The sequence below is a fragment of the Scyliorhinus torazame genome, chromosome 4 (genome assembly GCF_047496885.1).
Source record: "Scyliorhinus torazame isolate Kashiwa2021f chromosome 4, sScyTor2.1, whole genome shotgun sequence".
NCBI lineage: Eukaryota > Metazoa > Chordata > Chondrichthyes > Carcharhiniformes > Scyliorhinidae > Scyliorhinus > Scyliorhinus torazame.
In genome coordinates, this window is record NC_092710.1 from 309,461,908 (window position 1) to 309,531,604 (window position 69,697).

Sequence of the window (69,697 nt, forward strand, 5' to 3'; positions counted from 1 at the left end):
GTGGATCCCGAAGGTCGGCCAGCGTGGATCCTGAAGGTTGGCCAGTGTGGGTCCCGAAAGTCGGCCGGCGTGGATCCCGAAGGTCGGCCAGTGTGGGTCCCGAAAGTCGGCCAGTGTGGGTCCCGAAGGTCGGCCGGCGTGGATCCCGAAGGTCGGCCAGCGTGGATCCCGAAAGTCGGCCGGCGTGGATCCCGAAGGTCGGCCGGCGTGGATCCCGAAAGTCGGCCGGCGTGGATCCCGAAGGTCGGCCGGCGTGGATCCCGAAGGTCGGCCAGCGTGGGTCTCGAAGGTCGGCCGGCGTGGGTCCCGAAGGTCGGCCGGCGTGGATCCCGAAAGTCGGCCGACGTGGATCCCGAAGGTCGGCCAGCGTGGATCCCGAAGGTCGGCCGGCGTGGGTCCAGAAGGTCGGCCGGCGTGGGTCCAGAAGGTCGGCCGGCGTGGGTCCCGAAGGTCGGCCAGCGTGGATCCCGAAGGTCGGCCGGCGTGGGTCCCGAAGGTCGGCCGGCGTGGGTCCCGAAGGTCGGCCGGCATGGGTCCCGAAGGTCGGCCAGTGTGGAAACCGAAAGTCGGCCAGTGTGGGTCCCGAAGGTCGGCCAGTGTGGATCCCGAAGGTCGGCCGGCGTGGATCCCAAAGGTCGGCCAGCGTGGATCCCGAAGGTCGGCCGGCGTGGGTCCCGAAGGTCGGCCGGCGTGGGTCCCGAAGGTCGGCCGGCGTGGATCCCGAAGGTCGGCCGGCGTGGATCCCGAAGGTCGGCCAGCGTGGATCCCGAAGGTCGGCCGGCGTGGGTCCAGAAGGTCGGCCGGCGTGGGTCCAGAAGGTCGGCCGGCGTGGGTCCCGAAGGTCGGCCAGCGTGGATCCCGAAGGTCGGCCGGCGTGGGTCCCGAAGGTCGGCCGGCGTGGATCCCGAAGGTCGGCCAGCGTGGATCCTGAAGGTTGGCCAGTGTGGGTCCCGAAAGTCGGCCGGCGTGGATCCCGAAGGTCGGCCAGTGTGGGTCCCGAAAGTCGGCCAGTGTGGGTCCCGAAGGTCGGCCGGCGTGGATCCCGAAGGTCGGCCAGCGTGGATCCCGAAAGTCGGCCGGCGTGGATCCCGAAGGTCGGCCGGCGTGGATCCCGAAAGTCGGCCGGCGTGGATCCCGAAGGTCGGCCGGCGTGGATCCCGAAGGTCGGCCAGCGTGGGTCCCGAAGGTCGGCCGGCGTGGGTCCCGAAGGTCGGCCGGCGTGGATCCCGAAGGTCGGCCGACGTGGATCCCGAAGGTCGGCCGGCGTGGATCCCGAAGGTCGGCCGGCGTGGGTCCAGAAGGTCGGCCGGCGTGGGTCCAGAAGGTCGGCCGGCGTGGATCCCGAAGGTCGGCCGGCGTGGGTCCCGAAGGTCGGCCGGCGTGGATCCCGAAGGTCGGCCTGCGTGGATCCTGAAGGTTGGCCAGTGTGGGTCCCGAAAGTCGGCCGGCGTGGATCCCGAAGGTCGGCCGGCGTGGATCCCGAAGGTCGGCCGGCGTGGGTCCTGAAGGTCGGCCGGCGTGGGTCCTGAAGGTCGGCCGGCGTGGGTCCTGAAGGTCGGCCGGCGTGGGTCCTGAAGGTCGGCCGGCGTGGGTCCTGAAGGTCGGCCGGCGTGGGTCCCGAAGGTCGGCCGGCGTGGAAACCGAAGGTCGGCCAGTGTGGGTCCCGAAAGTCGGCCAGTGTGGGTCCCGAAGGTCGGCCAGCGTGGGTCCCGAAGGTCGGCCAGTGTGGAAACCGAAAGTCGGCCAGTGTGGGTCCCGAAGGTCGGCCAGCGTGGATCCCGAAGGTCGGCCGGCGTGGATCCCGAAGGTCGGCCGGCGTGGATCCCGAAGGTCGGCCGGCGTGGGTCCCGAAGGTCGGCCGGCGTGGAAACCGAAGGTCGGCCGGCGTGGATCCCGAAGGTCGGCCGGCGTGGATCCCGAAGGTCGGCCGGCGTGGAAACCGAAGGTCGGCCGGCGTGGATCCCGAAGGTCGGCCGGCGTGGGTCCTGAAGGTCGGCCGGCGTGGGTCCTGAAGGTCGGCCGGCGTGGGTCCTGAAGGTCGGCCGGCGTGGGTCCTGAAGGTCGGCCGGCGTGGGTCCTGAAGGTCGGCCGGCGTGGGTCCCGAAGGTCGGCCGGCGTGGAAACCGAAGGTCGGCCAGTGTGGGTCCCGAAAGTCGGCCAGTGTGGGTCCCGAAGGTCGGCCAGCGTGGGTCCCGAAGGTCGGCCAGTGTGGAAACCGAAAGTCGGCCAGTGTGGGTCCCGAAGGTCGGCCAGCGTGGATCCCGAAGGTCGGCCGGCGTGGATCCCGAAGGTCGGCCGGCGTGGATCCCGAAGGTCGGCCGGCGTGGGTCCCGAAGGTCGGCCGGCGTGGAAACCGAAGGTCGGCCGGCGTGGATCCCGAAGGTCGGCCGGCGTGGATCCCGAAGGTCGGCCGGCGTGGAAACCGAAGGTCGGCCGGCGTGGATCCCGAAGGTCGGCCGGCGTGGGTCCCGAAGGTCGGCCGGCGTGGAAACCGAAGGTCGGCCAGTGTGGGTCCCGAAAGTCGGCCAGTGTGGGTCCCGAAGGTCGGCCGGCGTGGGTCCCGAAGGTCGGCCGGCGTGGGTCCCGAAGGTTGGCCGGCGTGGGTCCCGAAGGTCGGCCAGTGTGGAAACCGAAAGTCGGCCAGCGTGGGTCCCGAAGGTCGGCCAGCGTGGATCCCGAAGGTCGGCCGGCGTGGATCCCGAAGGTCGGCCGGCGTGGATCCCGAAGGTCGGCCGGCGTGGGTCCCGAAGGTCGGCCGGCGTGGGTCCCGAAGGTCGGCCAGTGTGGAAACCGAAGGTCGGCCAGTGTGGGTCCCGAAAGTCGGCCGGCGTGGGTCCCGAAGGTCGGCCGGCGTGGAAACCGAAGGTCGGCCAGCGTGGAAACCGAAGGTCGGCCGGCGTGGGTCCCGAAGGTCGGCCGGCGTGGGTCCCGAAGGTCGGCCGGCGTGGAAACCGAAGGTCGGCCAGTGTGGGTCCCGAAAGTCGGCCAGTGTGGGTCCCGAAGGTCGGCCGGCGTGGGTCCCGAAGGTCGGCCGGCGTGGATCCCGAAGGTTGGCCGGCATGGACCCCGAAGGTCGGCCAGCGTGGATCCCGAAGGTCGGCCGGCGTGGGTCCCGAAGGTTGGCCGGCATGGACCCCGAAGGTCGGCCAGTGTGGGTCCCGAAAGTCGGCCAGTGTGGGTCCCGAAGGTCGGCCGGCGTGGAAACCGAAGGTCGGCCAGTGTGGGTCCCGAAAGTCGGCCAGTGTGGGTCCCGAAGGTCGGCCGGCGTGGGTCCCGAAGGTCGGCCGGCGTGGGTCCCGAAGGTCGGCCAGTGTGGAAACCGAAAGTCGGCCAGTGTGGGTCCCGAAGGTCGGCCAGTGTGGATCCCGAAGGTCGGCCGGCGTGGATCCCAAAGGTCGGCCAGCGTGGATCCCGAAGGTCGGCCGGCGTGGGTCCCGAAGGTCGGCCGGCGTGGAAACCGAAGGTCGGCCAGTGTGGGTCCCGAAAGTCGGCCAGCGTGGGTCCCGAAGGTCGGCCGGCGTGGGTCCCGAAGGTCGGCCGGCGTGGGTCCCGAAGGTCGGCCGGCGTGGGTCCCGAAGGTCGGCCGGCGTGGAAACCGAAGGTCGGCCAGTGTGGGTCCCGAAAGTCGGCCAGTGTGGGTCCCGAAGGTCGGCCGGCGTGGGTCCCGAAGGTCGGCCGGCGTGGATCCCGAAGGTTGGCCGGCATGGACCCCGAAGGTCGGCCAGCGTGGATCCCGAAGGTCGGCCGGCGTGGGTCCCGAAGGTTGGCCGGCATGGACCCCGAAGGTCGGCCAGTGTGGGTCCCGAAAGTCGGCCAGTGTGGGTCCCGAAGGTCGGCCGGCGTGGAAACCGAAGGTCGGCCAGTGTGGGTCCCGAAAGTCGGCCAGTGTGGGTCCCGAAGGTCGGCCGGCGTGGGTCCCGAAGGTCGGCCGGCGTGGGTCCCGAAGGTCGGCCAGTGTGGAAACCGAAAGTCGGCCAGTGTGGGTCCCGAAGGTCGGCCAGTGTGGATCCCGAAGGTCGGCCGGCGTGGATCCCAAAGGTCGGCCAGCGTGGATCCCGAAGGTCGGCCGGCGTCGGTCCCGAAGGTCGGCCGGCGTGGAAACCGAAGGTCGGCCAGTGTGGGTCCCGAAAGTCGGCCAGCGTGGGTCCCGAAGGTCGGCCGGCGTGGGTCCCGAAGGTCGGCCGGCGTGGGTCCCGAAGGTCGGCCGGCGTGGGTCCCGAAGGTCGGCCGGCGTGGAAACCGAAGGTCGGCCAGTGTGGGTCCCGAAAGTCGGCCAGTGTGGGTCCCGAAGGTCGGCCGGCGTGGATCCCGAAGGTCGGCCAGTGTGGATCCCGAAGGTCGGCCGGCGTGGGTCCCGAAGGTCGGCCGTCGTGGAAACCGAAGGTCGGCCAGTGTGGGTCCCGAAAGTCGGCCAGTGTGGGTCCCGAAGGTCGGCCGGCGTGGATCCCGAAGGTCGGCCAGCGTGGATCCCGAAAGTCGGCCGGCGTGGATCCCGAAGGTCGGCCGGCGTGGATCCCGAAAGTCGGCCGGCGTGGATCCCGAAGGTCGGCCGGCGTGGATCCCGAAGGTCGGCCGGCGTGGGTCCCGAAGGTCGGCCGGCGTGGGTCCCGAAGGTCGGCCGGCGTGGATTCCGAAGGTCGGCCGGCGTGGATCCCGAAGGTCGGCCAGCGTGGATCCCGAAGGTCGGCCGGCGTGGGTCCAGAAGGTCGGCCGGCGTGGGTCCAGAAGGTCGGCCGGCGTGGGTCCCGAAGGTCGGCCAGCGTGGATCCCGAAGGTCGGCCGGCGTGGGTCCCGAAGGTCGGCCGGCGTGGATCCCGAAGGTCGGCCAGCGTGGATCCTGAAGGTTGGCCAGTGTGGGTCCCGAAAGTCGGCCGGCGTGGATCCCGAAGGTCGGCCGGCGTGGGTCCCGAAGGTCGGCCGGCGTGGTTCCCGAAGGTCGGCCGGCGTGGGTCCCGAAGGTCGGCCGGCGTGGGTCCCGAAGGTCGGCCGGCGTGGGTCCCGAAGGTTGGCCGGCGTGGGTCCCGAAGGTCGGCCGGCGTGGGTCCCGAAGGTCGGCTGAATGGGTCCCGAAGGTTGGCCGGCGTGGGTCCCGAAGGTCGGCCAGCATGGGTCCCAAAGATCGGCTGGCATGATTCCCGAAGGTTAGCCAGCGTGGATCCCGAAGGTTGGCCGGCGTGGGTCCCGAAGGCCGTCCGGCATGGGTCCCGAAGGTCGGCCGGCGTGGATCCCGAAGGTCGGCCGGCGTGGATCCCGAAGGTCGTCCGGCGTGGGTCCCGAAGGTCGGCCGGCGTGGATCCCGAAGGTCGGCCAGCGTGGATCCCGAAGGTCGTCCGGCGTGGGTCCCGAAGGTCGGCCGGCGTGGATCCCGAAGGTCGGCCGGCGTGGGTCCCGAAGGTCGGCCGGCGTGCATCCCAAAGGTCGGCCGGCGTGGATCCCGAAGGTCGGCCGGCGTGGGTCCCGAAGGTCGGCCGGCGTGGATCCCGAAGGTCGGCCGGCGTGGATCCCGAAGGTCGGCCGGCGTGGGTCCCGAAGGTCGGCCGGCGTGCATCCCAAAGGTCGGCCGGCGTGGATCCCGAAGGTCGTCCGGCGTGGGTCCCGAAGGTCGGCCGGCGTGGATCCCGAAGGTCGGCCGGCGTGGGTCCCGAAGGTCGGCCGGCGTGCATCCCAAAGGTCGGCCGGCGTGGATCCCGAAGGTCGTCCGGCGTGGATCCCGAAGGTCGGCCGGCGTGGATCCCGAAGGTCGTCCGGCGTGGATCCCAAAGGTCGGCCAGTGTGGATCCCGAAGGTCGGCCGGCGTGGATCCCGAAGGTCGGCCAGCGTGGATCCCGAAGGTCGTCCGGCGTGGGTCCCGAAGGTCGGCCGGCGTGGATCCCGAAGGTCGGCCGGCGTGGGTCCCGAAGGTCGGCCGGCGTGGGTCCTGAAGGTCGGCCGGCGTGGGTCCCGAAGGTCGGCAGCCGTGGCTCGCGAAGGTCGGCCAGTGTGGGTCCCGAAGGTCGGCAGGCGTGGCTCGCGAAGGTCGGCCGGCGTGGGTCCTGAAGGTCGGCCGGCGTGGAAACCGAAGGTCGGCCGGCGTGAATCCTGAAGGTCGGCCGGCGTGGGTCCCGAAGGTCGGCCGGCGTGGGTCCTGAAGGTCGGCCGGCGTGGGTCCCGATGGAAGCCGGCGTGGGTCCCGAAAGTCAGCCGGCGTGGGTCCCGAAGGTCGGCCAGTGTGGGTCCCGAAGGTCGGCCGGCGTGGATCCCGAAGGTCGGCCAGTGTGGATCCCGAAGGTCGGCCGGCGTGGGTCCCGAAGGTCGGCCGTCGTGGAAACCGAAGGTCGGCCAGTGTGGGTCCCGAAAGTCGGCCAGTGTGGGTCCCGAAGGTCGGCCGGCGTGGATCCCGAAGGTCGGCCAGCGTGGATCCCGAAAGTCGGCCGGCGTGGATCCCGAAGGTCGGCCGGCGTGGATCCCGAAAGTCGGCCGGCGTGGATCCCGAAGGTCGGCCGGCGTGGATCCCGAAGGTCGGCCGGCGTGGGTCCCGAAGGTCGGCCGGCGTGGGTCCCGAAGGTCGGCCGGCGTGGATCCCGAAGGTCGGCCGGCGTGGATCCCGAAGGTCGGCCAGCGTGGATCCCGAAGGTCGGCCGGCGTGGGTCCAGAAGGTCGGCCGGCGTGGGTCCAGAAGGTCGGCCGGCGTGGGTCCCGAAGGTCGGCCAGCGTGGATCCCGAAGGTCGGCCGGCGTGGGTCCCGAAGGTCGGCCGGCGTGGATCCCGAAGGTCGGCCAGCGTGGATCCTGAAGGTTGGCCAGTGTGGGTCCCGAAAGTCGGCCGGCGTGGATCCCGAAGGTCGGCCGGCGTGGGTCCCGAAGGTCGGCCGGCGTGGTTCCCGAAGGTCGGCCGGCGTGGGTCCCGAAGGTCGGCCGGCGTGGGTCCCGAAGGTCGGCCGGCGTGGGTCCCGAAGGTTGGCCGGCGTGGGTCCCGAAGGTCGGCCGGCGTGGGTCCCGAAGGTCGGCTGAATGGGTCCCGAAGGTTGGCCGGCGTGGGTCCCGAAGGTCGGCCAGCATGGGTCCCAAAGATCGGCTGGCATGATTCCCGAAGGTTAGCCAGCGTGGGTCCCGAAGGTCGGCCGGCGTGGGTCCCGAAGGTCGGCCAGTGTGGGTCCCGAAGGTCGGCCGGCGTGGATCCCGAAGGTCGGCCGGCGTGGATCCTGAAGGTCGGCCGGCGTGGGTCCCGAAGGTCGGCCGGCGTGGATCCCGAAGCTCGGCCGGCGTGGATCTCGAAGGTCGGCCGGCGTGGGTCCCGAAGGTCGGCCGGCGTGGATCCCGAAGGTCGGCCGGCGTGGGTCCTGAAGGTCGGCCGGCGTGGATCCCGAAGGTCGGCCGGCGTGGGTCCTGAAGGTCGGCCGGCGTGGATCCCGAAGGTCGGCCGGCGTGGGTCCCGAAGGTCGGCCGGCGTGGATCCCGAAGGTCGGCCGGCGTGGGTCCTGAAGGTCGGCCGGCGTGGGTCCTGAAGGTCGGCCGGCGTGGGTCCTGAAGGTCGGCCGGCGTGGGTCCTGAAGGTCGGCCGGCGTGGGTCCTGAAGGTCGGGCGGCGTGGGTCCCGAAGGTCGGCCGGCGTGGGTCCCGAAGGTCGGCCAGTGTGGGTCCCGAAGGTCGGCCGGCGTGGATCCCGAAGGTCAGCCGGCGTGGATCCTGAAGGTCGGCCAGTGTGGAAACCGAAAGTCGGCCAGTGTGGGTCCCGAAGGTCGGCCGGCGTGGATCCTGAAGCTCGGCCGGCGTGGATCCCGAAGGTCGGCCGGCGTGGGTCCCGAAGGTCGGCCGGCGTGGATCCCGAAGGTCGGCCGGCGTGGGTCCTGAAGGTCGGCCGGCGTGGATCCCGAAGGTCGGCCGGCGTGGGTCCTGAAGGTCGGCCGGCGTGGGTCCTGAAGGTCGGCCGGCGTGGGTCCTGAAGGTCGGCCGGCCTGGGTCCTGAAGGTCGGCCGGCGTGGGTCCCGAAGGTCGGCCGGCGTGGAAACCGAAGGTCGGCCGGTGTGTGTCCCGAAAGTCGGCCAGTGTGGGTCCCGAAGGTCGGCCAGCGTGGGTCCCGAAGGTCGGCCAGTGTGGAAACCGAAAGTCGGCCAGTGTGGGTCCCGAAGGTCGGCCAGCGTGGATCCCGAAGGTCGGCCGGCGTGGGTCCTGAAGGTCGGCCGGCGTGGATCCCGAAGGTCGGCCGGCGTGGGTCCTGAAGGTCGGCCGGCGTGGATCCCGATGGTCGGCCGGCGTGGGTCCCGAAGGTCGGCCGGCGTGGATCCCGAAGGTCGGCCGGCGTGGGTCCTGAAGGTCGGCCGGCGTGGGTCCTGAAGGTCGGCCGGCGTGGGTCCTGAAGGTCGGCCGGCGTGGGTCCTGAAGGTCGGCCGGCGTGGGTCCTGAAGGTCGGCCGGCGTGGGTCCCGAAGGTCGGCCGGCGTGGAAACCGAAGGTCGGCCAGTGTGGGTCCCGAAGGTCGGCCGGCGTGGAAACCGAAGGTCGGCCAGTGTGGGTCCCGAAAGTCGGCCAGTGTGGGTCCCGAAGGTCGGCCAGCGTGGGTCCCGAAGGTCGGCCAGTGTGGAAACCGAAGGTCGGCCAGTGTGGGTCCCGAAAGTCGGCCGGCGTGGGTCCCGAAGGTCGGCCGGCGTGGAAACCGAAGGTCGGCCGGCGTGGGTCCCGAAGGTCGGCCGGCGTGGGTCCCGAAGGTCGGCCGGCGTGGAAACCGAAGGTCGGCCGGTGTGGGTCCCGAAAGTCGGCCAGTGTGGGTCCCGAAGGTCGGCCGGCGTGGGTCCCGAAGGTCGGCCGGCGTGGATCCCGAAGGTTGGCCGGCATGGACCCCGAAGGTCGGCCAGCGTGGATCCCGAAGGTCGGCCGGCGTGGATCCCGAAGGTCGGCCGGCGTGGATCCCGAAGGTCGGCCGGCGTGGATCCCGAAGGTCGGCCGGCGTGGGTCCAGAAGGTCGGCCGGCGTGGGTCCAGAAGGTCGGCCGGCGTGGGTCCCGAAGGTCGGCCGGCGTGGATCCCGAAGGTCGGCCGGCGTGGGTCCCGAAGGTCGGCCGGCGTGGATCCCGAAGGTCGGCCAGCGTGGATCCTGAAGGTTGGCCAGTGTGGGTCCCGAAAGTCGGCCGGCGTGGATCCCGAAGGTCGGCCGGCGTGGATCCCGAAGGTCGGCCGGCGTGGGTCCTGAAGGTCGGCCGGCGTGGGTCCCGAAGGTCGGCCAGTGTGGAAACCGAAAGTCGGCCAGTGTGGGTCCCGAAGGTCGGCCAGCGTGGATCCCGAAGGTCGGCCGGCGTGGGTCCTGAAGGTCGGCCGGCGTGGATCCCGAAGGTCGGCCGGCGTGGGTCCTGAAGGTCGGCCGGCGTGGATCCCGATGGTCGGCCGGCGTGGGTCCCGAAGGTCGGCCGGCGTGGATCCCGAAGGTCGGCCGGCGTGGGTCCTGAAGGTCGGCCGGCGTGGGTCCTGAAGGTCGGCCGGCGTGGGTCCTGAAGGTCGGCCGGCGTGGGTCCTGAAGGTCGGCCGGCGTGGGTCCTGAAGGTCGGCCGGCGTGGGTCCCGAAGGTCGGCCGGCGTGGAAACCGAAGGTCGGCCAGTGTGGGTCCCGAAGGTCGGCCGGCGTGGAAACCGAAGGTCGGCCAGTGTGGGTCCCGAAAGTCGGCCAGTGTGGGTCCCGAAGGTCGGCCAGCGTGGGTCCCGAAGGTCGGCCAGTGTGGAAACCGAAGGTCGGCCAGTGTGGGTCCCGAAAGTCGGCCGGCGTGGGTCCCGAAGGTCGGCCGGCGTGGAAACCGAAGGTCGGCCGGCGTGGGTCCCGAAGGTCGGCCGGCGTGGGTCCCGAAGGTCGGCCGGCGTGGAAACCGAAGGTCGGCCGGTGTGGGTCCCGAAAGTCGGCCAGTGTGGGTCCCGAAGGTCGGCCGGCGTGGGTCCCGAAGGTCGGCCGGCGTGGATCCCGAAGGTTGGCCGGCATGGACCCCGAAGGTCGGCCAGCGTGGATCCCGAAGGTCGGCCGGCGTGGATCCCGAAGGTCGGCCGGCGTGGATCCCGAAGGTCGGCCGGCGTGGATCCCGAAGGTCGGCCGGCGTGGGTCCAGAAGGTCGGCCGGCGTGGGTCCAGAAGGTCGGCCGGCGTGGGTCCCGAAGGTCGGCCGGCGTGGATCCCGAAGGTCGGCCGGCGTGGGTCCCGAAGGTCGGCCGGCGTGGATCCCGAAGGTCGGCCAGCGTGGATCCTGAAGGTTGGCCAGTGTGGGTCCCGAAAGTCGGCCGGCGTAGATCCCGAAGGTCGGCCGGCGTGGATCCCGAAGGTCGGCCGGCGTGGGTCCTGAAGGTCGGCCGGCGTGGGTCCTGAAGGTCGGCCGGCGTGGGTCCTGAAGGTCGGCCGGCGTGGGTCCTGAAGGTCGGCCGGCGTGGGTCCTGAAGGTCGGCCGGCGTGGGTCCCGAAGGTCGGCCGGCGTGGAAACCGAAGGTTGCCCAGTGTGGGTCCCGAAAGTCGGCCAGTGTGGGTCCCGAAGGTCGGCCAGCGTGGGTCCCGAAGGTCGGCCAGTGTGGAAACCGAAAGTCGGCCAGTGTGGGTCCCGAAGGTCGGCCAGCGTGGATCCCGAAGGTCGGCCGGCGTGGATCCCGAAGGTCGGCCGGCGTGGATCCCGAAGGTCGGCCGGCGTGGGTCCCGAAGGTCGGCCGGCGTGGAAACCGAAGGTCGGCCGGCGTGGATCCCGAAGGTCGGCCGGCGTGGATCCCGAAGGTCGGCCGGCGTGGAAACCGAAGGTCGGCCAGTGTGGGTCCCGAAAGTCGGCCAGCGTGGGTCCCGAAGGTCGGCCGGCGTGGGTCCCGAAGGTCGGCCGGCGTGGGTCCCGAAGGTCGGCCGGCGTGGGTCCCGAAGGTCGGCCGGCGTGGAAACCGAAGGTCGGCCAGTGTGGGTCCCGAAAGTCGGCCAGTGTGGGTCCCGAAGGTCGGCCGGCGTGGGTCCCGAAGGTCGGCCGGCGTGGATCCCGTAGGTTGGCCGGCATGGACCCCGAAGGTCGGCCAGCGTGGATCCCGAAGGTCGGCCGGCGTGGGTCCCGAAGGTTGGCCGGCATGGACCCCGAAGGTCGGCCAGTGTGGGTCCCGAAAGTCGGCCAGTGTGGGTCCCGAAGGTCGGCCGGCGTGGAAACCGAAGGTCGGCCAGTGTGGGTCCCGAAAGTCGGCCAGTGTGGGTCCCGAAGGTCGGCCGGCGTGGGTCCCGAAGGTCGGCCGGCGTGGGTCCCGAAGGTCGGCCAGTGTGGAAACCGAAAGTCGGCCAGTGTGGGTCCCGAAGGTTGGCCAGTGTGGATCCCGAAGGTCGGCCGGCGTGGATCCCAAAGGTCGGCCAGCGTGGATCCCGAAGGTCGGCCGGCGTCGGTCCCGAAGGTCGGCCGGCGTGGAAACCGAAGGTCGGCCAGTGTGGGTCCCGAAAGTCGGCCAGCGTGGGTCCCGAAGGTCGGCCGGCGTGGGTCCCGAAGGTCGGCCGGCGTGGGTCCCGAAGGTCGGCCGGCGTGGGTCCCGAAGGTCGGCCGGCGTGGAAACCGAAGGTCGGCCAGTGTGGGTCCCGAAAGTCGGCCAGTGTGGGTCCCGAAGGTCGGCCGGCGTGGATCCCGAAGGTCGGCCAGCGTGGATCCCGAAGGTCGGCCGGCGTGGGTCCCGAAGGTCGGCCGTCGTGGAAACCGAAGGTCGGCCAGTGTGGGTCCCGAAAGTCGGCCAGTGTGGGTCCCGAAGGTCGGCCGGCGTGGGTCCCGAAGGTCGGCCGGCGTGGGTCCCGAAGGTCGGCCGGCGTGGGTCCCGAAGGTCGGCCGGCGTGGAAACCGAAGGTCGGCCGGCGTGGGTCCCGAAGGTCGGCCGGCGTGGGTCCCGAAGGTCGGCCGGCGTGGAAACCGAAGGTCGGCCAGTGTGGGTCCCGAAAGTCGGCCAGTGTGGGTCCCGAAGGTCGGCCGGCGTGGATCCCGAAGGTCGGCCAGCGTGGATCCCGAAGGTCGGCCGGCGTCGGTCCCGAAGGTCGGCCGGCGTGGAAACCGAAGGTCGGCCAGTGTGGGTCCCGAAAGTCGGCCAGCGTGGGTCCCGAAGGTCGGCCGGCGTGGGTCCCGAAGGTCGGCCGGCGTGGGTCCCGAAGGTCGGCCGGCGTGGGTCCCGAAGGTCGGCCGGCGTGGAAACCGAAGGTCGGCCAGTGTGGGTCCCGAAAGTCGGCCAGTGTGGGTCCCGAAGGTCGGCCGGCGTGGATCCCGAAGGTCGGCCGGCGTGGATCCCGAAGGTCGGCCGGCGTGGATCCCGAAGGTCGGCCGGCGTGGGTCCTGAAGGTCGGCCGGCGTGGGTCCTGAAGGTCGGCCGGCGTGGGTCCTGAAGGTCGGCCGGCGTGGGTCCTGAAGGTCGGCCGGCGTGGGTCCTGAAGGTCGGCCGGCGTGGGTCCCGAAGGTCGGCCGGCGTGGAAACCGAAGGTCGGCCAGTGTGGGTCCCGAAAGTCGGCCAGTGTGGGTCCCGAAGGTCGGCCAGCGTGGGTCCCGAAGGTCGGCCAGTGTGGAAACCGAAAGTCGGTCAGTGTGGGTCCCGAAGGTCGGCCAGCGTGGATCCCGAAGGTCGGCCGGCGTGGATCCCGAAGGTCGGCCGGCGTGGATCCCGAAGGTCGGCCGGCGTGGGTCCCGAAGGTCGGCCGGCGTGGAAACCGAAGGTCGGCCGGCGTGGATCCCGAAGGTCGGCCGGCGTGGATCCCGAAGGTCGGCCGGCGTGGAAACCGAAGGTCGGCCAGTGTGGGTCCCGAAAGTCGGCCAGCGTGGATCCCGAAGGTCGGCCGGCGTGGATCCCGAAGGTCGGCCGGCGTGGAAACCGAAGGTCGGCCGGCGTGGATCCCGAAGGTCGGCCGGCGTGGGTCCCGAAGGTCGGCCGGCGTGGAAACCGAAGGTCGGCCAGTGTGGGTCCCGAAAGTCGGCCAGTGTGGGTCCCGAAGGTCGGCCGGCGTGGGTCCCGAAGGTCGGCCGGCGTGGGTCCCGAAGGTTGGCCGGCGTGGGTCCCGAAGGTCGGCCAGTGTGGAAACCGAAAGTCGGCCAGTGTGGGTCCCGAAGGTCGGCCAGCGTGGATCCCGAAGGTCGGCCGGCGTGGATCCCGAAGGTCGGCCGGCGTGGATCCCGAAGGTCGGCCGGCGTGGGTCCCGAAGGTCGGCCGGCGTGGATCCCGAAGGTCGGCCGGCGTGGGTCCCGAAGGTCGGCCGGCGTGCATCCCAAAGGTCGGCCGGCGTGGATCCCGAAGGTCGTCCGGCGTGGATCCCGAAGGTCGGCCGGCGTGGATCCCGAAGGTCGTCCGGCGTGGATCCCAAAGGTCGGCCAGTGTGGATCCCGAAGGTCGGCCGGCGTGGATCCCGAAGGTCGGCCAGCGTGGATCCCGAAGGTCGTCCGGCGTGGGTCCCGAAGGTCGGCCGGCGTGGATCCCGAAGGTCGGCCGGCGTGGGTCCCGAAGGTCGGCCGGCGTGGGTCCTGAAGGTCGGCCGGCGTGGGTCCCGAAGGTCGGCAGGCGTGGCTCGCGAAGGTCGGCCAGTGTGGGTCCCGAAGGTCGGCAGGCGTGGATCCCGAAGGTCGGCCGGCGTGGATCCCGAAGGTCGGCCGGCGTGGATCCCGAAGGTCGGCCGGCGTGGGTCCCGAAGGTCGGCCGGCGTGGGTCCTGAAGGTCGGCCGGCGTGGGTCCTGAAGGTCGGCCGGCGTGGGTCCTGAAGGTCGGCCGGCGTGGGTCCTGAAGGTCGGCCGGCGTGGGTCCCGAAGGTCGGCCGGCGTGGAAACCGAAGGTCGGCCAGTGTGGGTCCCGAAAGTCGGCCAGTGTGGGTCCCGAAGGTCGGCCAGCGTGGGTCCCGAAGGTCGGCCAGTGTGGAAACCGAAAGTCGGTCAGTGTGGGTCCCGAAGGTCGGCCAGCGTGGATCCCGAAGGTCGGCCGGCGTGGATCCCGAAGGTCGGCCGGCGTGGATCCCGAAGGTCGGCCGGCGTGGGTCCCGAAGGTCGGCCGGCGTGGAAACCGAAGGTCGGCCGGCGTGGATCCCGAAGGTCGGCCGGCGTGGATCCCGAAGGTCGGCCGGCGTGGAAACCGAAGGTCGGCCAGTGTGGGTCCCGAAAGTCGGCCAGCGTGGATCCCGAAGGTCGGCCGGCGTGGATCCCGAAGGTCGGCCGGCGTGGAAACCGAAGGTCGGCCGGCGTGGATCCCGAAGGTCGGCCGGCGTGGGTCCCGAAGGTCGGCCGGCGTGGAAACCGAAGGTCGGCCAGTGTGGGTCCCGAAAGTCGGCCAGTGTGGGTCCCGAAGGTCGGCCGGCGTGGGTCCCGAAGGTCGGCCGGCGTGGGTCCCGAAGGTTGGCCGGCGTGGGTCCCGAAGGTCGGCCAGTGTGGAAACCGAAAGTCGGCCAGTGTGGGTCCCGAAGGTCGGCCAGCGTGGATCCCGAAGGTCGGCCGGCGTGGATCCCGAAGGTCGGCCGGCGTGGATCCCGAAGGTCGGCCGGCGTGGGTCCCGAAGGTCGGCCGGCGTGGATCCCGAAGGTCGGCCGGCGTGGGTCCCGAAGGTCGGCCGGCGTGCATCCCAAAGGTCGGCCGGCGTGGATCCCGAAGGTCGTCCGGCGTGGATCCCGAAGGTCGGCCGGCGTGGATCCCGAAGGTCGTCCGGCGTGGATCCCAAAGGTCGGCCAGTGTGGATCCCGAAGGTCGGCCGGCGTGGATCCCGAAGGTCGGCCAGCGTGGATCCCGAAGGTCGTCCGGCGTGGGTCCCGAAGGTCGGCCGGCGTGGATCCCGAAGGTCGGCCGGCGTGGGTCCCGAAGGTCGGCCGGCGTGGGTCCTGAAGGTCGGCCGGCGTGGGTCCCGAAGGTCGGCAGGCGTGGCTCGCGAAGGTCGGCCAGTGTGGGTCCCGAAGGTCGGCAGGCGTGGATCCCGAAGGTCGGCCGGCGTGGATCCCGAAGGTCGGCCGGCGTGGATCCCGAAGGTCGGCCGGCGTGGGTCCCGAAGGTCGGCCGGCGTGCATCCCAAAGGTCGGCCGGCGTGGATCCCGAAGGTCGTCCGGCGTGGGTCCCGAAGGTCGGCCGGCGTGGATCCCGAAGGTCGGCCGGCGTGGAAACCGAAGGTCGGCCAGTGTGGGTCCCGAAAGTCGGCCAGCGTGGGTCCCGAAGGTCGGCCGGCGTGGGTCCCGAAGGTCGGCCGGCGTGGGTCCCGAAGGTCGGCCGGCGTGGGTCCCGAAGGTCGGCCGGCGTGGAAACCGAAGGTCGGCCAGTGTGGGTCCCGAAAGTCGGCCAGTGTGGGTCCCGAAGGTCGGCCGGCGTGGGTCCCGAAGGTCGGCCGGCGTGGATCCCGTAGGTTGGCCGGCATGGACCCCGAAGGTCGGCCAGCGTGGATCCCGAAGGTCGGCCGGCGTGGGTCCCGAAGGTTGGCCGGCATGGACCCCGAAGGTCGGCCAGTGTGGGTCCCGAAAGTCGGCCAGTGTGGGTCCCGAAGGTCGGCCGGCGTGGAAACCGAAGGTCGGCCAGTGTGGGTCCCGAAAGTCGGCCAGTGTGGGTCCCGAAGGTCGGCCGGCGTGGGTCCCGAAGGTCGGCCGGCGTGGGTCCCGAAGGTCGGCCAGTGTGGAAACCGAAAGTCGGCCAGTGTGGGTCCCGAAGGTTGGCCAGTGTGGATCCCGAAGGTCGGCCGGCGTGGATCCCAAAGGTCGGCCAGCGTGGATCCCGAAGGTCGGCCGGCGTCGGTCCCGAAGGTCGGCCGGCGTGGAAACCGAAGGTCGGCCAGTGTGGGTCCCGAAAGTCGGCCAGCGTGGGTCCCGAAGGTCGGCCGGCGTGGGTCCCGAAGGTCGGCCGGCGTGGGTCCCGAAGGTCGGCCGGCGTGGGTCCCGAAGGTCGGCCGGCGTGGAAACCGAAGGTCGGCCAGTGTGGGTCCCGAAAGTCGGCCAGTGTGGGTCCCGAAGGTCGGCCGGCGTGGATCCCGAAGGTCGGCCAGCGTGGATCCCGAAGGTCGGCCGGCGTGGGTCCCGAAGGTCGGCCGTCGTGGAAACCGAAGGTCGGCCAGTGTGGGTCCCGAAAGTCGGCCAGTGTGGGTCCCGAAGGTCGGCCGGCGTGGGTCCCGAAGGTCGGCCGGCGTGGGTCCCGAAGGTCGGCCGGCGTGGGTCCCGAAGGTCGGCCGGCGTGGAAACCGAAGGTCGGCCGGCGTGGGTCCCGAAGGTCGGCCGGCGTGGGTCCCGAAGGTCGGCCGGCGTGGAAACCGAAGGTCGGCCAGTGTGGGTCCCGAAAGTCGGCCAGTGTGGGTCCCGAAGGTCGGCCGGCGTGGATCCCGAAGGTCGGCCAGCGTGGATCCCGAAGGTCGGCCGGCGTCGGTCCCGAAGGTCGGCCGGCGTGGAAACCGAAGGTCGGCCAGTGTGGGTCCCGAAAGTCGGCCAGCGTGGGTCCCGAAGGTCGGCCGGCGTGGGTCCCGAAGGTCGGCCGGCGTGGGTCCCGAAGGTCGGCCGGCGTGGGTCCCGAAGGTCGGCCGGCGTGGAAACCGAAGGTCGGCCAGTGTGGGTCCCGAAAGTCGGCCAGTGTGGGTCCCGAAGGTCGGCCGGCGTGGATCCCGAAGGTCGGCCGGCGTGGATCCCGAAGGTCGGCCGGCGTGGATCCCGAAGGTCGGCCGGCGTGGGTCCTGAAGGTCGGCCGGCGTGGGTCCTGAAGGTCGGCCGGCGTGGGTCCTGAAGGTCGGCCGGCGTGGGTCCTGAAGGTCGGCCGGCGTGGGTCCTGAAGGTCGGCCGGCGTGGGTCCCGAAGGTCGGCCGGCGTGGAAACCGAAGGTCGGCCAGTGTGGGTCCCGAAAGTCGGCCAGTGTGGGTCCCGAAGGTCGGCCAGCGTGGGTCCCGAAGGTCGGCCAGTGTGGAAACCGAAAGTCGGTCAGTGTGGGTCCCGAAGGTCGGCCAGCGTGGATCCCGAAGGTCGGCCGGCGTGGATCCCGAAGGTCGGCCGGCGTGGATCCCGAAGGTCGGCCGGCGTGGGTCCCGAAGGTCGGCCGGCGTGGAAACCGAAGGTCGGCCGGCGTGGATCCCGAAGGTCGGCCGGCGTGGATCCCGAAGGTCGGCCGGCGTGGAAACCGAAGGTCGGCCAGTGTGGGTCCCGAAAGTCGGCCAGCGTGGATCCCGAAGGTCGGCCGGCGTGGATCCCGAAGGTCGGCCGGCGTGGAAACCGAAGGTCGGCCGGCGTGGATCCCGAAGGTCGGCCGGCGTGGGTCCCGAAGGTCGGCCGGCGTGGAAACCGAAGGTCGGCCAGTGTGGGTCCCGAAAGTCGGCCAGTGTGGGTCCCGAAGGTCGGCCGGCGTGGGTCCCGAAGGTCGGCCGGCGTGGGTCCCGAAGGTTGGCCGGCGTGGGTCCCGAAGGTCGGCCAGTGTGGAAACCGAAAGTCGGCCAGTGTGGGTCCCGAAGGTCGGCCAGCGTGGATCCCGAAGGTCGGCCGGCGTGGATCCCGAAGGTCGGCCGGCGTGGATCCCGAAGGTCGGCCGGCGTGGGTCCCGAAGGTCGGCCGGCGTGGATCCCGAAGGTCGGCCGGCGTGGGTCCCGAAGGTCGGCCGGCGTGCATCCCAAAGGTCGGCCGGCGTGGATCCCGAAGGTCGTCCGGCGTGGATCCCGAAGGTCGGCCGGCGTGGATCCCGAAGGTCGGCCGGCGTGGGTCCCGAAGGTCGGCCGGCGTGCATCCCAAAGGTCGGCCGGCGTGGATCCCGAAGGTCGTCCGGCGTGGGTCCCGAAGGTCGGCCGGCGTGGATCCCGAAGGTCGGCCGGCGTGGGTCCCGAAGGTCGGCCGGCGTGCATCCCAAAGGTCGGCCGGCGTGGATCCCGAAGGTCGTCCGGCGTGGATCCCGAAGGTCGGCCGGCGTGGATCCCGAAGGTCGTCCGGCGTGGATCCCAAAGGTCGGCCAGTGTGGATCCCGAAGGTCGGCCGGCGTGGATCCCGAAGGTCGGCCAGCGTGGATCCCGAAGGTCGTCCGGCGTGGGTCCCGAAGGTCGGCCGGCGTGGATCCCAAAGGTCGGCCGGCGTGGGTCCCGAAGGTCGGCCGGCGTGGGTCCTGAAGGTCGGCCGGCGTGGGTCCCGAAGGTCGGCAGGCGTGGCTCGCGAAGGTCGGCCAGTGTGGGTCCCGAAGGTCGGCAGGCGTGGCTCGCGAAGGTCGGCCGGCGTGGGTCCTGAAGGTCGGCCGGCGTGGAAACCGAAGGTCGGCCGGCGTGAATCCTGAAGGTCGGCCGGCGTGGGTCCCGAAGGTCGGCCGGCGTGGGTCCTGAAGGTCGGCCGGCGTGGGTCCCGAAGGAAGCCGGCGTGGGTCCCGAAAGTCGGCCGGCGTGGGTCCCGAAGGTCGGCCGGCGTGGGTCCCGAAGGTCGGCCAGTGTGGGTCCCGAAGGTCGGCCGGCGTGGATCCCGAAGGTCGGCCGGCGTGGATCCTGAAGGTCGGCCGGCGTGGGTCCCGAAGGTCGGCCGGCGTGGATCCCGAAGCTCGGCCGGCGTGGATCCCGAAGGTCGGCCGGCGTGGGTCCCGAAGGTCGGCCGGCGTGGATCCCGAAGGTCGGCCGGCGTGGGTCCTGAAGGTCGGCCGGCGTGGATGCCGAAGGTCGGCCGGCGTGGGTCCTGAAGGTCGGCCGGCGTGGATCCCGAAGGTCGGCCGGCGTGGGTCCCGAAGGTCGGCCGGCGTGGATCCCGAAGGTCGGCCGGCGTGGGTCCTGAAGGTCGGCCGGCGTGGGTCCTGAAGGTCGGCCGGCGTGGGTCCTGAAGGTCGGCCGGCGTGGGTCCTGAAGGTCGGCCGGCGTGGGTCCTGAAGGTCGGCCGGCGTGGGTCCCGAAGGTCGGCCGGCGTGGGTCCCGAAGGTCGGCCAGTGTGGGTCCCGAAGGTCGGCCGGCGTGGATCCCGAAGGTCAGCCGGCGTGGATCCTGAAGGTCGGCCAGTGTGGAAACCGAAAGTCGGCCAGTGTGGGTCCCGAAGGTCGGCCGGCGTGGATCCTGAAGCTCGGCCGGCGTGGATCCCGAAGGTCGGCCGGCGTGGGTCCCGAAGGTCGGCCGGCGTGGATCCCGAAGGTCGGCCGGCGTGGGTCCTGAAGGTCGGCCGGCGTGGATCCCGAAGGTCGGCCGGCGTGGGTCCTGAAGGTCGGCCGGCGTGGGTCCTGAAGGTCGGCCGGCGTGGGTCCTGAAGGTCGGCCGGCGTGGGTCCTGAAGGTCGGCCGGCGTGGGTCCCGAAGGTCGGCCGGCGTGGAAACCGAAGGTCGGCCAGTGTGTGTCCCGAAAGTCGGCCAGTGTGGGTCCCGAAGGTCGGCCAGCGTGGGTCCCGAAGGTCGGCCAGTGTGGAAACCGAAAGTCGGCCAGTGTGGGTCCCGAAGGTCGGCCAGCGTGGATCCCGAAGGTCGGCCGGCGTGGGTCCTGAAGGTCGGCCGGCGTGGATCCCGAAGGTCGGCCGGCGTGGGTCCTGAAGGTCGGCCGGCGTGGATCCCGATGGTCGGCCGGCGTGGGTCCCGAAGGTCGGCCGGCGTGGATCCCGAAGGTCGGCCGGCGTGGGTCCTGAAGGTCGGCCGGCGTGGGTCCTGAAGGTCGGCCGGCGTGGGTCCTGAAGGTCGGCCGGCGTGGGTCCTGAAGGTCGGCCGGCGTGGGTCCTGAAGGTCGGCCGGCGTGGGTCCCGAAGGTCGGCCGGCGTGGAAACCGAAGGTCGGCCAGTGTGGGTCCCGAAGGTCGGCCGGCGTGGAAACCGAAGGTCGGCCAGTGTGGGTCCCGAAAGTCGGCCAGTGTGGGTCCCGAAGGTCGGCCAGCGTGGGTCCCGAAGGTCGGCCAGTGTGGAAACCGAAGGTCGGCCAGTGTGGGTCCCGAAAGTCGGCCGGCGTGGGTCCCGAAGGTCGGCCGGCGTGGAAACCGAAGGTCGGCCGGCGTGGGTCCCGAAGGTCGGCCGGCGTGGGTCCCGAAGGTCGGCCGGCGTGGAAACCGAAGGTCGGCCGGTGTGGGTCCCGAAAGTCGGCCGGTGTGGGTCCCGAAGGTCGGCCGGCGTGGGTCCCGAAGGTCGGCCGGCGTGGATCCCGAAGGTTGGCCGGCATGGACCCCGAAGGTCGGCCAGCGTGGATCCCGAAGGTCGGCCGGCGTGGATCCCGAAGGTCGGCCGGCGTGGATGCCGAAGGTCGGCCAGCGTGGATCCCGAAGGTCGGCCGGCGTGGGTCCAGAAGGTCGGCCGGCGTGGGTCCAGAAGGTCGGCCGGCGTGGGTCCCGAAGGTCGGCCGGCGTGGATCCCGAAAGTCGGCCGGCGTGGGTCCCGAAGGTCGGCCGGCGTGGATCCCGAAGGTCGGCCAGCGTGGATCCTGAAGGTTGGCCAGTGTGGGTCCCGAAAGTCGGCCGGCGTGGATCCCGAAGGTCGGCCGGCGTGGATCCCGAAGGTCGGCCGGCGTGGGTCCTGAAGGTCGGCCGGCGTGGGTCCTGAAGGTCGGCCGGCGTGGGTCCTGAAGGTCGGCCGGCGTGGGTCCTGAAGGTCGGCCGGCGTGGGTCCTGAAGGTCGGCCGGCGTGGGTCCCGAAGGTCGGCCGGCGTGGAAACCGAAGGTCGGCCAGTGTGGGTCCCGAAAGTCGGCCAGTGTGGGTCCCGAAGGTCGGCCAGCGTGGGTCCCGAAGGTCGGCCAGTGTGGAAACCGAAAGTCGGCCAGTGTGGGTCCCGAAGGTCGGCCAGCGTGGATCCCGAAGGTCGGCCGGCGTGGATCCCGAAGGTCGGCCGGCGTGGATCCCGAAGGTCGGCCGGCGTGGGTCCCGAAGGTCGGCCGGCGTGGAAACCGAAGGTCGGCCGGCGTGGAAACCGAAGGTCGGCCGGCGTGGATCCCGAAGGTCGGCCGGCGTGGGTCCCGAAGGTCGGCCGGCGTGGAAACCGAAGGTCGGCCAGTGTGGGTCCCGAAAGTCGGCCAGTGTGGGTCCCGAAGGTCGGCCGGCGTGGGTCCCGAAGGTCGGCCGGCGTGGGTCCCGAAGGTTGGCCGGCGTGGGTCCCGAAGGTCGGCCAGTGTGGAAACCGAAAGTCGGCCAGTGTGGGTCCCGAAGGTCGGCCGGCGTGGATCCCGAAGGTCGGCCGGCGTGGATCCCGAAGGTCGGCCGGCGTGGATCCCGAAGGTCGGCCGGCGTGGGTCCCGAAGGTCGGCCGGCGTGGATCCCGAAGGTCGGCCGGCGTGGGTCCCGAAGGTCGGCCGGCGTGCATCCCAAAGGTCGGCCGGCGTGGATCCCGAAGGTCGTCCGGCGTGGATCCCGAAGGTCGGCCGGCGTGGATCCCGAAGGTCGTCCGGCGTGGATCCCAAAGGTCGGCCAGTGTGGATCCCGAAGGTCGGCCGGCGTGGATCCCGAAGGTCGGCCAGCGTGGATCCCGAAGGTCGTCCGGCGTGGGTCCCGAAGGTCGGCCGGCGTGGATCCCGAAGGTCGGCCGGCGTGGGTCCCGAAGGTCGGCCGGCGTGGGTCCTGAAGGTCGGCCGGCGTGGGTCCCGAAGGTCGGCAGGCGTGGCTCGCGAAGGTCGGCCAGTGTGGGTCCCGAAGGTCGGCAGGCGTGGCTCGCGAAGGTCGGCCGGCGTGGGTCCTGAAGGTCGGCCGGCGTTGAAACCGAAGGTCGGCCGGCGTGAATCCTGAAGGTCGGCCGGCGTGCATCCCAAAGGTCGGCCGGCGTGGGTCCCGAAGGTCGGCCGGCGTGGGTCCCGAAGGTCGGCCGGCGTGGGTCCCGAAGGTCGGCCGGCGTGGGTCCCGAAAGTCGGCCGGCGTGGGTCCCGAAGGTCGGCCGGCGTGGGTCCTGAAGGTCGGCCGGCGTGGGTCCCGAAGGTCGGCCGGCGTGGGTCCCGAAGGTCGGCCGGCGTGGGTCCCGAAGGTCGGCCGGCGTGGGTCCCGAAGGTCGGCCGGCGTGGAAACCGAAGGTCGGCCGGCGTGGATCCCGAAGGTCGGCCGGCGTGGATCCCGAAGGTTGGCCGGCATGGACCCCGAAGGTCGGCCAGCGTGGATCCCGAAGGTCGGCCGGCGTGGGTCCCGAAGGTTGGCCGGCATGGACCCCGAAGGTCGGCCAGTGTGGGTCCCGAAAGTCGGCCAGTGTGGGTCCCGAAGGTCGGCCGGCGTGGAAACCGAAGGTCGGCCAGTGTGGGTCCCGAAAGTCGGCCAGTGTGGTTCCCGAAGGTCGGCCGGCGTGGGTCCCGAAGGTCGGCCGGCGTGGGTCCCGAAGGTCGGCCAGTGTGGAAACCGAAAGTCGGCCAGTGTGGGTCCCGAAGGTCGGCCAGTGTGGATCCCGAAGGTCGGCCGGCGTGGATCCCAAAGGTCGGCCAGCGTGGATCCCGAAGGTCGGCCGGCGTGGGTCCCGAAGGTCGGCCGGCGTGGAAACCGAAGGTCGGCCAGTGTGGGTCCCGAAAGTCGGCCAGCGTGGGTCCCGAAGGTCGGCCGGCGTGGGTCCCGAAGGTCGGCCGGCATGGACCCCGAAGGTCGGCCAGCGTGGATCCCGAAGGTCGGCCGGCGTGGGTCCCGAAGGTTGGCCGGCATGGACCCCGAAGGTCGGCCAGTGTGGGTCCCGAAAGTCGGCCAGTGTGGGTCCCGAAGGTCGGCCGGCGTGGAAACCGAAGGTCGGCCAGTGTGGGTCCCGAAAGTCGGCCAGTGTGGGTCCCGAAGGTCGGCCGGCGTGGGTCCCGAAGGTCGGCCGGCGTGGGTCCCGAAGATCGGCCAGTGTGGAAACCGAAAGTCGGCCAGTGTGGGTCCCGAAGGTCGGCCAGTGTGGATCCCGAAGGTCGGCCGGCGTGGATCCCAAAGGTCGGCCAGCGTGGATCCCGAAGGTCGGCCGGCGTGGGTCCCGAAGGTCGGCCGGCGTGGAAACCGAAGGTCGGCCAGTGTGGGTCCCGAAAGTCGGCCAGTGTGGGTCCCGAAGGTCGGCCGGCGTGGATCCCGAAGGTCGGCCAGCGTGGATCCCGAAAGTCGGCCGGCGTGGATCCCGAAGGTCGGCCGGCGTGGATCCCGAAAGTCGGCCGGCGTGGATCCCGAAGGTCGGCCGGCGTGGATCCCGAAGGTCGGCCAGCGTGGGTCCCGAAGGTCGGCCGGCGTGGGTCCCGAAGGTCGGCCGGCGTGGATCCCGAAGGTCGGCCGGCGTGGGTCCCGAAGGTCGGCCAGCGTGGATCCCGAAGGTCGGCCGGCGTGGGTCCAGAAGGTCGGCCGGCGTGGGTCCAGAAGGTCGGCCGGCGTGGGTCCCGAAGGTCGGCCAGCGTGGATCCCGAAGGTCGGCCGGCGTGGGTCCCGAAGGTCGGCCGGCGTGGATCCCGAAGGTCGGCCAGCGTGGATCCTGAAGGTTGGCCAGTGTGGGTCCCGAAAGTCGGCCGGCGTGGATCCCGAAGGTCGGCCGGCGTGGATCCCGAAGGTCGGCCGGCGTGGGTCCTGAAGGTCGGCCGGCGTGGGTCCTGAAGGTCGGCCGGCGTGGGTCCTGAAGGTCGGCCGGCGTGGGTCCTGAAGGTCGGCCGGCGTGGGTCCTGAAGGTCGGCCGGCGTGGGTCCCGAAGGTCGGCCGGCGTGGAAACCGAAGGTCGGCCAGTGTGGGTCCCGAAAGTCGGCCAGTGTGGGTCCCGAAGGTCGGCCAGCGTGGGTCCCGAAGGTCGGCCAGTGTGGAAACCGAAAGTCGGCCAGTGTGGGTCCCGAAGGTCGGCCAGCGTGGATCCCGAAGGTCGGCCGGCGTGGATCCCGAAGGTCGGCCGGCGTGGATCCCGAAGGTCGGCCGGCGTGGGTCCCGAAGGTCGGCCGGCGTGGAAACCGAAGGTCGGCCAGTGTGGGTCCCGAAAGTCGGCCAGTGTGGGTCCCGAAGGTCGGCCGGCGTGGGTCCCGAAGGTCGGCCGGCGTGGGTCCCGAAGGTTGGCCGGCGTGGGTCCCGAAGGTCGGCCAGTGTGGAAACCGAAAGTCGGCCAGTGTGGGTCCCGAAGGTCGGCCAGCGTGGATCCCGAAGGTCGGCCGGCGTGGATCCCGAAGGTCGGCCGGCGTGGATCCGGAAGGTCGGCCGGCGTGGTTCCCGAAGGTCGGCCGGCGTGGGTCCCGAAGGTCGGCCAGTGTGGAAACCGAAGGTCGGCCAGTGTGGGTCCCGAAAGTCGGCCGGCGTGGGTCCCGAAGGTCGGCCGGCGTGGAAACCGAAGGTCGGCCAGTGTGGAAACCGAAGGTCGGCCGGCGTGGGTCCCGAAGGTCGGCCGGCGTGGGTCCCGAAGGTCGGCCGGCGTGGAAACCGAAGGTCGGCCAGTGTGGGTCCCGAAAGTCGGCCGGCGTGGGTCCCGAAGGTCGGCCGGCGTGGAAACCGAAGGTCGGCCAGTGTGGAAACCGAAGGTCGGCCGGCGTGGGTCCCGAAGGTCGGCCGGCGTGGGTCCCGAAGGTCGGCCGGCGTGGAAACCGAAGGTCGGCCGGTGTGGGTCCCGAAAGTCGGCCAGTGTGGGTCCCGAAGGTCGGCCGGCGTGGGTCCCGAAGGTCGGCCGGCGTGGATCCCGAAGGTTGGCCGGCATGGACCCCGAAGGTCGGCCAGCGTGGATCCCGAAGGTCGGCCGGCGTGGGTCCCGAAGGTTGGCCGGCATGGACCCCGAAGGTCGGCCGGTGTGGGTCCCGAAAGTCGGCCAGTGTGGGTCCCGAAGGTCGGCCGGCGTGGAAACCGAAGGTCGGCCAGTGTGGGTCCCGAAAGTCGGCCAGCGTGGGTCCCGAAGGTCGGCCGGCGTGGGTCCCGAAGGTCGGCCGGCGTGGGTCCCGAAGGTCGGCCAGTGTGGAAACCGAAAGTCGGCCAGTGTGGGTCCCGAAGGTCGGCCAGTGTGGATCCCGAAGGTCGGCCGGCGTGGATCCCAAAGGTCGGCCAGCGTGGATCCCGAAGGTCGGCCGGCGTGGGTCCCGAAGGTCGGCCGGCGTGGAAACCGAAGGTCGGCCGGTGTGGGTCCCGAAAGTCGGCCAGCGTGGGTCCCGAAGGTCGGCCGGCGTGGGTCCCGAAGGTCGGCCGGCGTGGGTCCCGAAGGTCGGCCGGCGTGGGTCCCGAAGGTCGGCCGGCGTGGAAACCGAAGGTCGGCCCGTGTGGGTCCCGAAAGTCGGCCAGTGTGGGTCCCGAAGGTCGGCCGGCGTGGATCCCGAAGGTCGGCCAGCGTGGATCCCGAAAGTCGGCCGGCGTGGATCCCGAAGGTCGGCCGGCGTGGATCCCGAAAGTCGGCCGGCGTGGATCCCGAAGGTCGGCCGGCGTGGATCCCGAAGGTCGGCCAGCGTGGGTCCCGAAGGTCGGCCGGCGTGGGTCCCGAAGGTCGGCCGGCGTGGATCCCGAAGGTCGGCCGACGTGGATCCCGAAGGTCGGCCAGTGTGGATCCCGAAGGTCGGCCGGCGTGGGTCCCGAAGGTCGGCCAGTGTGGAAACCGAAAGTCGGCCAGTGTGGGTCCCGAAGGTCGGCCAGCGTGGATCCCGAAGGTCGGCCGGCGTGGATCCCGAAGGTCGGCCGGCGTGGATCCCGAAGGTCGGCCGGCGTGGGTCCCGAAGGTCGGCCGGCGTGGAAACCGAAGGTCGGCCGGCGTGGATCCCGAAGGTCGGCCGGCGTGGATCCCGAAGGTCGGCCGGCGTGGAAACCGAAGGTCGGCCGGCGTGGAACCCGAAGGTCGGCCGGCGTGGGTCCTGAAGGTCGGCCGGCGTGGGTCCTGAAGGTCGGCCGGCGTGGGTCCTGAAGGTCGGCCGGCGTGGGTCCTGAAGGTCGGCCGGCGTGGGTCCTGAAGGTCGGCCGGCGTGGGTCCCGAAGGTCGGCCGGCGTGGAAACCGAAGGTCGGCCAGTGTGGGTCCCGAAAGTCGGCCAGTGTGGGTCCCGAAGGTCGGCCAGCGTGGGTCCCGAAGGTCGGCCAGTGTGGAAACCGAAAGTCGGCCAGTGTGGGTCCCGAAGGTCGGCCAGCGTGGATCCCGAAGGTCGGCCGGCGTGGATCCCGAAGGTCGGCCGGCGTGGATCCCGAAGGTCGGCCGGCGTGGGTCCCGAAGGTCGGCCGGCGTGGAAACCGAAGGTCGGCCGGCGTGGATCCCGAAGGTCGGCCGGCGTGGATCCCGAAGGTCGGCCGGCGTGGAAACCGAAGGTCGGCCGGCGTGGATCCCGAAGGTCGGCCGGCGTGGGTCCCGAAGGTCGGCCGGCGTGGAAACCGAAGGTCGGCCAGTGTGGGTCCCGAAAGTCGGCCAGTGTGGGTCCCGAAGGTCGGCCGGCGTGGGTCCCGAAGGTCGGCCAGCGTGGATCCCGAAGGTCGGCCGGCGTGGATCCCGAAGGTCGGCCGGCGTGGATCCCGAAGGTCGGCCGGCGTGGGTCCCGAAGGTCGGCCGGCGTGGGTCCCGAAGGTCGGCCAGTGTGGAAACCGAAGGTCGGCCAGTGTGGGTCCCGAAAGTCGGCCGGCGTGGGTCCCGAAGGTCGGCCGGCGTGGAAACCGAAGGTCGGCCAGTGTGGAAACCGAAGGTCGGCCGGCGTGGGTCCCGAAGGTCGGCCGGCGTGGGTCCCGAAGGTCGGCCGGCGTGGAAACCGAAGGTCGGCCAGTGTGGGTCCCGAAAGTCGGCCAGTGTGGGTCCCGAAGGTCGGCCGGCGTGGGTCCCGAAGGTCGGCCGGCGTGGATCCCGAAGGTTGGCCGGCATGGACCCCGAAGGTCGGCCAGCGTGGATCCCGAAGGTCGGCCGGCGTGGGTCCCGAAGGTTGGCCGGCATGGACCCCGAAGGTCGGCCAGTGTGGGTCCCGAAAGTCGGCCAGTGTGGGTCCCGAAGGTCGGCCGGCGTGGAAACCGAAGGTCGGCCAGTGTGGGTCCCGAAAGTCGGCCAGTGTGGGTCCCGAAGGTCGGCCGGCGTGGGTCCCGAAGGTCGGCCGGCGTGGGTCCCGAAGGTCGGCCAGTGTGGAAACCGAAAGTCGGCCAGTGTGGGTCCCGAAGGTCGGCCAGTGTGGATCCCGAAGGTCGGCCGGCGTGGATCCCAAAGGTCGGCCAGCGTGGATCCCGAAGGTCGGCCGGCGTGGGTCCCGAAGGTCGGCCGGCGTGGAAACCGAAGGTCGGCCAGTGTGGGTCCCGAAAGTCGGCCAGCGTGGGTCCCGAAGGTCGGCCGGCGTGGGTCCCGAAGGTCGGCCGGCGTGGGTCCCGAAGGTCGGCCGGCGTGGGTCCCGAATGTCGGCCGGCGTGGAAACCGAAGGTCGGCCAGTGTGGGTCCCGAAAGTCGGCCAGTGTGGGTCCCGAAGGTCGGCCGGCGTGGGTCCCGAAGGTCGGCCGGCGTGGATCCCGAAGGTTGGCCGGCATGGACCCCGAAGGTCGGCCAGCGTGGATCCCGAAGGTCGGCCGGCGTGGGTCCCGAAGGTTGGCCGGCATGGACCCCGAAGGTCGGCCAGTGTGGGTCCCGAAAGTCGGCCAGTGTGGGTCCCGAAGGTCGGCCGGCGTGGAAACCGAAGGTCGGCCAGTGTGGGTCCCGAAAGTCGGCCAGTGTGGGTCCCGAAGGTCGGCCGGCGTGGGTCCCGAAGGTCGGCCGGCGTGGGTCCCGAAGGTCGGCCAGTGTGGAAACCGAAAGTCGGCCAGTGTGGGTCCCGAAGGTCGGCCAGTGTGGATCCCGAAGGTCGGCCGGCGTGGATCCCAAAGGTCGGCCAGCGTGGATCCCGAAGGTCGGCCGGCGTGGGTCCCGAAGGTCGGCCGGCGTGGAAACCGAAGGTCGGCCAGTGTGGGTCCCGAAAGTCGGCCAGCGTGGGTCCCGAAGGTCGGCCGGCGTGGGTCCCGAAGGTCGGCCAGCGTGGGTCCCGAAGGTCGGCCGGCGTGGGTCCCGAAGGTCGGCCGGCGTGGATCCCGAAGGTCGGCCGGCGTGGATCCCGAAGGTCGGCCAGCGTGGATCCCGAAGGTCGGCCGGCGTGGGTCCAGAAGGTCGGCCGGCGTGGGTCCAGAAGGTCGGCCGGCGTGGGTCCCGAAGGTCGGCCAGCGTGGATCCCGAAGGTCGGCCGGCGTGGGTCCCGAAGGTCGGCCGGCGTGGATCCCGAAGGTCGGCCAGCGTGGATCCTGAAGGTTGGCCAGTGTGGGTCCCGAAAGTCGGCCGGCGTGGATCCCGAAGGTCGGCCGGCGTGGGTCCCGAAGGTCGGCCGGCGTGGTTCCCGAAGGTCGGCCGGCGTGGGTCCCGAAGGTCGGCCGGCGTGGGTCCCGAAGGTCGGCCGGCGTGGATCCGAAGGTCGGCCAGCGTGGGTCCCGAAGGTCGGCCGGCGTGGGTCCCGAAGGTAGGCCAGCGTGGATCCCGAAGGTCGGCCGGCGTGGATCCCGAAGGTCGGCCGGCGTGGATCCCGAAGGTCGGCCGGCGTGGGTCCCGAAGGTCGGCCAGCGTGGATCCTGAAGGTTGGCCAGTGTGGGTCCCGAAAGTCGGCCGGCGTGGATCCCGAAGGTCGGCCGGCGTGGGTCCGGAAGGTTGGCCGGCGTGGATCCCGAAGGTCGGCCGGCGTGGGTCCCGAAGGTCGGCCGGCGTGGGTCCCGAAGGTCGGCCGGCGTTGGTCCCGAAGGTTGGCCGGCGTGGGTCCCGAAGGTCGGCCGGCGTGGGTCCCGAAGGTCGGCCGGCGTGGATCCCGAAGGTCGGCCAGTGTGGGTCCCGAAGGTCGGCCAGCGTGGATCCCGAAGGTCGGCCAGTGTGGAAACCGAAAGTCGGCCAGTGTGGGTCCCGAAGGTCGGCCAGCGTGGATCCCGAAGGTCGGCCAGTGTGGAAACCGAAAGTCGGCCAGTGTGGGTCCCGAAGGTCGGCCGGCGTGGATCCCGAAGGTCGGCCGGCGTGGATCCCGAAGGTCGGCCGGCGTGGAAACCGAAGGTCGGCCGGCGTGGGTCCCGAAGGTCGGCCGGCGTGGAAACCGAAGGTCGGCCAGTGTGGGTCCCGAAAGTCGGCCAGTGTGGGTCCCGAAGGTCGGCCGGCATGGGTCCCGAAGGTCGGCCGGCGTGGATCCCGAAGGTCGGCCGGCGTGGATCCGAAGGTCGGCCAGCGTGGGTCCCGAAGGTTGGCCGGCGTGGGTCCCGAAGGTTGGCCAGCGTGGGTCCCGAAGGTTGGCCGGCGTGGGTCCCGAAGGTCGGCCGGCGTGGGTCCCGAAGGTCGGCCGGCGTGGATCCCGAAGGTCGGCCGGCGTGGATCCGAAGGTCGGCCAGCGTGGGTCCCGAAGGTCGGCCGGCGTGGATCCGAAGGTCGGCCAGCGTGGGTCCCGAAGGTCGGCCGGCGTGGATCCCGAAGGTCGGCCGGCGTGGATCCCGAAGGTCGGCCAGCGTGGATCCCGAAGGTCGGCCGGCGTGGATCCGAAGGTCGGCCAGCGTGGATCCTGAAGGTCGGCCAGCGTGGATCCCGAAGGTCGGCCGGCGTGGATCCGAAGGTCGGCCAGCGTGGATCCTGAAGGTCGGCCGGCGTGGATCCCGAAGGTCGGCCAGCGTGGATCCCGAAGGTCGGCCGGCGTGGGTCCCGAAGGTCGGCCGGCGTGGATCCCGAAGGTCGGCCAGCGTGGATCCCGAAGGTCGGCCGGCGTGGATCCCGAAGGTCGGCCAGCGTGGATCCCGAAGGTCGGCCGGCATGGATCCGAAGGTCGGCCAGCGTGGGTCCCGTAAGTCGGCCGGCATGGATCCCGAAGGTCGGCCAGTGTGGGTCCCGAAGGTCGGCCGGCGTGGGTCCCGAAGGTCGGCCGGCGTGGATCCGAAGGTCGGCCGGCGTGGATCCCGAAGGTCGGCCGGCGTGGATCCCGAATGTCGGCCAGTGTGGGTCCCGAAGGTCGGCCGGCGTGGGTCCCGAAGGTCGGCCGGCGTGGATCCGAAGGTCGGCCAGTGTGGATCCTGAAGGTCGGCCGGCGTGGGTCCCGAAGGTCGGCCGGCGTGGATCCGAAGGTCGGCCAGCGTGGGTCCCGTAAGTCGGCCGGCATGGATCCCGAAGGTCGGCCGGCGTGGTTCCCGAAGGTCGTCCGGCGTGGATCCCGAAGGTCGGCCGGCGTGGAACCCGAAGGTCGGCCGGCGTGGATCCTGAAGGTCGGCCGGCGTGGGTCCCGAAGGTCGTCCGGCGTGGACCCCGAAGGTCGGCCGGCGTGGATCCCGAAGGTCGGCCGGCGTGGGTCCCGAAGGTCGGCCGGCGTGGAAACCGAAGGTCGGCCGGCGTGGGTCGCGAAGGTCGGCCGGCGTGGAAACCGAAGCTCGGCCGGCATGGACCCCGAAGGTCGGCCGGCGTGGATCCCGAAGGTCGGCCAGCGTGGGTCCCGAAGGTCGGCCGGCGTGGGTCCCGAAGGTCGGCCGGCGTGGGTCCCGAAGGTCGGCCGGCGTGGAAACCGAAGGTCGGCCGGCGTGGATCCTGAAGGTCGGCCAGCGTGGGTCCCGAAGGTCGGCCGGCGTGGAAACCGAAGGTCGGCCGGCGTGGGCCCCGAAGGTCGGCCGGCGTGGATCCTGAAGGTAGGCCGGCGTGGGTCCCGAAGGTCGGCCGGCGTGGATCCTGAAGGTCGGCCGGCGTGGGTCCCGAAGGTCGTCCGGCGTGGGTCCCGAAGGTCGGCCGGCGTGGGCCCCGAAGGTCGGCCGGCGTGGGTCCCGAAGGTCGGCCAGCGTGGATCCCGAAGGTCGGCCGGCGTGGGTCCCGAAGGTCGGCCGGCGTGGATCCTGAAGGTCGGCCGGCGTGGGTCCCGAAGGTCGGCCGGCGTGGATCCCGAAGGTCGGCCAGCGTGGATCCCGAAGGTCGGCCGGCGTGGGTCCCGAAGGTCGGCCGGCGTGGATCCCGAAGGTCGGCCAGCGTGGGTCCCGAAGGTCGGCCGGCGTGGAACCCAAAGGTCGGCCGGCGTGAATCCCGAAGGTCGGCCAGTGTGGGTCCCGAAGGTCGGCCGGCGTGGGTCCTGAAAGTCGGCCGGGGTGGATCCCGAAGGTCGGCCAGTGTGGGTCCCGAAAGTCGGCCGGCATGGATCCCGAAGGTCGGCCGGCGTGGGTCCCGAAGGTTGGCCGGCGTGGATCCCGAAGGTCGGCCGGCGTGGAACCCGAAGGTCGGCCGGCGTGGATCCCGAAGTTCGGCCGGCGTGGGTCCCGAAGGTTGGCCGGCGTGGATCCCGAAGGTCGGCCGGCGTGGATCCCGAAGGTCGGCCGGCGTGGATCCCGAAGGTCGGCCGGCGTGGATCCCGAAGGTCGGCCGGCGTGGATCCCGAAGGTCGGCCGGCGTGGATCCCGAAGGTCGGCCGGCGTGGATCCCGAAGGTCGGCCTGTGTGGGTCCCGAAAGTCGGCCGGCGTGGGTCCCGAAGGTCGGCCAGTGTGGGTCCCGAAGGTCGGCCGGCGTGGGTCCCGAAGGTCGTCCGGCGTGGATCCCGAAGGTCGGCCGGCATGGACCCCGAAGGTCGGCCGGCGTGGATCCCGAAGGTCGGCCGGCGTGGATCCCGAAGGTTGGCCGGCATGGGTCCCGAAGGTCGTCCGGCATGGATCCCGAAGGTCGGCCGGCGTGGATCCCGAAGGTCGGCCAGTGTGGGTCCCGAAAGTCGGCCGGCGTGGATCCCGAAGGTCGGCCAGTGTGGGTCCCGAAAGTCGGCTGAATGGGTCGTGAAGGTCGGCCAGCGTGGATCCCGAAGGTCGGCCAGCGTGGGTCCCGAAGGTCGGCCGGCGTGGATCCCGAAGGTCGGCCAGCGTGGATCCCGAAGGTCGTCCGGCATGGATCCCGAAGGTCATCCGGCATGGATCCCGAAGGTCGGCCGGCGTGGATCCCGAAGGTCGGCCAGTGTGGGTCCCGAAAGTCGGCTGAATGGGTCGTGAAGGTCGGACAGCGTGGGTCCAGAAGGTTGTTCGAATGCGTCGTAAAGGTCGTCTTAATGGGTCGTGAAGGTTGGCCAGCGTGGGTCCCAAAGGTCGGTCGGCGTGGATCCCGAAGGTCGGCCGGCGTGGGTCCCGAAGGTCGGCCAGTGTGGGTCACGAAGGTCGGCCGGCGTGGATCCCGAAGGTCGGCCAGTGTGGGTCCCGAAAGTCGGCTGAATGGGTCGTGAAGGTCGGCCAGCGTGGGTCCAGAAGGTTGTTCGAATGCGTCGTAAAGGTCGTCTTAATGGGTCGTGAAGGTCGGCCAGCGTGGGTCCCAAAGGTCGGCCGAATGTGTCCCGAAGGTCGGCCAGCGTGAGTTTCAAAAGATGGCTGGTTGGCAGGAATGGGTCCCAGGAAAAAAAGTTTGAGAAACAAAGATCTAGAATATGATAACAAGGGACGAAAAGTTTACGGACCTTTCCCAGAAAATGATTGCTACTGAGTGATATTGTCATTTGGATCTAAATGTGATGAATCATCAAAGGGACCTCTGGCAGCACCATTAACCTTTTAAACTTGCATTTCTGTGGAGCTGGTGAGGAAACAGCACTTTAGGAGGGCAAAATGGGGTCACAAAATGTCCTTGGCAGACTGGATTAAAGGGAATCCCAAGGCATTTTATACATATATTAGGAAAAAGAGGGTCGGTAGAGAAAGAGTTGGTCTACTCAAGGACAAAGGAGGGAAATTATGCATAGAATCAAAGGAAGTAGGGGAGATCCTTAATGAGTATTTTGCATCGGTAATCACAAAGGAGAGGGGCACGTTGTTTGGTGGTGTCTCAGAGGGATATGTAAATACTTTAGATCAGGTCGTTATTATGAGGGAGGAAGTGTTAGGTGTGTTAGAAAGCATTAAGGTAGACAAATCCCGAGGGTTAGATGGAATCTATCCCAGATTACTGAGGGAGGCAAGAGATGAAATCGCAGGGCCTCTAACAGAAATCTTTGTTTCCTCATTGGCCACAGGTGAGGTCCCAGAGGATTGGAGGATAGCCAATGTTTCCCGTTATTTAAGAAGGGTTGCAAGGATAACTCGGGTAATTAAAGGCCAGTGAGCTGGACGAAGATTCTCAGAGACAGGCTCTATGCACATTTGGAAGTGAATGGTCTTATTAGCAACAGACAGTTTTCTACGAGGGAGGTCATGTCTAACTAATTTAATTGAGTTTTTTGAAGAGGTGTCAAAAATGATTGATTAGGGAAGGGCTATGAATGTTGTCCACATGGACTTTAGTAAGTCATTTGATAAGGTCCCTCATGGCAGGCTGGTGCAAAAGATTAAATCACACGGGGTCAGGGGTGAACTAGCTGGATGGATTCAGAACTGGCTTGACCATAGAAGACAGAGGGTAGCAGTGGAAGGGTATTTTTCTGAATGGAGGTCTAATGGTGTTCCGCAGGGATCGGTACTTGGACCTCTGCTGTTTATAATATATAAAAATGACTTGGAAGAAAACGTAGCGGGTCTGATTAGCAAGTTTGCGGATGATACGAAGATTGCAGGAGTTGCAGATAGTGATGAAGATTGTCAGAGAATACAGCAGGATATAGATAGGCTGCAAAATTGGACGGAGAAATGGCAGATGGAATTTAACCCAGACAAATGCGAGGTGATGCATTTTGGTAGATCCTATTCAGGTGGGAGCTATAAAATAAATGTCAGAACCATCAGGAGCATAGACTCAGAGAGATCTGGGTATGCAGGTCCACAGATCCTTAAAATAGCAGCACAGGTGGAAATGGTGGTAAAGAAAGCATATGGCATGCTTGCCTTCATAGGACGGGGTATCGAGTATAAAAGCTCGAAAATTATGTTACAGTTAGTCAGAATGTTGGTTAGGCCACATTTGGAATACTGTGTCCAATTCTGGTCACCGCATTACCGGAAGGACGTGGAGGCTTTGGAGAGAGTACAGAAAAGGTTTACCAGGATGTTGCCTGGTATGGAGGGTATCAGCTGTGAGCAGAGATTGAATAAACCGGGATTATTCTCCCGAGAGAGACGGAGGCTGAGGGGCGACCTGATAGAAGTTTATAAAATTATGAGGGGTATAAATAGGGTGAAGAGTTGGAGGCTTTTCCCTTGAGTGGAAATGACAATTACAAGGGAGCACAAGTTCAAGGTGAGGGGGGGATAGGTTCAGTGGAGATATGCGGGGCAAGTTTTTTACACAGAGGCCTGGAATGCACTGTGTTTGTGGTCTGGAAGCCTAGGAGTTGATTGAGGCAGATACTTAAGCGACCGTTAAGACTTATCTAGATAGACACATGAACAGACGGGGTATAGAAGCATATAGGCGGTTGGTCTAGATTGGACACGTGATTGGCGCAGGCTTGGAGGACTGAAGGGCCTGTTCCTGTGCTGTACTGTTTTTTGTTCTTTGTTCTTAACTGATGGTGATGCCTGCCAGGCAAGTGACACAAATTGATATGTGGTACAGCAGGGAGCCATCTCTGGAAGCACAATAGGGGGTTCGCAACCCTCCACCATTATGAAAATGACGCCCAGGGGTCCAATTTCAGATTGGACTTGGGACACCAGCTTGTGGCGGATGGTTGATGAACCTCGACTGCTCCTCATCCAAAATCAGGCTGAGCCCATTACTGTCAATGTAAGTTGAAGTACAGCCTGATTTTTGTTTTTTTGTTTTGTTTTAAATTTAGAGCACCCAATTATTTTTTTTCCAATGAAGGGGCAATTTAGCATGGCCAATCCACCTACCCTGCACATCTTTGGGTGGTGGGGGTGAAACCCACACAAACACGGGGAGAATGTGCAAACTTCACACGGACAGTGACCCAGAGCCGGGGTCGAACCTGGGACCTCGGCGATGCGAGGCAGTAGTGCTAATCATTGCGCCACCGTGTTGCCATTTACAGCCTGATTTTAGGATTCCCTTGCCGTGCTATTGATCAGTTTATTTGCTGTGTCCTGGTACAAATCCTCAGCTGCTGTGCTTTTGATCACAATGTACCAAAGGCAGTGGCGAGGAGCCAATGAATTGCGATTATTATGTACCTGCACTTTTCCAAAAGTACACAGCAATACCGAGCAAATGGCATAATAAAATGAAGCATAGACTTCACATTCCCTCCTAGTACTTACCTTCTGCGTTAGTTTCAATTTCTCTGGCTGCATTTATAAGTCACTATCACCCAGTGAGTGCACTGGTGATGGAACACAATGAGATACTCTTTGACATTGAGCTCAAGCAGGCAATAAGACAGATTCAGAAGATGAAATCTCTTTAGAACGAGCAATCAGATCCTATCATTACTCCATTTCACCTATCTCAAGATGGTTTGTTGGTTTTCTTTCACACAGATTCTTCACTGTACACCGACTGGGGACGTCGATACACCAAGGTTTCTTGCTGTGTTTGCGTTTGTACTGGACGGATAGACTGATTTTTGCCATATGTAACTGTCCAGAGACTACAAATGAAAGGATATCAGAGTCATCCGAATATCCTCCGCCAATGATACTGGGTATGCAACTTTGAATGTGTGTGTGGACATATGTGCATATGCGTGGGCACGTGCATGTCTGTGTGTGCATGTAGGCATTTGCATACCTACCTCCGATTATATTAGAAAAGTGATGAATGAGGGACACGTAATGTTGTGCAAGTGTCCTTCCTTTAATATGCTTTATGTACAGGGGCTGGTGATGGTAGGCTTAGGGATTGCGGTGTCTGTGGGTCACAGCAACCAGGGGCTAGAGTGGCCAGAGATCAGTGTTAGGCACATCTTGGGTTCTGCAGATTTCAGGGTCGGGGAATTGAGGTGAATGGGGTAGGGATGACCAGGGGTCACCAAGGTTGAAGAACATGGGGGCATGACTCATTAGAATTTGTGGCATAACGTATTCTGTACACAATTACATCAAAGAACATTGGAAGTATTACATAGAAAGAGGTCACGCCTTAATTTATGGTCCACACAAGCTTTTTTCCACTCTTCTCCACTTAACCCCATCAAGTATCCTTCTGTTCCTTTCTTCCTCACTTGCTGATCTAGCTTTCCCTCAAATACACTGCATTGGTAACCATTCTCTGGGTAAAGGCATTTTTATAGAATTTCTTATTAAGTTTATTTGTGATTAATCTTGTACTCATGGTTAATGTGCAGATTCAGTCAGCAGTTAGAAAGGCAGTTAGGAAGGTAGTTAACAATGTTAGCATTCATGTCAATAGGGCTAGAATATAAGACCAGATATACTTCTGAGGCTGTATAAGGCTCTGGTCAGACTCCATTTGGAGTATTGTGAGCTGTTTTGGGTCCCGTATCTAAGGAAGGATGTGCTGGCCTTGGAAAGGGTCCAGAGGAGGTTCACAAGAATGATCCCTGGAATTAAGAGCTTCTAGTATGAGGAACGGTTGAGGACTCTGGGTCTGTACTCGTTGGAGTTTAGAAGGATGAGGGAGGAACTTATTGAAACTTACAGGATACTGCGAGGCCTGGATAGAGTGGACGTGGAGAGGATGTTTCTAGTTGTATAAAAAAACAGAACCTGAGGGCACAGCTTTAGACTAAAGGGACGATCCTTTAAAACAGAGATGAGGAGGAATTTCTTCAGCCAGAGGGTGGTGAATCTGTGGAATTCTTTGCTGCAGAAGGCTGTGGAGGCCAATTCACTGAGTGTCTTTAAGACAGAGATGGATAGGTTCTTGATTAATAAGGGGATCAGGGGTTATGGGAAGAAGGCAGGAGAATGGGGATGAGAAACCAGTCTGCTTCTGCTAATGTCTTATGATATTCAGTTTTAGAATCCTTCACAAGTGGAAACATCTTTTTTTATGTCTACACTATCAAAACTCGTCATAATTTTGAAGATCTCGATTCGGTCCTGCATCTTTCAAGAGCAAAGAATCCCAGCCGAGTCAGCCTTTGCTCATAGTTGTAACTTCTCAGTTCTGAAGTAAAATTCTGCTGCGTACATTGGGTATGCAGTGAGACAGTAGCTTGACATGTGAGATTAAACAAGGACCATCTGCTAATTAAATTATATTGAGAAGAAGAATCCAAGGAACACTGGTATGACTGGGATGGACTGTTCTGTACTTGCCAGTGAAGCCAATAAAAATACCTTATAAATCAATAACATGGAGAACAAACAGCAATTGCCGAACATTAAACTAAGAGATGCAGAGTCAATGCAGCAAAGGGAAGGAAGCAACTGACATGATTAAGAGGAGATGCTGGCGCAATGGTAATGCCACTTGACTAAGGCCCAGGCTAATACGCTGCGTTCAAATTCCACCATGACAGCTGATAGAATTTGGGCGGGATTCTCCCAACGGGAGTCTAAGTGCCGGCGCCGGAGTAAAAACCGGAGTGTTTCACTCCGGCGTCGGCACCCGTTCCCAGACCCCATTCTGGGGCCTCCGTGGGGCTGGCAGGGGCGTGGTGTGATTTGCGGGGCGGGGCCTCGGCGCGGCATCGGAGACCCGGCGCAGCGTAAAAGACGCGGCGCCTTGGGTCCCGCGCATGCGCAGTTGGGCAGTCGCTCAGTAGCGCACGGGCAGTGGCCGTCCTCCCCCAGGCCGCCCCGCACAAAAATGGTGCAGGGCGATAACATTGCCGGCGGAGGAAAGGAGGCCCGCCGACAGAGAGGCCGGCCCGCCGATCAGTGGGCCCCGATCGCGGGCCAGACCCCATCGGAGGCCCCGCCCCGGTGAGGGAGCCCCCCTCCCTCCCCCACAGGCCGCCCCCCCCGAGCGCTCCCACAGAGTTGCTGCCGGCAGCGATCAGGGGTGAATGCCGCCGGCGGGACTCTGTCGTGTCAGAGTGGCCACTCGGCCCATCCGAACCGGAGAATCGGTGGCCCTGCCGATTCCTACGGCCCATGGCCGGCGCCACACCAAACACACCAGCGCAAATGGCAACGATTCGCCGCACCTCGGAGAATCGCGCGCCGGCGTCGGGGCATTCGGAGAATCGCCCCCTTTAACTTTATTTAATGAAAATCTGGGAATGATCATAAAACCACCATCAATTGTCACAAAAACCCATTTAGTTCCCTCTAGGGAAGGAAATCTGTCAGCTTTGCCTGGTCTGGCCTACATGTGACACCAGATGCACAGTACATGTGAATTAGGAGCAGAAGTAGGCCACCCGGCCACTCGAGTCTTCTCCACCATTCAATGAGATCATGGCTGACCTAATTGTAACCTCAACCTCACATTCCTACCTCACCCCGATAACCTTTCACCCCATGGCTAATCAAGAAGCTATCTAAGATTCTGCTTCCACTGTCTTTTGAGGCAGAGAGTTGCAGCGAATCACAACCCTCTGAGAGAGAACACATCATCTCATCTCTGTGTTAAGGGAACAATCTGTTTTTTTCAAACAGTGGACCCTAGTTTTAAATTCTCCCACAAGAGGAGGCATCTTCTCCACATCCACCCTGTCAAAACCCCTCAGGAGCTTAAAGGTTTTGATGAAGTCGCCTATTACTCTTCCAAACTCCAGTGGATACAAGCCTATCCTCTCCAAGCTGTCCTCATAAGACAATCCGCCCATTCCTGGTATAGTTTAGTAAACCTTCTCTGAATTGCTTCCAACACATTTACATGTGCGCATATCGCCAAAAATCTGTCCTGGTCCACCCATGTCGACCAAGAAAGTACAACAGCACCCATACTTCCTCAGGAAACTAAAGGAAATTTAGCATGTCCACATTGACTCTTACCAACTTTTACAGGTGAACCATAGAAAGCATCCTATCGGGCTGCATCACTGCCTGGTATGGCAACTGCTCGGCCGAAGACCGTAAGAACCTACCGAGAGTCGTGAACACCGCCCAGTCCATCACACGAACCTGCCTCCCATCCATTGACTCTGTCTACACCTCCCGCTGCCTGGGGAAAGCGGGCAGCATAATCAAAGACTCCTCCCACCCGGCTTATTCACTCTTCCAACCTCTTCCATCGGGCAGGAGATACAGAAGTCTGAGAACACGCACGAACAGACTCAAAAACAGCTTCTTCCCCACTGTTACCAGACTCCTGAATGACCCTCTTATGGTTGGATCTGATTAATACTACACTCCTGTATGCTTCACCCTGTCTCTCTGCCTATGTCTTTACATTGTGTACCTTGTGTTACCCTTTTACGGTTTTTCTTTTCATATACTAAATGATCTGTTTGAGCTGCACACAGAACAATACTTTTCACTGTACCTCGATACACGTGAAAATAAACAAATCCAAAATCTTTCCTTCAAGGAGACCAGCACTGCACATAATACTCCATATGTGGTCTCACTAATGCCCTACACAACTGAAGCACAACCTTCCTACTTCTGTAATCAATTCCTCTCACAATATATGATAACATTCTATTAGCTTTCTTAATTACTTGCTGTACCTGTAGACCATTTCATATGTTAGGCCATTTCAGAGGGCAGTTAAGAATAAACCTCAAAATTGAGACTCGCGTTACTTTCCTGAACTAGTAAAAACAAATTGATGCTAATCCCCCTAACCTGCCACTTATAGAATTAAACATGTACAAAGTGACATAAAGGGAAGTTCTGAAAGAGGTTAGGAAGGATTAAAAAGAAAACATTTAATATTGTTATTCTATCATTCTAGTTACTATGCTGCTACCGTTACTATGCTGTTGTAGTTACTATGCTGCTATAGTTACGATAATGCTCCTGTTGCTATAGTGCTCCTGTTACTATGCTGCTACCGTTATTATAGTATTATGGGCCAGGGTTTAGAGAACACCAAAGTGTATCATGGAGTTCACCTCACCCACAACTTTAAATAGATTTTGGTTATGGGGAGCACAAGGGCCCACTCTACAGGTGTGATGCAACAGAGCTAAAGTATGTTTAACACAAAACAATGTTTATTGTATGAATCCAGTTAACATTTTATAAACACACAGTAAACAGTTTATCAACTACCAATCCTGACCACCCCCCCCAAAAGATACAGAACTCTATAGATAACCCTTGGTAACTTTCCAAACAACATCCACAAGTTAAACCCCTTTAAAAAAACAGGTATTACTTTGAAATCATCAAGTGATCTTTAGATTACAGAGAGAGATCATAACATCTTCTTGCTGTGAATGCAGCTATTCACCTCTGAAAACAAAACCAAAATCACACTGCAACTGCCAGCTCAAAACAAAAGTGAAAGACAGACAGCCCAGCTCCACCCACACACTGACATCACTGCCGCTATTTGATACACACCCATTTCTTAAAGGTACATCCAGCTGACAATAGTGCTTTTGTTATGTTTGTCGCTATAGTTACAATAGTGCTCCTGTTGTGATTGTGCTCCTATAACTATGCTGCTACAGTTATGATAATGCTTCTGTTGCTCTAATGCTCCTGGACCATGCTTGCTTCTACAGTTACTATAGTGCTCCTGTTACTACAATAGTACTCCTGTTACTACTATAGTAGCAATTGCTACTATACTGTTTCTGTTATTATACTGCGCCTAGCTTTCCCTCACCACCACCTCTCTCGATTCCTCCACTGTGGCTAAATTATCAGACTGCTTATCCAACATCTCGTACTGGATGAGCAGGAGTTTCCTCCAATTAAATATTGGTGAAGCAAAGTAATTGCCCAGTCCATTTCCTGGCTACTTGTGCCAACTCCCTCCCTGGCAACTATCTGAGGATGAGCCAGACTATCCACAATCTTATTGTCATACTTAGCCCTAGGTTAAGCTTCAGACGATAAATCAGTATCATTATTAGGAATACAAGGTTCCAAAGTCCACCTCTTCGTACCTGCCATGGAATCTGGGCAATGAGAGAGGAAGGGTTGATCAAAATAGTGTGAAGTACAATGGCTCTCCTTATGTCTTGGGCCGCTTTTGGCAGGGGCTCAGGGAAACATATCCTCAGTGGCATAACGGAGGAGGATGAGGTGCCATCTCATAGAATCCATACAGCACAGGGGGAGGCCATTCGGCCCATTGAATCTACACTGCCCCTCTGAAAGGGCACTCCACCCAGGTCTCACTCCCCTGCCCCATCCCCATAACCCCACCTAAACTGCACATCTTTGGACAGTTGGGCCACTTTATCACGGCCAATCCACCCAACCTGCCTATCTTTGGACTGTGGGAGGGGACTGGAGCACCCGGAGAAAACCCACGCAGACACAGGGAGGACGCTCAAACTCCAGGCAACGCTGGAATTGAACCCGGGTCCCTGGCACTGTGAGGCAGCCGTCCTAACCACTGTCCCACCACGCCGCCTGGAATATCTCACCGGCTGTTCGGCAGAAGAAGGTTACGGGAGCGTGAAACCTCCAATCGCCTTGGTTTCCTTGCCATTGGCAGCACGGTAGCCTTGTGGATAGCACAATTGCTTCACAGCTCTAGGTTCCCAGGTTCGATTCCCAGCTTGGGTCACTGTCTGTGTGGAGCCTGCACATCCTCCCCATGTGTGCGTGGGTTTCCTCCGGGTGCTCCAGTTTCCTCCCACAGTCGAAATATGTGCAGGTTAGGTGGATTGGCCATGATAAATTGCCCTTAGTGTCCAAAATTGTCCTTAGTGTTGGGTGGGGTTGCTGGGTTATGGGGATAGGGTGAAGGTGTGGACCTTAAGTAGTGTGCTCTTTCCAAGAGCTGGTGCAGACTCGATGGGCCGAATGGCCTCCTTCTGCACTGTAAATTCTATGAAACTCTATGAATGAAAATTTTGTTCTGTCAAGACACATGTGGAATCTAATAAGCAATCGTTTCTCCCTGCAAACAGCTGGGACAGGCGCAGGCACCTTTCTTTCTGAGCCTATCTTGGAAGCCCTTCTGCAACAAGCAAATGGCCACAGGTTTGGAAGCTTGCAGATCCTGTTAATAATCTCCATTAATGGCCTCATCAGCCATCGTCAGGCTCGTGAAAGACAATTATCTTCACGAGCGAGGGTTAGTCAATAAGTATGACTTTAATATTTCCTTCTCCATGACATAACCTGACTCCGGCCCATCTCTGCTCACCTTCTGCTGAAACCTTCGTTTGTGCCTTTGTTACCCCCAAACAAACTATTCAAACATCCTCCAGATTGGTCCCCTATATTGTATCTTGTGTAAACCTGAGGTCATGCAAAATCTTACTGCCTGCATCTTAACTTCCAACGAGGCCCACTCACCCATCACTATTGTGTTCGCAGACCTGCATTGTCTCAATTTTAAAATTCCTTCATGTCATAAGGCCTATATCTCTGTAATCTCCTCCAACTTCACAACCCTCTGAGATTTGGCTGCCTGTCTAATTCTCTTCAGCAGATTTTAATCGCTTCACCAGTTGTGATTGTCACTCTAGTTGCCCAGGCCTCAAGATCTGGAATTCCCTCCCTACACCTCTCCAGTGTAAGTGCTCTTCCTGTTGATTCCCTGAATTAGAACATAGAACATACAGTGCAGTAGGAGGCCATTCGGCCCATCGAGTCTGCACCGTCCCACTTAAGCCCTCACTTCCACCCTAGCCCCGTAACCCAATAACCCCTCCTAACCTTTTTGGACACTAAGGGCAATTTAGCATGGCCAATCCACCTAACCTGCACGTCTATGGACTGTGGGAGGAAACCGAAGCACCCGGAGGAAACCCACGCAGACACGGGGAGAACATGCAGACTCCGCACAGACAATGACCCAGCAGGGGATCGAACCTGGGACTCTGGCACTGTGAAGCCAAAGTGCTATCCACTTGTGCTACCGTGCTGTCCTACTACTTTAATTTTGCCAGTATCGTTTTTAGCCCGTGGATCATTAATGGACACATAACTTTAAGTTGAACAGAGGTAATAAGGAACTCAATATGGCAAAATAGTACATTGTGTTATAAAAGTTTTGTACTTTGGGTAAAATAAACCAGACTTTATGGCACCCAAGAGATTGCAGGGATTTGTTTCTATTGGTTGGCTGCTGGCTAATGGATTGGTCAGGGACACTATTTTGCCCGGCAACTATCATAACACCACCTCTCCTTCCTCCTTTCAGACACTCCTTAAAACCGTCCTCTTTGACCAAGCAGTTGCTGATCTGACCTGATACTGCCTTATGTGGCTTGCTGTCAAATTTTGACAATAATTGCCCCTATGAAGCATCTTGGGATGTTTCGTTACATGAAAGGCAAATAGTTGATGTTCATGATGCGACTATTTACTATAGTGAGTTAGTTTTATGTGGTCACAGGATGTGGCATTGCTGGAATGACCAGCATTTACTTGTTCCCCTTTGGGCGGCACGGTAGCACAGTGGTTAGCACTGTTGCTTCACAGCACCAGGGTCCCAGGTTCGATTCCCGGCTTGGGTCACTGTCTGTTTGGAGTCTGCACGTTCTCCCCGTGTCTGCGTGGGTTTCCTCCGGCTTCATAGATCATAGAATGTACAGTGCAGAAGGAGGCCATTCGGCCCATCGAGTCTGCACCGGCCCTTGGAAAGAGCTCCGCACTTAAGGCCACCGTAACCCCACCCAACCTTTTTGAACACTGTGGGCAATTTATCATGGCCAACCCACCTAACCTGCACATCTTTGGACTGTGGGAGGAAACCAGAGCACCCGGAGAAAACCCACGCAGACACGGGGAGAACGTGCAGACTCCGCACAGACAGTGACCCAAGCCGGAATCGAACCTGGGACCCTGGAGCGGTGAAGCCGCAGTGCTAACTACTGTGCTGTCCCACAGATGTGCAGGTTTGGTGGATTGGCCAAGGTAAATTGCTCTCAGTGCGCAAAAAAGGTTTGGTGGGGTTACTGCGTTACGTGGATAGGGTGGATGGGCCGAATGGCCTCCTTCTGCACTGTAAATTCTATGATTCTATGATAAGATGGTGATGAGCTGCCTTGTGAGCTGCTCAATGCTGGAGGTGTAGGTACACCCATGGTGCTGTTAGGGAGGGAGTTCCAGGATTTTGCCCCAGCAACAGTGAAGGAACGGCGATATATTTCCAAGTCAGGTTGGTGTGTGGTTTGAAGGGGAACATTCAAGTGGTGGTGACCCCATGGTGGCCTTGTCCTTCCAGTTGGCGGAAGTCTGGAATTTGGAAGGTGCTGTTAAAGGTGCCTTGTAGAGTTGCTGCAGTGCACCATATATATATGGTAGAAACTGTTCCCATTGTGCACGTGTTGTGGAGGCAGTATATGGTCAAGGTGCTGGAGGGGGTGCCAATCAAATGCCTTGCTTTACCCTGGATGGTGTTGTGTTTCTTGAGTGTTGTTGGAGTTGCACTCATCCAGGCAAGTGGAGAATACTTAATTGCATTCCTGACTTGCTCTTATGGATATCAAGGCAGCATTTGACCAAGTGTGAGAACCAGGAGACTGAACAAAATTGAAATGAATGAGAATCGTAGAATTTACAGAGCAGAAGGAGGACACACCTAACCTTTTTTTGGACACTAAGGGCAATTACCCTACTCTCATGCAATTAAGACATATGAATTACAAAACACACACAGTTTTTGTCGAACCGTACCCCTTGTTACAAAATGTATCCAAGGTACCTGAACTCTGTAAGACTTTCCCTGTTCCCCAAACAATATCCACATTGACTAACCAGCAATAGTTACTGTGACATTATGATAAATGTACAGAACTGTAAGGGTTAATGTTATGTCCAAATCAACCACTAGAGGGAGCTAGATGCAGAACTGTACAAGGCATTGATGCTAAGCCTTCTGGAAGAGAGGTTGAGGAGAAGGCTAGAAGACAGAACGTAGGAAAGATAGTGTGAGTGAGAGCAGATCATAGTTATTGTATTAGTGTAGAGATTAGTAGTAGATGAGTGTAGATTGTATGTTTATCATCAACTATATTTTTACAGGAGAAAGTGTCGAATCCAATTATGTAGTGCAAATAAATCGTTAGCTTTGTTCAATATAAAAGCTAGTTGTGGTCTTTGTGAACACTACGCCAGCCATCCTCGGATTAGAACCACAAAGAACACCACAGTTACCACACAATACAGGGATGATGCTCAAATCTGCCAATCATTAACATATGTATATCTCAGGTACCTTCCCAATCATCTATAATCTGTTTCCCCTCCATAAGCTATTGACATTTGATTATTATCTAAACTGCAGTTCTAAACTCGTTACCGGGAGACGGATACCAACTGAGGCCCTTTGAATACTATCTGCTGCTGCCTCTTGGTGGATTCATGACACAAGATAGAATCCAAGCATCTGCCCTTGACATTCAGTGGCATTACCATTGCTGAGTCCCACTATCACCATTGACCTGTGACTGAACTGGAACCTCCATATAAATATTGTGACTACAAGGACAGGTCAGAGACTGGGAATTCTGCGGTGAGTAACTCACTTCCTTACTCCTCAAAGCCTGCCCATGATCTACAAGGCACAATTCAGTAGTGTGATGAAATACTCTCCCCTTGCCTGACACTAAGTTAGCATGTGGGGCTATAGAGGGCTTTTGGGGCTGGACAGAGGAATATCAGTTGGCATGGAGAGTATGAGGGACCATAAGGGGTGGGTGAGGGGCATGAGGTGGTTTTGCTGAGGCATGGTGAGTGTTGGGGGATGAGGGGATGTGAGACGTGAAGGCCAGAGGACTGTTTTTGGTTTAATTGCATTTCCTACAGCAGGGACGAGGTCTCAGAACATCGAGGCTGCCCTTGCACATAACCCACCTCACCACGTGGTAACCCTTGTGGCTGCCTCCGCACTGTTTGTGGGAGCGGCAGACCTAACTCCGGTTATCATCCGCCCCCCCGGAATGAAAACTCAACTGTCCAGGCCATTCTTCTCCCGAGTCAGGTCGGGAATTTTCCCAACTCTGTACCTTTGACTTGGGACCAGAAATTTGGTCCAATAGTTATGTGGCCATTATGGTTTCTGGTCAATGGTAATCCTTAGGGTTAATACTATAAGACATAGGAGCAGAAATAGGCTGCTCGGCCCACCAGGGCCCCGCAAGGCTGCATACTTAGCCCCCTACTCTACTCCCTGTACACACACGGCTGCGTGGCAAAACTTGGTCCCAACTCCATCTCCAAGTTTGCTGACGATACGACTATAGTGGGCCGGATCTCGAATAACGACGAGTCAGAATACAGGTGGGATATAGAGAACCTAGTGGAGTGGTGTAGCAACAACAATCTCTCCCTCAATGCCAGCAAAACTAAAGAGCTGGTCATTGACTTCAGGAAGCAAAGTACTGTACACACCCCTGTCAGCATCAACGGGGCCGAGGTGGGGATGATTAGCAGTTTCAAATTCCTAGGGGTGAACATCTCCAAAAATCTGTCCTGGTCCACCCACGTTGACGCTACCACCAAGAAAGCACAACAGCGCTTATACTTCCTCAGGAAACTAAAGAAATCTGGCATGACCACATTAACCCTTACCAACCTTTACAGATGCACCATAGAAAGCATCCTATCGGGCTGCATCACAGCCTGGTATGGCAACTGCTCGGCCCAGGACCGCAAGAAACTTCAGAGAGTCGTGAACACTGCCCAGTCCATCACACGAACCTGCCTCCCATCCATTGACTCCATCTACACCTCCCGCTGCCTGGGGAAAGCGGGCAGCATAATCAAAGATCCCTCCCACCCGGCTTACTCACTCTTCCAACTTCTTCCATCGGGCGGGAGATACAGAAGTCTGAGAACACGCACGAACAGACTCAAAAACAGCTTCTTCCCCACTGTCACCAGACTCCTAAATGACCCTCATGTGGACTGACCTCATTAACACTACACCCTGTATGCTTCATCCGATGCCAGTGCTTATGTAGTTACATTGTATCTGTTGTGTTGCCCTGTTATGTATTTTCTTTTATTCCCTTTTCTTCTCATGTACTTAATGATCTGTTGAGCTGCTCGCAGAAAAATACTATTCACTGTACCTCGGTACACGTGACAATAAACAAATCCAATCCAGTCCAATCCAATCCATCGTGTCTGCCATTCAATGAGCTCATGACTGACCTGATGCGATAATCCTCAACTCCACTTGTGAGCGGGATTTTGCAAGGTGGGGGAAGGTGGCGATGGTTAGATTTTCCCAAGTTGGAGATAGTCATTGCCTGGCACTTGTGCAGCATGTATGTTACTTACTCCAAGTCAGAATGTTTTCCAGGTCCTGCTGCATATGGGAACTTTCTACTTCCTGAGGTCCCCAAGACTCTGCTGCCTGTGTCTTAACGTGCAGCCAATTCCTTTCGCCTGTTGCCCTTGCCCTCACTGACCTACACTGGCTCACGGTCAAACAGCACCTTGATTGAAAAACTCTCTTCCTTGTTTTCAAATCCCTCCATTGCCTTGTCCCTCAAATCTGATGAGATATGTGCACTCCTCTAATTCTGGCCTCTTGTGCTGCCCCAAGTTTAATTAATGGTCATGCCTTCAACTGTCTCAGTCCCAAACTTTGGATTAACAGTCTCACATCACTCGTCTTCTCCATCGCATTTCCCTCCTTTAAGAAGCTCCTTGAGACTTACCTCTTTAATCAAGGATTTGGTCACCTGATGTAGGATGCCTAAATCAACTCAATTGGGATTTGTGATGGCCCATTGAATCGGGCAAGAGGGTCAAACCCATTGCAAGTCTCCCGGGCCTTCTGCGCCTTGCCCGATCATGTTCTTGCCCAGAGTGGGCGTAAAGCTGATCACAGCTGATGTACATGCATTTAAATATGATTACCGGTTTGGAGGTCAGATGCTCCGGCCTCCTGGTATTCTCCCACCCCAACCCCCCTCCAGCTGTAAGTCCTGCTGCTGCCAATCTCTCCTGGTCCTGAGAAGCGGGGACCAGGTATGTGGACTCAGGAAGGGGGAGGGCAAACGGTGAGCACCCTCTTTACCTTTCGGGGAGATGGGGTCAGGGGAGGGGGCTTGGCCTGTGATCGAGGGGCACAGGTCAGGGTCTTTCTCAGGATGGGGGTCATGTGGCAGGTCTTCACTTTGTAGCTTTGGAAACCATTAAAATGTCTTTTAGAATGTCCCGTTGTCATTCAAAGTCTTTCCTCTGATGTGTTGGAACCCTTTGCTGTCCCTTCCACCATGTCAGATTTAAACACCTGTTAGGTGAAAGTGAGAGTCTTCCTTCTATACCCTTGAAATTCTTTGCTGTCTCTCGCAGAATGTCAATCTCAATGATCTGTCAAATGAAGGTAAATGTCTTCCCTTTGATGTATTGGAAACCTTTGAAGTGCTTTTTACACCGTCAATTTCATTCCCCTTTAACCTTTTCAAGCCTCTGGGATGCTGAGAGGCCCTGAAGGACCCTCACGGTACCCTGGAGGCAAGTGTAGAGAGGGTACTCACCCCCTTGCCCCCCTTTGGAATCCAGGACACCAGCTTGACACTGCCAAGGGGTGAGACCTGGAAGGGGATCTGGACGGAGGAGGCCTAGAAGCCTGGGGGCATTTGGCAAGTCCATAACAGAGTGTCACTCACTTGAAGAGGGGTGGTCTTGCCAGTGATTGGTGGGGGTTGGTTGCAATGTTATTGTAAGACCTCTGAGGAGTGGGACGTGTTCGCGAGTTTCGGCATCGCCGCTCTCAAGGCCAATGCAAAGCACAGTTAGCACTGTTGCCTCACAGAGCCAGGGACCCGGGTTCAATTCCTGTCTGTGCGGAGTCTGCATGTTCGCCCGTGTCTGTGTGGGATTCCTCCGTGTGCTCCGGTTTCCTCCCACAGTCCAAAGATGTGAAGATTAGGTTGGGTTATGCGGGTAGGGCGGGGGAGTGGGCCTGGATAGGGTGCTTTTTCAGAGGATCAGTACAGGTGGGCCGAATGGCCTTCTTCTGCACTGAAGGAATTATATGAATTATATCTGAAAACCTTCCCCTCTCCAAAAAAGTTTCAAAGAGCAACTGAATGCCATCTGAGAGGAGGTGCCAGCGCCAGTGAGTAACACCAGTTGTCCTGCTGGGGCCAGCACTTAGTTTTTAATCGGTTGAATCACGCGTGGGCTTTGTTTTATAATGTCCATGTGAAGCAGCTCGGGATGTTTCATTAGATTCTCGGTGCTGTGTGAATATAAGTTGTTGTTGTTTTGAACCAAGGCTGTAACGAGTCCTGGAGCCCAGAGATTCTTGCGGGACCCAAACTGAACTTTGGTAAACGGGCCACTGGTGAGTGTGTCCCACTTGATAGTCGAGGACCCCCTTCTGTCACTTTACTGATGATTGAAGGTAGACTGATGGAGCTATAATTGTTTGGAGTGGATTAGTTTCTGCATTGTCTGAACAGAACGTAGCCGGGCAATCTTCCACATTGTCAGTGTTGCAGCTGTGCGGGAACAGCCTAGCTGTTCCTAAGCACATGGCCCTGCTGCGGGTGTTATCGGAGCCCATGGCCTTTGCGGTCCAGCACACTTCACTCCTTTCTTGATGACTTGTGGAGTGAATCGAATGGGCTGGGGACTGGATTCTGTGATCATGTGTGGACCTCAGCGGGAGGCTGAGATGGATCATCGACTCAGGGAGGGCGGTGGCCCCGTGGTATTGCCACTGGACTAGTGACCCAAAGTAATACTTTGGGGACCCGGGTTCAAATCCCACCACTGCAGATGGTGAAATTTGAATTCAGTAAAATATTTGGAATTAAAAAAGCCAAAATGATGACCATGAAACGATTGTCGTCAAAACCCATCTGGTTCACTAATGTCCTTCAGGGAAGGAAATCTGCCATCCTTACCTGGTCTGGCCTACACGTGACTCCAGACCCACAGCAATGTGGTTGACTCTTAACTGTCCCCTCAAGGACAATTAGGGATGGGCAATAAATGCTGGCCCCGCCTGCAAAGCCCACGTCCCATGAACGAGTAAAAATAAAAACTTGCGGCTGAAGATGTTGGCAAACACTTCAATCTTGTCTTTTGTCATGTCTTGATACTGCCTCCTTTTCCTCTCAGTTATTATTTACCATAAATATAGGGCTATTGGTAATTGAATTGTCTCCATCTATACAATGTGACCATTCCTAAGTTGTTACTGTTACTATAGTCCTGTTATAATAGTGCATATAATGACACAGCTACCCGAGTGCTACTAGAAAAAGAGCCCATCTGTTTAATGATAAACTACCAAGGAAGCTGAATTGTGCTCATTCTTCCACAAAACAAAGAATTTTGAGTATAATTTCCCAAGGCTTGAATAAGCTTGTGGATGTCAGTAAAGATAGCAGCTGAAGAGATATACATATCCTCAGGTGGCCAACCAATCAATAACTGTCACTGTATGCTACCACTGGTAATTTTGTGGAGCAATTCGATCTCAATCTCTAAAGCCGTTGAGAGCCGCTCTTCCAGCTGTTGGGACATTTCCAGTCGAGGAAAAAGGATGTCGGATTTTGGCCAGCAATGCTTTTGTCTGAATTGCTGTATCTATCATCCAGACGATTCCCTTGGTGCCTTCAGTGTGGAAGATGCTGCCACAAAGCATCTCGAGAAAAGCTCCGCAATTTTGTTGACTTGAAGCGGCTCGGGTGGCCTGGGAGTCACAAAATCTGCTCCAAAATCTGATAAAAGGCGGAAATGCAGAAGTTTGTGATACCCAGTTCCTCCAACAGTCTGCTCAGAAGCAGGGGCATAAGACTGAGCCACAAGACCTGGTATGGTAGTAGCAATGAGAATGGAGAATTGAAATTGCATCAGGCACTGCTCGCCATTCGTACCGCAATGAGAAGAGGCACATGTCAACTCAAGTTTTGTGTTTATTTTATAAAATTTGCCTGAGGACTGGCTTTACCAACAGTTACTGACTCCACGGATGCCGTCAACAAAGAATCAGTGATTCAGATACGGGGACCCACTATTCAGCGTGGTAAATGTGCATCGCGCAGCAGGATATCGGCAAAATGAACTAAAATGTGCAGCTGGAGCAATACCATGGATTGTGTGAGAAGCAGCTACTCCCAAGCTGGGACACAAGGTATCCTGGTGATATCTGAGATCACACCACTGGCACTAGCGAGATCTCTTGACATACCGCCCTCAACAGTGTCCTCATCACTTGTAGCGCTGAATGGGACCCTGACTCACTCCTTGGTTTGCAGAAAAGTCAGGCTTAAGCCAAGGAAACTACACCATGCCAAGAGGAAAAGTCATACTTGAATCAGCACACAGAATTATAGAAACTCTACAGTGCAGAAGGAGACCATTCACCCCATCAGGTCTACACCAACCCTTGGAAAGAGTACCCTACCTAGGCCCACGTCCTAACCCTATCCCCGTAACCTAACCTTCTGGACACTAACGGGTAATTTAGCATGGTCAATCAACCTAACCTGCACATAAGAACATAAGAACATAAGAATTAGGAGCAGGAGTAGGCCATCTGGCCCCTCGAGCCTGCTCCGCCATTTAATGAGATCATGGCTGATCTTTGTGGACTCAGCTCCACTCTCCGGCCCGTACACCATAACCCTTAATCCCTTTATTCTTTAGAAAGGCATCTATCTTTTTCTTAAAAACGTTTAAAGAAGGACCCTCAACTGCTTCACTGGCCAAGGAATTCCAGAGATTCACAACCCTTTGGGTGAAGAAGTTCCTCCTACACTCCGTCGTAAATCTACCTCCCCTTATTTTGAGGCTATGCCCCCTAGTTCTGCTTTCCCCGACCAGTGGAAACAACCTGCCCGCATCTATCCTATCTATTCCCTTCATAATTTTATATGTCTCAATAAGATCCCCCCGCATCCTTCTAAACTCCAATGACTACAGTCCCAGTCTACTCAACCTCTCGTCATAATCTAATCCCCTCAACTCTGGGATCAACCTAGTGAATCTCCTCTGCACTCCCTCCAGTGCCAATATGTCCTTTCTCAGGTAAGGAGACAAAAACTGAACACATCTTTGGACTGTGGGAGGAAACCGGAACGCCCAGAGGAAACCCACACAGACATGGGAAGAAAGTGCAAACTCCACACAGACAGGCTGGAATTGAACCTGTGTCCCTGGGTCTGTGAGGCAGCAGGGCTAACCACTTTATCACCGTGCCGCCCCTCTTTTCTCTGACCCAGAAAGGGCCCAGGAGTTCCTCACAATCCTCAAAGTAGACTCTTTCAGAGAATAACAGCCAAGGCCAGAGTCCGGGCTCAAAGTGGGATCATCTGCACTACACCATCTGTAACTCTGGACTCACTGTGTACAGGCAAAGAGATCAGAGCACTGCTGATTGATTTGGGACTAATTGGATTGAAATGGAGCCAATCACTGCAATCAAGAGGAGTGTCCTCATGAATTACAGGTCCCCATCAAACAAAGCTGCCAGAGTCCCGCCTCCACAGACTGCTTGGCACTGCGACTGCATGAACCTGCTACTGAATCTGGGGACGCTAGAGAGATGTATGAAGGAATGAAGAAAGCAACAGGCCTTACAGAAATTAAGTCAGCCCCCTTGAAGACAAAGGCAGGGATGATCATCACTGAGTATTTCAAGCAGATGGAAAGATGGCTGGAGTACTATCTCGGAGAACGGTGCCACTGATAAAGCTCTCAGTGCAATTCCAGACTTTCCTGTTATGGAGGGGTTGGACAGAGGGTCCACCATGGTTGATCTCAACAAGGCTTTGGTCCATTTTGCCAGCAGTAAAGCCCCAGGGAAGGATGGCTTTCCACCTTTAATCCTCAGAAGTGGAGAATCAACACTGTTGTGGCATCTCCATGAACTTCTGTATCTCTGCTGAAGGAAAAGATTTATTTCTCAAGACACTTGAGGTGCAAAAATAGTCACCTTGCACACCAATAAAGGGGATCAGAGTGACTGCAACCATTACCAAGGCATCTCCATGTTAAGTTATGTGGGGAAAGCCTTTGCTCCTGCTGCTCCACCAGACTGTAGACCCAGCATCACGTATCTACCTCTGGGTCTTAGCGTGGCCTCAGTGCTGGCAGATTGACAGTCAATGGGATTTTCTGACTTAAACGGTTACAGGAGAAGTCCTGTGAACAGCCCAGACCAAATTACATTGCCTTCTTAGAATTCACCAAGTTCCTCCACCTTGTCAGCATAGGTGGACTTTTCAAACTTCTGTGGAAAATAGGCTGCTCTCCAGGGTGTCATTTGTCCTTTCCTCAAGAACATGCACAGTTTTGTCAGCTACAATGGAGCATCATTGGATGCTTTCAAGATCAGCAGTGGGTGTAAAGCAGGGCTACATCCTGGTACCAACTCTCGTTGTGCTACACTATTGTGCACTTTCAGCGGCTGAAATGAGGGTGTCTCCCTGCATGCCCGACTCGATGGCAAGCTGCTCAACATGGGAAGACGGGACGCCAAGACCAAAGTGCATGATGTTCCAGTACGTGAGATGCAGTTTGTTGATGGCACTGAAGTTCACGTGTAACAGTCCAAAGATGTGCAGGTTTGGTGGATTGGCCATGATAAATTGCCCTTAGTGTTGGGTGGAGTTACTGGGTTATGGGGATAGGGTGGAGGTGTTGACTTTAGGTAGGGTGCTCTTTCCAAGAGCCGGTGCAGACTCGATGGGCTGAATGGCCTCCTTCTGCACTGTGAATTCTATGAAGTTTGTATATCGGTTCTCCCGGGCCTGCAAGGAGGTTGGACTGACAATTAGTGTCAGGGCCTCACTCTCGAGGTGTCAATAGCTTCACCAGCCTGAAACCAACAACGACCAGCGGCCTGTCCCTTGATGCCAAAATCAGCACCTGGATTGGCCACAGGCTGTCATGCCAAAATTGAGATGTCTAGGCCGGGATTCTCCGATCCCGCGCTGGGTCGGAGAAGCGACGTAGGGGCCGCTCCGACGCTGGGCCGCCGATTCTCCAGCCACCGGAGAATCGGCGGCAATCGCGCCCGCGGGGTCACCGCTGCGCCAGTCGGGTGCTGTTGAAAGTGCCCCCCCCCCCCCCGGCTATTCTCCATGCCATGACAGGCCAAGTGCCCGTCGAGTTCAGCCAAGTCCCGCCGGCGTGGGTTAAGTTTGGTCCTACCCAGGGGATCTTGGAGTTCTGGCTGCGGGGACCGTCCTGGAGGAGGGGTGGGGGGGGGGGGGGCAATCCAACTCCAGGGGGGGCCTCCACGGTGGCCAGGCCCGCGATCGGGGCCTACCGATTGGCGAGTGGGCTAATTCTGGTGGGGGCCTATGTTCCTCCGCGCCAGGCCCCTGTATGGCTCCGCTATATTGCCCGGGGGCCGGCGCAGAGACGGCGGCCCACGCGCATGCACGGACGCGCGCCAGCTGTGGCATGCTGGCTTTCGCGCGCCGGAGCAGCGGACACCACGCCAGCGCCATACTAGCCCCCTAGGAAGGGGTGAATGCCTGGGCCTGGAGGCCCGTTGACACCGGAGTCGCTTGCTCCGGTTTTGACACCGGAGTCAACACTTGGCCGGGATTTCAGAGAATCCTGGCCCTAGTGTCAACCAAAAGCAAAATATCCAAAAATACCAAGTTCTGTGTGTACCATGCTTATGCTCTCAGTCATCATCCTATTGCGATGAAGCACGGACAACTTATGCAAGTCAAGAAAAGCAGCTGAACAGCTTCCACCCAACATGGCCGCCCTCTTGAGTCAGCGACAACTCCGATGGCCGGGTCATTTGAACCAAATGGCTGACGGCTGCATTCCCAAAGAAATACACTGTGGTGAACTTGCTATGGGCACGAGACCAACAGATTGCCCAGGTCTGCAAGACAATGGTGTCTGCAAGCGAGACTTGAAGTTGCAAGGAATAGAATGACTACATGGGAAATCTTTGCTGCCGACACTAGTGCCTGGAGATAAGCTGTTAGGATGGGCATGGAAAAAGCAGGACAAAAGAAATGGTCAGATGGTAAAAGAAACGGCAGTCGATCTCGGGCTATTCATCGGTGCCAGCTAGGGACGGGACTGCCACTCATGAATCAACCTCTCCAGCCACAACAGACGATATTAAATCCAGAAATAACGTAAACTCTGAGCACTGCCCATCATCTATTGAGACGGGAAGGCGGCAGTATGAAGTTAGTAATTGGTGTGGGAGCGCTGTACGACGTGTGGGTTGGAACTGGAGCACATGTGATGGTCCCTTCAGGAGTCTGTACAAGCAGAGTTGGCAACCCTACACTGGGGGGATCTCTTTTTCAGCAGGAAGAGAAATGGCTTGACAGTAAAGCTGTTTCCAGCTGATTGACCTGATGTGGTGAACCACTGTAATAGGAGATGTAAGGTAGGACCTGCACTACAGGTTCGCCGGTAGCCCCTGCCGGCTGGCTCCGCCCACGGAGAACTGTATAAATATGCATGACCTCCTTCGGCCACGTGCGCTCCATGGGCGCTGCCACCTTGTCCCCCTTCGGCCACGTGCGCCCCATTGGCGCCCACATCTTGTCCCAACCCCGCAATGTGCGCACCATGGGCGCTGCCACCTTGTCCCCCTTCGGCCACGTGCGCCCCATTGGCGCCCACATCTTGTCCCAACCCCGCAATGTGCGCACCATGAGCGCTACCACCTTGTCCCCCACAGGGTCTCCGGACATCCCGAGATCGGAACCGCACACGCTCGCCACCCGAAGCATCCGACGGCTACCCACAGCTCGCTTCGATGACGCTGGTCCAATCTCGCCCACACAACCTGGCCACCGCGTCTACGACGGTGAAAATCAACGGCCACGCGACCGTGTGCCTGCTGGACTCCGGGAGCACCGAAAGCTTTGTACGTAAAGGCGCTGCTCCCTCGCGGTCCATCCTGCCAATCACAGGATCTCCCTCGCCTCCGGATCCCACTCCGTCCCGATCCATTCTGGACAGTCACCCTCACTGTCCAGGGCGTAGAATTTAGTAACTTCCGCCTCTATGTCCTTCCTAATTTCTGCGCTGCACTCCTGTTGGGCCTGGACGTCCAGTGCAACCTCCAGAGCCTCAGCCTCAAATTCGGCGGGCCCTTACCCCCCCTTACAGTTTGCGGCCTCGCGACCCTGAAGGTCGGTCCCCCCTCCCATTTTGCCAATCTAACTGTGGATTGCAAGTCCGTTGCCACTAGGAGCAGACGGTACAGCACCCAGGACAAGACCTTCATCAGGTCTGAGGTCCAGCGGCTGCTTAAGGAGGGTATTATCGAGGCCAGCAACAGCCCCTGGAGAGCCCAAGTGGTAGTGGTTAAAACTGGGGAGAAACACAGGATGGTCGTGGACTGCAGCCAGACCATCAACCGGTACATGCAGCTCGACGCGTACCCCCTCCCACGAACATCTGATATGGTCAATCAAATTGCGCAGTACCGGGTCTTCTCAACAATTGACCTGAAATCCGCCTACCACCAGCTCCCCATCCGGAAGTCGGACCGGCCATACACGACCTTTGAGGCGGACGGTCGCCTCTACCACTTCCTTAGGGTCCCTTTCGGCGTCACAAATGGGGTCTCGGTCTTCCAAAGGGAGATGGACAGTATGGTTTGCGGGCCACCTTTCCGTACTTAGATAATGTAACCATCTGCGGCCATGACCAGCAGGACCACGCTGCCAACCTCGATCAATTCCTCCGCACTGCCACTCTTCTCAACCTGACCTATAACAAAGAGAAGTGTGTGTTCAGCACGACCCGGTTAGCCATTCTCGGCTATGTAGTCCAAAACGGACTTCTCGGGCCTGACCCCGAGCGCATGCGCCCCCTCATGGAACTTCCCCTCCCCCACTGCCCCAAGGCCCTCAAACGCTGCCTGGAGTTCTTTTCCTACTATGCCCAGTGGGTCCCAAACTATGCGGACAAGGCCTCATTCAGCCCACCCAATTCCCCCTTGTGGCCGAGGCACAACACGCTTTCGCCCGCATCAGAGCAGACATCGCCAAGGCCGGGATATGCGCAGTGGACGAGTCACTGCCGCTCCAAGTAGAAAGCGACGCTTCAGACGTCGCCCTTGCCGCAACTCTAAACCAGGCAGGCAGGCCCGTGGCATTCTTTTCCCGCACCCTTCATGCCTCTGAAATTCGACATTCATCCGTCGAAAAGGAGGCCCAAGCTATCGTTGAAGCTGTGCGGCATTGGAGGCATTACCTGGCCGGTAAGAGAATCACTCTCCTTACGGACCAACGGTTGGTAGACTTCATGTTCAATAACACACAGCGGGGCAAGATCAAAGATGATAAAATCTTGCAGTGGAGAATCGAGCTCTCCACCTATCATTACGAGATTTTGTATCGCCCCGGTAAACTCAGCGAGCCCCCAGACGCCCTCTCCCGAGCGTCATGTGCCAGCGCACAAGTGGACTAACTCCGGGCCCTACACGACAGCATTTGTCACCCGGGGGTCACTCGATTGTACCATCTGGTCAAAGCTCGCAATCTGCCCTACTCCGTCGAGGAAGTAAGGACAGTCACCAGGGACTGCCAGGTCTGTGCGGTGTGCAAACCACACTTCTACCGGCCAGGCCGTGCGCGCCTGGTGAAGGCTTCCCGCCCCTTTGAATGCCTCAGCGTGGATTTCAAAGGGCCCCTCCCCTCCACCGACTGTAACACGTACATTCTCAGTGTGGTCGATGAATACTCCAGATTCCCCTTCGCCATCCCATGCCCCGACATGACGTCTGCCACCGTCATCAAGGCCCTCAGCACCATCTTCGCTACGTTCGGTTTCCCTCCTACATCCACAGTGACAGGGGATCCTCATTCATGAGCGATGAGCTGCGTCAGCTCCTGCTTAGCAGGGGTATAGCCTCCAGCAGGACGACCAGCTACAACCCCCGGGGAAACGGGCAAATAGAACGGGAGAATGGGAGGGTTTGGAGGGCTGTCCAGCTGGCCCTATGGTCCAGGAACCTCCCAGCCTCTCGCTGGCAGGAGGTCCTGCCTGACGCTCTACACACCATCCGGTCACTATTGTGCACCGCCACTAATAACACACTCCATGAACGGGTTTTTACCTTCCCCAGGAATTCCACATCTGGGGTGTCGCTCCCGACTTGGCTCGCAGCTCCAGGACCGGTCCTTCTCCGTAGGCACGTCCGACTCCACAAGGTGGACACCTTGGTGGACAGGGTTCACCTGCTCCACTCCAACCCTCAATATGCCTACGTTGAGTTCCCCGACGGCCTCCAAGATACTGTCTCACTCAGGGACCTGGCACCGTCAGGTTCCACGCCAACACCCCCCCCCCCACCCATGCGCCCCCCCCTCTCCCACCGCGCTGCCAATATTGACCCCACCAGACCCCCCCCTTTTCTGCACAAGAGGACGAAGAGGACTTCGGCACACTCCCAGAGTTCCCCGATGACTGGCCCGCATGAGCACCACCACCATCGCCATCGGTGCCACCTCCACCACTGCCAGCACCGACTTCGCCGCCACCGTTACGCCGCTTCCAACGAAGCACCAAAGCACAGGACCAGCTGAACCTTTGACGGACTCTGGACCGTCAACATGGACTTTTTTTTTTCCTACCACTGTAAATAATTACACTATTTGTATATAGTTTCACGTCACCCCCGCCGGACTCATTTTAACAGGGGGTGAATGTGGTGAACCACTGTATTAGGGGATGTAAGGTAGGACCTGTACTACAGGTTCGCCAGTAGCTCCTGCCAGCTGGCTCCGCCCACTGAGAACTGTATAAATATGCATGACCTCCAATGCCCTGCCATTTTGCCAGCTGCAGCAGGAGGCCACGCATCTGACTGTAATAAAGCCACAGTTGTACCCAACTTTAGTCTTTGTGCAATTGATCGTGCATCACCTGAGTACATGTTTGACAGTGAATCAAGAGAGAGGCAACCTTTAACTGAATGGGTGAGAAGACACAGCATGGTGGCACAGTGGTTAGCACTGCTGCCTCACCCGGGACCCGAGTTGAATTCCCGGCTTGGGTCACTGTCTGTGTGGAGTGTGGTGAATGTATTCACCTAATGCATGAGCTGTCTGTATAATGCTGTGACCTATGACCTGGAAGTGATGATACGGTCTACTTCCAGGTACTATACTGGAACCCCGGTGGGCTCCGCCTCTGGCTCCGCCCTCACCGGGGCCATATATAGACCGGCCACCTGTGGGTGGCACTCATTTGTACAGCCGACTCTGGCAGGCGGGTTCATGGATAATAAAGCCTAATGTTCACTCGTTCTCACGGTCTCACAGTGAATTGATGGTATAACAATTTATTATCCATCGACAGCACCATGGAAGCCGCTCTAAAGCCAGATAAGCTCGAACTTGACGCGCGTGCATCAGAAGCCAAGGAGATCTTTGAACATTGGCTTTGCTGCTTTGAGGCCTACCTCGACTCCTCCACAACGCCTCCCACTGAAACCCTCAAGCTGCGACTCCTCCTCTCTCGGGTGAGCCATCGTATCTCCGGGATGATAGAGAAAGCTGCCTCGTACGAGGCGGTGGTCGCAACCCTCAAGGCGCATTTCGTGAAGCCCGTAAACGAGGTGTTCGCCCGACACCTTCTCACTACACGCTGTCAACAAGCCGGGGAATTGCTGGACGAGTACCTGGAAACCCTGACCCTACTCGTGAGGTACTGCAGCTATCGGGATATGACGGCGGAGGAACACATGAACCTACAGATCCGGGACACCTACGTGGCTGGGGTCCGATCGAACTACATCAGGCAGCGCCTGCTGGAAAACGGGACCACTGACCTGCAGGACATGGTAAAACTAGCCACCTCGTTAGAGGTGGCCTACCAGAGCCTCAGTGCGTTCCACGCGGGCCCGGCGAACCCCTCGTGGACACCATTGTCGCGGCCCCCATCGGACCCGACTATGTCACAGGCCTGTGCCGCGCGGCTGCCCGTCCAGACTGGGGAACCGCAGTGCTACTTCTGCGGCCAGGGTCCACACCCCCGGCAGCGTAGCCCAGCCCGCACAGCGACGTGTGTGTTGGAAAAAGGGGCACTTCGCCAGAGTCTGTTTGGGCCGACCTAAAGCCCAGAAATCGAAAACTCACCAGGCCCGACCCATGGACTTGCAGGCCCGCAGACCCTGCAATGTGGCTGTGTGCCTGCCCGGTACGCCCTCTTCAGACGCGTCATCAGCCTCGTGCGACTCGTGGGGGCTGCCATCTTGGCCGCCGGCTCCAACGCAGGCTTACACGTGCGACTCGTGGGGGCCGCCATCTTGGCCGTCGGCACCAGCACCGACTGACACGGGGCGGCCATCTTGGTCGCCATCTTCGACCCAGCCCGACACGTGCGACTCATGGGGGCTGCCATTTTGTGACCCCGTTACCGCCGACCACACTGGCTACCCACAGCTTGGCGCAGTCACCCTCGACCAGTCGCAGCCAAAGCACCTGAAAAACTCAATGATGGTCGTCCAGGTCAAAGTGCACGAGACCCCCTATCTTCCTGTCTTTTCGACTCCGGGAGCACGGAGAGCTTTGTCCACCCTGACACGGTAAGGCGCTGCTCCCTCCACACCTACCCCGCATCCCAAACAATCTCCCCTGCCTCCAGTTCCCATTCGGTTCAGATCCGGGGGTACTGTATCGCTGATCTCGCGATGCAGGGCACAGAGTACGCTCGTTTTAAGCTGTACATCCTCCCTCACCTCTGCACCCCCCTACTACTCGGATTAGACTTCCAATGCAGTCACCGAAGCCTGACCCTACAGTTCGGCGGACCCTTGCCCCCCCCTCACGGTATGCAGCCTCGTGACCCTCAAGGTCCCCCCCCTTCGCTCTTTGCGAACCTCACTCCCGACTGTAAGCTCGCCGCCACCAGGAGCAGGCGGTACAGTTCGCTAGACATGACGTTTATCAAGTCGGAGGTCCAGCGACTGTTGAGTGAAGGGATCATCGAGGCCAGCAACAGCCCATGGAGAGCGCAAGTGGTGGTCGTCCGGACCGGGGAAAAGAATCGGGTGGTTGTGGACGACAGCCAGACCATTAACCTGTTCACGCAACTGGATGCGTATCCCCGCCCCCGTATAGGGAGATGGCCAACCAGATCGCACAGTACCGGGTGTTCTCAACGGTCGATCTGAAGTCGGACGACCACCAGCTCCCAATCCGCCCGGAAGAACGCCATTACACTGCCTTTGAAGCAGCCGGCTGACTCTTCCACTTCCTCAGAGTCCCCTTCGCCGTCACTAACAGGGTCTCGGTCTTTCAGAGAATGATGGACCAAATGGTGGACCAGTACGGTTTGCGGGCTACATACCCAGTACTTGGACAATGTTATCATCTGCGGCCATGATCAGCAGGACCATGACGCCAACCTTCAGAGGTTCCTCCAGGCCGCCCAATCCCTCAATCTCATATATAACAAAGAGAAGGATGTTTTCCTCACTACTCGACTGGCCATCCTTGGCTACGGAGCCCGACCCTTACCGTATGCGCCCCCTCATGGAACTCCCTCCTCCCCACAGCCTCAAGGCCCTCAAACTATGCCTGGGGCTGTTCTCCTACTACGCCCAGTGTCCCCAACTATGCGGACAAAGCCCGCCCACTTATTCAAACCACCACTTTTCCCCTGAAGGCTGAGGCCCGCTTGGCCTTCAGCCGCATCAAGGCCAACATCACCAAGGCCACTATGCATGTGGTGGATGAGTCCTTCCCCTTCCAGGTAGAGAGCGATGCGTCAGACGTCGCCCTGGCCGCCACACTCAACCAGGCGGGCAGGGCAGTAGCATTCTTCTCTAGAACGCTCCACCCTTCCGAAATCCGACACTCCTCGGTCGAGAAGGAAGCACAAGCCATAGTGGAAGCCGTGCGGCATTGGAGGCACTACCTAGCCGGTAGGAGGTTCACCCTCATCACCGACCAGCGGTCGGTCACCTTCATGTTTGACAACGCACAACGGGGCAAAATAGAAAATGACAAAATCTTGAGGTGGAGGATCGAACTCTCCACCTACAATTACGATATCAAGTATCGTCCTGGGAAGCTCAATGAGCCCCCAGATGCCCTGTCCAGCGCACATGCGCCAGCGTGCAAGATGACCGACTTCGGGCCATCCACAATGACCTCTGTCACCCGTGAGTCACCCGGCTTACCCACTTTATTAAGGCCCGCAATCTGCCCTTCTCCATCGAGGAGGTCAAGGCAATGACCAGGGACTGCCAAGTCTGCGCAGAGTGCAAACCGCACTCCTACCGGCCCACCTGATAAAGGCCTCCCGGCCCTTTGAGCGCCTAAGTATTGACTTCAAAGGACCCCTCCCCTCCACAACCGTAATATATACTTTCTAACCGCCGTCGAAGAGTACTCCCGCTTCCCCTTCGCTGTCCCCCTGCCCGACATGACCTCGGCCACTGTGATAAAGGCACTGCACAGCATCTTCACACTGTTCGGTTTCCCTGCCTACGTCCACAGCAACCAGGCCACATCGTTCATGAGCGATGAGTTATGTCAGTACCTACTCAGCAAAGGCATCGCCTCGAGCAGGACTACGAGCTATAATCTGCAGGGAAACGGGCAAGTGGAGAGGGAGAACGCGATGGTATGGGAGGCCGTCCTTCTGGCCCTCCGGTCTAGAAGTCTCCCGATCCCCCGCTGGCAGGAGGTCCTCCCCGACGCCCTCCACTCCATTAGATCACTCCTCTGCACAGCTACGAACGAGACCCCTCACGACCATTTGTTTGTCTTCCCCAGGAAGTCCATCTCCGGGGTCTCGCTTCCATACTGGCGGACAACTCTGGGACCTGTCCTTCTCCGGAGGCATATCAGAAGCCATAAGACCGACCCCCAGGTCGAGAGGGCCCAGCTGCTCCACGCCAACCCCCAGTACACCTACATCGCGCACCAGGACGGACGGCAAGATACGGTCTCCCTGCGCGACCTGGCGCCAGCTGGTTCCCCTGCCAACGCGCCCCCCTCCCCGCTGCCTACCACCACCCCCAGCGCCCCTTATGCCCCCCTGGGTCTCCTGTACTGTCCCGCATCGGCACTGCCACCACCCACCTGCCTAACCCCACCCCCCAACCGTCTCCGACACGCCGGATTGAGGCTCAAGCTCCAGACACAATGCCCCTGGAGTCACCATCTGCAACAACCGTGCCCGCCGCACCGCCAGAGCTGAGGAGGTCTAAAAGAACGATCCGGCCTCCAGACAGACTGAATATTTAATGACCCCCCACGTCACCCCCGCTGGACTTGATTTTTTTAACAGGGGGTGAATGTGGTGAATGTATTCACCTAATGCATGAGCTGTCTGTATAATGCTGTGACCTATGACCTGGAAGTGATCTACTTCCTGGTCTACTTCCAGGTACTGTACTGCAACCCCGGTGGGCTCCGCCTCTGGCTGCACCCTCACCGGGGCCATATATAGACCGGCCACCTGTGGGTGGCACTCATTTGTACAGGGACTCTGGTAGGCGAGTTAATGGATATTAAAGCCTAATGTTCACTCGTTCTCACGGTCTCACAGTGAATTGACGGCATAACATGGAGTTTGCACGTTCTCCCCGTGTCTGCGAGGGTTTCCTCCGGGTGCTCCGGTTTCCTCCCTCAGTCCGAAGGTTAGGTGGATTGGCCTTGCTAAAATTGCTCCTTGGTGGCCAAAGGTTAGGTGGGGTTACGGGGATAGGGCGGGGAAGTGGGCCCCGGTAGGGTGCTATGTTGGAAGGTCGATGCAGTCGCAATGGGCCAAATGGCCTCCTTCTGCACTGTAGGGATTCTAAGGCGGCTGAGCGTTTTGCCTTCTAGTTGCTGCTGTTCACTGCTCCTGTGGCATGGGCTTTCCCTGAGTTCTTCAGGCGAGGAACTGGTACGTCTGTCGGTGAGGTTCTGTTCTTAGAATCGTCAGAGGGGGGTCGACTGGCGGTAATGCAGGAGATGCCGAAACCCACGCTGGTCATGGGGATCCCTGAAACTCTTCTGCTCCCCCTGACCCCACAAATAGGAAATATTGAATGTAGTTGTCACGGGCTCAGCTGCTGATTGATACTGTGCAGAGTGCAACCGTACAAATCCAGTTCAGTCCAAATTGTACCATCAGGGTCCGATTGAGGTGCAAGGACCCAGAGTTCAATATCCAAATTGGCTGTGTGATAGACGCCTATGCGGAGGACCTCAGAGAAATGGAGATGGCCACATCAGTGGAGCAAATGGGATGAAAAGTTCTCCACTGAGCCCAGAGCTCTGTCACCCCATTTCCACTAGGCAGGAGACCTCAGGAGGGGAGGCAGTGGCATAGTGGTATTATCGCTGGACTAGTAATCCGAGACCCAGAATCAAGCTCGGGGGGCCCGGGTTCGAATCCCGCCATGGTGAAATTTGAATTCAATAAAAAAACCTGAAATTAAAAGTCTGAAAGCAACCATGAAACCATTGTGAATTGTCATAAAAATACATCTGGTTTACTAATGCCCTTTAGGGAAGGAAATCTGTCATCCTTGCCTACATGTGACGCCAGACCCACAGCAATGCGGTTGACACTTAAATGCCCTCAGGGATGGGCAATAAATGCTGACCCAACCAGCAACGCCCACACCCCATGAACGAATATCGAAAAAAAATTCAATCCAATGTCTTCATGAATACTGCACCATCCAAAAACAGCTTTTCTTAATTATCAGTCAACAGACTGACAACTGAAGCTGTACTCGCTTCATAACTAGCCCCGCTACTTCAGGATTTGAAGCAATAAAAATGAGTGATAACTTGGCTCATCCTTCTTCATAGCTATCATTGATTGTTTGTCTGGCTTTGGTTTTATGAAGGACCATAGCTCAAGCTGGGAAAGTCTTTGATGACTTGAGCTTTGGGAAGCGTATCAATGTCAGCAGGAACAGTCTGCCAAAGCATATGACACTATAAATGGAGAAAAGAAAACTCAATAAAGCCATCTCTTGAAACCCAGTCCTGACATTTATGGAAAAGTAATTGAGGAAAGCTAATTCCTTCCTGAGCTTGATAATGCCATCCTCCACCAGGAAAAGGAACTGCTGTGCAAAAAAAAAACTTGCATTTATATGACGCCTTTACTTACCTCAAAGCCAGTACCTTTTAAAGTGTAGTTACTGTTAGAATGCTGGAATACATGACAATCAAATTCCTACAGCATAGGAAGAGGCCATTCAGCCCATCGAGTCTACACTGACCCTCTGAAAGAGCACCCTACTAGGCCCAAACCTCTTCCCTATCCCCGTAACCCCACCTGGCCTACACATCCTTGGACACTGAGGGGCAATTTAACACAGCCAGCCAACGTAACCTGCACATCTTTTGGATCGTGGGAGGAAACCGGAGCACCCGGAGGAAACCCACGGGAGAAAGTGCAAACTCCACACAAAGTCATCCAAGGCCGGAATTGAACCAGGGTCCCTGGAGCTGTGAGGCAGCAGTGCTAACCACTGTGCCACCCATGAAAGGCTAAATTTTAACAAGGTTGGAGTCAAGATCCTTAATTTGGGAACCACGGGCACAGAATAATGAACTAACAGTTAACAGTCTCGGCGTTGGAGTTCAAAATTAACACCCGTAAGTCTGCAATGCTCAAGGACTCAAGGTGGTCCCATGTCCCACAGACATGTACAAAGTACACAGCTAATGGAGTTGAATTTACTCAACAAAAGTAGTAACTTGAATTTGTAAAGCAACATTGTCAAACATCCCAGGGTGCTTCATAGGAGGGTCATGGAAAATAAAATTGACATTGACAGAAGGAGATATTTGGACAGATGACCAAAGGTTTATCCAAAGAGGTAGGTTTACAAAGCATCTCAAAAGAGGAAAGAGAGGTTGAAGCAAAGAAATTTAGGGAGGGAATTCCAGAGTTGAAGAGGTCAGCATCTGAAGACAAGGCCACCATTGGTGGCGCAGTTAAAATCGTGGATGTTCATGAGGCTACTCAACAAGAAAGAGTCTCAAAGTGAACGCAGTATTTGTCTCAGAAATGATAGGAGTAAAAATGTTCTATTGGCCAAAATGGCATCTGGAAGCTTGATTGCAGGGATCAACACCTTTGCTCATTCTCAATGCCAACATCAACACAGACATCAGTTTCTTAATCTGATTCCAGCCATTTCAATTTGTCCTCCCACTGAATTACAACGACACTAACATATGTTGTTAACATGGCTGCGAAACACTGCCTCCTGTCCGCAATGATGAGTGAACTGGCAATCTCTGTACTCCGCGCATTCACCCAGAAGGTGCAAACCGAGGGATAATGCAGGAAACAAAATGACAAAGAGCAGCACTTGAGAGGGAAAAAGAATCATTTTTGAGAACATGTGTGGATGATCAGCGAGGGAATTCATGATAAAGAAAGAAATAGAAAGGAACTGATCTAGGAGGAGGCAAATGGCACAGTCTGGCATCCTGAGATGGCAGATCCAATTGGTCTGCAGTACAAGAAAGCAAAAAGTTTCAATGGAATCGGCGATAGCATCTCTTTGTCTCAGGGGCTTTCTGAGGGTGATTTATCATGGTGCTTTGAAATAAACGCAAGGAATGCTCATTGAACATGTAACAAGAGAAAACAAGGCTGGAAGAAAGGAGAGTTATGTTTGTAATGATATGTACAATGTAGGGAGTGTAAAGGGTTAACAAGATGATGTTCATGTATCTAAACACTAGATAATGCCACCGAGTAGTCACGTAAATTACTGTGACTCCTGGGATTCTGGGATAAGGGGCGAAATTCTCTGGAAATGGCGCGATGTCCGCCGACTGGCGCCCAAAACGGCGCAAATCAGTCGGGCATCACGCCGCCCCAAAGGTGCGGAATGCTCCGCATCTTTGGGGGCCGAGCCCCAACCTTAAGGGGCTAGGCTGGCGCCGGACGAATTTCCGCCCCGCCAGCTGGCGGAAAAGGCCTTTGTTGCCCCGCCAGCTGGCGCGGAAATGACATCTCCGGGCGGCGCATGCGCAGGAGCGTTAGCGGCCGCTGACGGCATTCCCGCGCATGCGCATTGGAGGAGGTCTCTTCCGTCTCCGCCATGGTGGAGACCGTGGTAAAGGCGGAAGGGAAAGAGTGCCCCCATGGCATAGGCCCCCCCGCGGATCGGTGGGCCCCAATCGCGGGCCAGGCCACCGTGAGGGCACCCCCCGGGGCCAGACCACCCCACGCCCCCCCCAGGACCCCGGAGCCCGCCCGCGGCACCTTGTCCCGCCGGTAAGGTAGGTGGTTTAATTTACGCCGGCGGGACAGGCATTTTAGCGGCGGGACTTCAGCCCATCCGGGCCAGAGAATCGCGCGGGGGGGCCAGCGAAACGGCACGGCGCGATTCCCGCCCCCGCCGAATATCCGGTGCCGGAGACTTCGGCAACCGGCGGGGGCGGGATTCACGCCAGCCCACGGCGATTCTCCGACCCGGCGGGGGGTCGGATAATCTCGCCCATGGTGTCAGAGAAGGTGTTAGTGAAAGTTTGAGATGGGGGCTGGATCCTCCGATTTTCAGGCAAAGTCCAAACACCAGCATGGCAACGGTGGCATTTTACGACTGAAAATTCAGTGCAAAACGGCCACTGATCCTCCGCTTGGTGGAGGGCTAGCAGGTAGGCAGCTCTAGCTGCCGATACGGCTGTAGAATTGCCAGGTCCGTGGCCATGCATGTGCATGGCAGCAGCCTGCCACGGCCATGCCGTGCGCATTGAGCCGGCCGCTTGCAGATCCGGCCTGCCAAATAGTGCCCCCCCTTTGGCCGGCTCACGACCCTCGGACCACCCCTCAACACTGCCCCCAGCCTCTGCCAAAGTCTCCCCTGCCCGCGGATCGGCTCTCGCCCGACTGTTCCGAGTTCCCGACAAATAGCAGCATGAGAGACCCACGCCGCAGGGGAACTTGGCCGGTCGGAGGCGGAGTATCGGTGGGAGGGCCTCAGGCAACGTCCTGAGGCCGTCGATACGACGTGCGGGGGAACTCCTAGGTACACCGCTTTGGAGGGGGAGGAGCATTGCGAAAGTGGCTCCGCCCCCGATTTCGGTGCGAACATTGATTCTCTGGCCGATCGCCGAACGCGATTTTGGCGTCGGCCACCGGAGAATCCCGCCCAGGGCGTTAATTGTATTAGAGAGATATTGTAGATTCCGTAGCATATAGATACGACTGTTATTTTCTCAGCTATTACTTAGTAAGGTGTGTGAATCATTTAAAGTAGCGTAAATAAACTAGCTTTGTTTGAAAGACATAGCTTGATGTTCTTTGTCAGCACTACGACTTTTATTCATCTTGAGCGACTCAACCGGGAACATCACAATGTTTATCAAAAATGAAATTTAGTATTTTCTCTGGACGCTGGCGACAAAGTTCAGTTGTAATCTCGGGATTACTCCCTGTGCCACGTGCCAGTGAGGCTAGAAATAGGAAGATAGAGCAGCTAAACATGTGGCTGAACAGCTGGTGTAGGAGGGAGGGTTTCCGTTATCTGGACCACTGGGAGCTCTTCCGGAGCAGGTGTGACCTATATAAGAAGGACGGGTTGCATCTAAACCGGAGAGGCATAAATATCCTGGCCGCGAGGTTTGCTAGTGTCACACGGGAGGGTTTAAACTAGTATGGCAGGGGGGTGGGCACGGGAGCAATAGGTCAGAAGGTGAGAGCATTGAGGGAGAACTAGGGAATAGGGACAGTGTGGCTCTGAGGCAGAGCAGACAGGGAGACGTTGCTGAACACAGCGGGTCTGGTGGCCTGAGTGCATATGTTTTAATGCAAGAAGTATTACGGGTAAGGCAGATGAACTTAGAGCTTGGATTAGTACTTGGAACTATGATGTTGTTGCCATTACAGAGACCTGGTTGAGGGAAGGGCAGGATTGGCAGCTAAACGTTCCAGGATTTAGATGTTTCAGGCGGGATAGAGGGGGATGTAAAAGGGGTGGCGGAGTTGCACTACTGGTTAGGAAGATTATCACAGCTGTACTGCGGGAGGACACCTCAGAGGGCAGTGAGGCAATATGGGTAGAGATCAGGAATAAGAAGGGTGCAGTCACAATGTTGGGGGTTTACTACAGGCCTCCCAACAGCCAGCGGGAGATAGAGGAGCAGATAGGTAGACAGATTTTGGAAAAGAGTAAAAACAACAGGGTTGTGGTGATGGGAGACTTCAACTTCCCCAATATTGACTGGGACTCACTTAGTGCCAGGGGCTTAGACGGGGCGGAGTTTGTAAGGACCATCCAGGAGGGCTTCTAAAAACAATATGTAGACAATCCAACTAGGGAAGGGGCGGTACTGGACCTGGTATTGGGGAATGAGCCCGGCCAGGTGGTAGAAGTTTCAGTAGGGGAGCATTTCGGGAACAGTGACCACAATTCAGTAAGTTTTAAAGTGCTGGTGGACAAGGATAAGAGTGGTCCTAGGATGAATGTGCTAAATTGGGAGAAGGCTAATTATAACAATATTAGGCGGGAACTGAAGAACATAGATTGGGGGCGGATGTTTGAGGGCAAATCAATATCTGACATGTGGGAGGCTTTCAAGTGTCAGTTGAAAGGAATTCAGGACCAGCATGTTCCTGTGAGGAAGAAGGATCAATACGGCAATTTTCGGGAACCTTCGATAACGAGAGATATTGTAGGCCTCGTCAAAAAGAAAAAGGAGTCATTTGTCAGAGCTTAAAGGCTGGGAACAGCCGAAGCCTGTGTGGAATATAAGGAAAGTAGGAAGGAACTTAAGCAAGGAGTCAGGAGGGCTAGAAGGGGTCACGAAAAGTCATTGGCAAATAGGGTTAAGGAAAATCCCAAGGCTTTTTACACGTACATAAAAAGCAAGAGGGTAGCCAGGGAAAGGGTTGGCCCACTGAAGGATAGGCAAGGGAACCTATGTGTGGAGCCAGAGGAAATGGGCGAGGTACTAAATGAATACTTTGCATCAGTATTCACCAAAGAGAAGGAATTGGTAGGTGTTGAGTCTGGAGAAGGGTGTGTAGATAGCCTGGGTCACATTGAGATCCAAAAAGACGAGGTGTTGGGCGTCTTAAAAAATATTAAGGTAGATAAGTCCCCAGGGCCTGATGGGATCTACCCCAGAATACTGAAGGAGGCTGGAGAGGAAATTGCTGAGGCCTTGACAGAAATCTTTGGATCCTCACTGTCTTCAGGTGATACCCCAGAGGACTGGAGAATAGCCAATGTTGTTCCTCTGTTTAAGAAGGGTAGCAAGGATAATCCAGGGAACTACAGGCCGGTGAGCCTTACTTCAGTGGTAGGGAAATTACTGGAGAGAATTCTTCGAGACAGGATCTACTCCCATTTGGA